Genomic DNA, 58,097 nt, shown 5'->3' with positions numbered 1-58,097 from the left:
GTCCAGAAATCCTACAGAGAAGGAGCTTTCCCACCCGGGTTTTGCAGCCCCAGTCCGAGCTCGGAATCTGCAAGGCTCTGTCCCACTCCGCGCCGTCCCCCCGCTGGTGTGCTAGTGCTCCAGGAGCTCAGCCACGGTAAAGAATCTTATGATAGAAAATCAGTCATAAAGTTACAGAGTAGAAAAAAATAATACAATAAAGAGGACACGTAAAGATGCAGAGGTGAAGGTAGACACAGAACGTTAAAGGGCAGAAGGGCATGGCGAGAAGGCGATTTCCAGGGACTCCTTAGGGAGAAGGAATCCAGTGATGGCACAGGTGACAGGGAGGCAGTGCTCCTGGATAAGCAGGTTTGGGAGGGGACAGGGAGTGGGTCCTGGGTGTCTTCATGACCAGGCTCAGCCAACTGGAAGCCCCTCCTCTGCCACTTCCCTCTTTCCCTCTTCTCCAGTCAAACCAGACTCCATGCCTGGATCCCACCGTCCCACACCGACCCTAGGACCTTTGCATCACAGTTTTGGTGTCTGAAATGCCTGTCTTCTGGCAACTGATTCAATCCCTCCTCCCCACAGCTGTGTCTGCTCAGAGGCTCAACTGACCACCCGATAGAGGAGCCCACCCACCCCTCTGCCATCATTCTTTACCTGATGAAATTTTCTCCTTAACCCTTAACAGCACCCTCTGCCCCTGCAACCCTGTGTACGCATTTATTTTCTGAATTCTAGTGTAAGGGTAGGGGGCTGGGCGATTATTATTATCCTCCTTGCCTCTCCCACGGTGTCTGGCACATAGTAGGTGCTCACCAAGCCCATGGGCCAGTAGGAGGAGAAACAGAAGAAGCTCCAGCACACGAGAGGGGGCAGGAGATCGGAATGGCCTGGTTGGAATATCCCGGGAGAGTTGGCCTGGAACTCTACACAGGGAAGCCAACAGTGTCTTCAGAAGATGCTGGAGGTTTCTGGGAGGAAGGGGTGGGGACTTCCAAGGTTCCTGGGCAAAGTAGAGAACTTGGCCATGTGACAAGCAGGAAAATAAAAGGGAAGGAAGGCACTCCTCTCTGTGCAGATTTCAGGCGGATCAAGTGGTGGGGGGGCTGCTGAGGCGACAGGGCAGGACCACGCAGGGAGCCGAGGGGTGGGGTTCACATGCTTCCGTGCAGCCTGGCCTTGGGCAAGCGACCAGACATTCCTAAGTCTCGGCTGGCCTGACTGGAAAACGGGGCACCGCCACCAGCCTCAAGGGGCTGCGCTGATAATGAAATGAAATAAAAAAGCACTTCTAGTGCCTCCTTCGTGGTAAGCCCTAAATAAATATTAGCTGCATGTTGAGCTCCTATTGGGTGTTATGTGCTTTGAATAAAACACAAAAGTGAAAAAGATGTGGTCCCTGCTCAGAGGCAGTCAGTCAAGTGGAGAGAGACAGGCCAGCGGACCTCAGCATGATGCCGATGGAGGGCGGAGACGGGCACGCGGGCACCGCGAGCAGGCGAGGCAGTGCCACCTGGGTATAGGGCATGGGACTTGGTGGCGGCGGAGCCGGGGGGGATGAGTGGAGGACAGGAGCAGGCAAGGCCACGCACAGGTTTCTAGGCAGAGGCAACGGAAGGTCCAAAGACAGAGGAGGTGAAACATTCACTCACCAAGAATTTGCTGGAAAATAGACACTTAGAAAAAAAAGGTTTAGAGAATCAGTCTCTACATCTTTTAATTATTTTTAGTGGAAGAGGTTTGGGCGAGTTTTGCAAACTATCTGTTAAAAATTAAAAGGACATTGTCTGAGACAATTTTTTTGGTTGAGCACCTGCTACGTGTCAAGGCGCATGAGTGAGGGAGCCCGGATCCCGGGCCCGGGATCACACACGCCCAGGAGGCAGACCCTGGGGGATCAATTATAAATGGATTGTTTAATTGCAAGCACGTGTGTTTGGGGGGCTGCAGGTGATTCTCTTTTGCCAAAGCGCTGGGGTGGGGGTGGGGGAACCTAGCAGAGATCAGGCTGGCAGTGGAGGTGGGCGAGGTCGGGGAGCGCCTTGCATCAAGCACAGTACTTACTGGGTGACCGCTGTGTGTGGGGCCTGCCAAGGGGACACCAGGGTTGGCGCTGGCAGGAACCGATGACCCAATGTGCAATGGCAGGAGCACAGCCTGGAAAAAACAGGGGGAAAGGCTTCCCGGAGGTGGTGACTTTGCCTCTTACTCCAGTGGAATAGAAGTCCCAAGGCCAACTGGCCTGCCTTTCAGCGGGGGGCGGCGGGGGGGCTTCTGCACCTGCAGGCTTGATGGGGCACTAGTCCTGCCCAGGGGTGGCTCCAGAGCAAGGGGTTCTGGGCCGGGCAGAGTTCCTTCTCTAGGCCTTGGATGTAAGGGAAGGAGGAGTTGGCATCACACTGAGCTGTTGACCCAAAGACCAGAGCGTGGGGAGGACCAACAGGCTGCCTCTGTGTGGGGCGGGTGGGGGGGTGGTGGGCAGAGCTAGAAGTCCTGCCTCCGCCCCTGCCTCAAGGCTGCGTGAGCTCCAGAGGGTTAACCGGCCTCTCTGCCTCTGCGTGCTCCTCTGTAAAATGGGCGCCGTGGTGGCTTTATGGGGCTGTTGTCATCATGAAGACTGAGCGCCAGTCTCCCCTTGGAAGCTTTAATTACAAATGACTCGTTGTGACAGCCTGCCGAGGTACCACCCATTGTGCAAGTGTGGCTGACCCTGTAGGAACCGTCAGGACGGCTAAAGGGTGGGGTGCTCCGTGGGAGGGGTGGGCAGCCCAGCTGAGCCTGCGGGATGCGGATGCGGCCCAGCACCCCTGGCCTGCCCTGGGGCACACGTAGCAGGTAGAGACCTTGCCTCCTGACCTGATGGTTCTGCAGGTGTCAGGTTCCTCTTTCCCTAACATAGGGCTCCCTTCTCCAACCCCTGGGTGCCCGCGTGCCCCTGTCGGTGTCTCTTGCACGTTGTGGGCTCTTCTCTGAGCCACTACCTTCTGGCAGGATAACGCATCCCCCTGCCCCAGGGCCCGCATGGCCGAGGGGCTGCCTCCCGGAGGGACATGGGACCCCTTCCAGGGGCCACGGGTGGCAGCAGGTGCAGCCTGGCCCTCACCTCCTTGTGCTGCAAATACGGTTTGTCGTCTGTCTTGGTAAGTCCTGAGTCCCGGAGAGGCTGGATCCTTCTCCCTGGAGCTCGTCACTGTGTCCTTCACATCTCACGCAGACGTTGGCACAGAACAGGCTCTCAGCAAGTGTTTGCTGATAAATGGGTGGGAGTGGGTGGAGGGAGAGAGAAGAGGAGCAGAAGTGATACAGCAGCACATCTTCTTCAATGACGGGGGTCCTCGTGACCAGGTTTGTTGAGCGCGGCCTCTGTGCCCGGTGTGCTGCGCATCTCGGATCCTCACAGCGAGCCCTCCAGGGGACGTCTGTCATGGTTCTCATTTTACAGGTGAGAAATCCCAAGCACAGAGAGGTTAAGCAACTTGCCTAAGGTTGCACAGCCAAGAAGCGATGGAGTCACGATTCCAGCTCTCATGCTTTCAGGCTGTAGAGTCTCATAGCTGTTGATTGCCTACTGTGTGCCCCCCTCTTTGTCCTTTAATACTACAGAAAACCTGGGGAAACTGAGGCTCAGGGTGGTGGACCTGCCAAGCCAAACCACCAGCAAATGGCAGATTCACGATGATTGGCACACAGCTCTGCCTGTATTTGGTTTCCGTCCCAGCGTGGGGAGAGGTCCTGTGGGTCAACCGTCCCTCCCCTTGCCTGAGTCAGTGGCAGGTGGGCATCTACTGGGCTCCTGCCTTCTTCCTGGCCTCACACCCAGGCCCGCGTCTGCTGCTAGGGGGTTATCACGGAATAGAGTATCAGAAAGAACATTGAGTCTGGAGCCAGAAGACCGGGTTAGCACCCCAGGGACATTGGGGAAGATGCTTCCCCTCTCGGAGGCTCAGTTTCTTCAGCTTGGAAATGGGAGGAATCACATGGCTCCCTGAGTTTATGCCAGATTCATTCAGACCATGTACCCAGGGCCACGTGGAACCTCGAGAGCGCCTGGGAGGAAGGGGTGAGATGGAGGCATCTCCCTGCTGGGAACCTCCAGTGAGCTCCACACTGTGAGGCCCGGCCCCGTGCCCTCCAATCTTGTCCGCTTTATCCCTCCCGGGACCCCGACCCCACGTGGACGCTGCGTCCCAGCCACACTCACCTTCTTCCCCTGGACAAGCCAGGCCCTTTGGTGCTGCCCATTCTCCCACGCGTCCTTTCCCCTTTCCCCTGGGATCCGTGTGGCGATAACGTGCAGGGGGCTTAGCCGGGACAATACCACACACGCCGGATTTCTCAGTCTTTCCTTTTTCCTTTTGCTTGCCTCCCTCATCCCTTCATCCCCGTGTAAATAACCAGTGTATTTCCACATGTTCACCAATTGTAAACAAAACATCCCTGCAGCTAACGTGCACACGTGAACACACACCTGCGTCTGTTCCCACGCATATGCAGGTGTAGGGCCTGGGCACTGTTTCACAAAGGGGTGCCGCATGAGGCCCCCCTCTGCATCTTGCTTTATCGCTCAAACAGCAACACCTGTGAGGCTCTGAGTCAGCTGCAGCAGCCCTAATTCATTCTTGTAATGGCAGCATTATATTTCAGAGTGAGCAATAACTATGGTTTCCTCATCCGGTCTTGTCCTGATGGGCATTCATTCTACATCCTGTCCTCTGGCTGCACCCGAGCCTGCAAGCAGTGCAGCAGTACACACCCTGGACATGTGTCCTTCAGCGGGAGCTCTTCAGTGGACTAGAGCCCCAGGAGTCGCATAGTTGACGGGTGTATGTATTTTTTATTTCAGCTCGCTTTCCAACAATGCTGTACCTTGTCACCTTTCCAACAACAATTTTATGAGTCTACTTACCCGCATCCACACCAGCAATAGGTGTTAGTAGTATTTTTAGTTTTTGCCAGTCTGATGGGGACAAAGTGAAATCTCACAGTTACTCCAATTTCAGATTCCGGTACAATTAGTGAGTTAGTGCCTCTTTCCATATGTTTATTGGACATCTGGATTGGCACCACATCCTGCCGAGTCTTATCCTTTGACTCAATCCTCCTCTTGAGTTTCTTATCAGTTTGTAAGAGCTCGTTGCATATTATAAATATTAACTTTTTATTTGACATCTGTGCTGGGAATAGTTTATTTGAAGGAAAATGGCATATAACCTTATATTAGTTTCAAGTGCGCAACGTGATTGGCCCCTTGTATACACTGCCAAATGTCAAATAGTTTTATAGTTTTATACTTGGATTCCTTATTTTCATATTGACTTCGTGAATGGAATCTGTTACCACAAAAGTAATTTTGGGGAGTATAATGTCTTTTTATGTATGACTTTTTTTTTTAGTTAGTTAGTTAATTAATTAATTAATTTATTTATTTAACAGAATGAGAGCACAAGTGGGGGGAGTAGGAGAGGGAGAAACAGGCTCCCTCCTGAGCAGGGAGCCCAATGCAGAGCTCCATCCCAGGACCCTGGGATCATGACCTGAGCTGAAGGCAGACGTTTTACTGACTGAGCTACCCAGGCACCTAATTTTCTCATTTTCTTATGCACTGAAACTGATCCTGTCCTCTTCTCCATTTTATCCCAAGATATTTATTGTTTTACTTTATTTTTTGGATGGTAACTCGTCGATCCATCCAACGTCAAGTGAGGTTTCCACTTTCTTGCAAAAGAGAGCTGGTAGTGCAAGGTTCATCAATTAAACAATTACTCCTTTTCCAACTGAATTGAAATATCATCTCTGCCCCATACTGAATTCCCGTGAATATGTTGCTCCGGTCCTGCTCTTTCTGTTCCACTGATCTGTGCATGGCTTCTCTACCGCACCAACTGAATTTGGTAACAGGGGCCTCCATATGTTCTCACTTCTAGTAAGTCATGTTCTTACTTGATATTTTCCCTTGTGTAGGATCTGGTTATTACCAGGTCTCCCTTCTTTGCAAACTTTGAGATTATTTTAGCCAGTGGCATGTTGGTCACCACTGGATCCCAGTGACTTACAAGGGGTCAAGTGTCCAACTGGGGAGCAGGAGATAATTGTTGAATGTTGCAGCTGCACTTCTCTTTCCACAATGGACATGATCCTTCCACCTTGAGGACTGTAAAAGGTGTTAAAGAGCAACATTCAAGGCAAAAGTGAGCTAACATGAAAATGGGTACAGGGTAGACAACTCTAACTAGAGAAAGCCTCAGAGATGTTGAGACTCTTGGAGACATTTGAAGCAAAAGGAGAGAATCATTGGTTTTTCCCACCCCTGTTTATTGAACAACTACTGTATGCCGGGCCTTATTCTAGGTCTGGGGATTTAGTGGTAGCCAAGGCCAAGACAAAAGTTTGGTTTCTGGGGTGTGACAGTGGTGTTGTGCTCCTTATTTTTCAGTGTGATGATGATATTGTGGTTATATAAAGAGTCCCTGTATTTTAGAGATACATACTGAAATATTTCCAGATAAAATTATATGAAGTCTGGAATCTGTTTCTAAATAAGCTAAGAGTGGGAGAAGTGAATGAAAGTACAGCTCAAACAAGGCTGAATTGATCATTATGGAAGCTTAGTGACGGTTTCATAGGGCTTAATGGCTTCATTGCATAATATTTATTATGCCACTCTCTCTACTTTTATCTATGTTTGAAATATTCCATAATAAAAAAGTTTTAAAAATGCATACAGAGCTTATTATGTTTCAGGCATTATTCTAATTGCCTTACATCCATTAATTCATCAAGTCCTCAAAAAAGCCCTGTCTTCGTCAGCTGGGGCTGCTATAACAAAATGCAGGAGGGCCAAAATTAAGGTGCCGGTGGACTCGGTTCCTGGTGAGAGTGCTCTTCCTGGCTTGCAGACAGCTACCTTCTTGCTGTGTCCTCACAATGCAGAGAGAGAGCAAGTGAGCAAGCTCTCTGATGTCTTCTTATAAGGGCGGTGAGTCCTTCATGAGAGCTCCTTCCACAGATCCCACCTCCAAATACTGTCACATTGGGGGTTAGGACTTCACACAAATTTAGTGGTGGTGGTGACAGTGGGGGACACATTTCAGTCCATAGTAAGCCCTACAATGTGGATATTATCATCCAAGTTGAGAAAAACAAGTCCCCGCAAGATTCAATAACTTGCCCAGGATCATTGCTGGTAGGAGCAGAACTGTCTGGCCCCAAGGCCCTGCTGTCAAGCATTGTGTTCTATTTTTTTCTTTTAAGAATTTTTTTAAAGATTTATTTATTCATTTATTATTATTATTATTAATCATTCATTCATTCATTCATTCATTCATTCATTCATTCATTCATGATAGATATATAGAGAGAAAGTGAGAGGCAGAGACACAGGCAGAGGGAGAAGCAGGCTCCATGACGGGAGCCCGATGAGGGACTCGATCATGGGACTCCAGGATCGTGCCCTGGGCCAAAGGCAGGCGGCAAACTGCTGAGCCACCCAGGGATCCCCTTCTTTTAAGATTTTATTTATTTATTTGACAGATAGAGAGCACAAGCAGGTGGACCCACAGAGGCAGAGGGAGAAACGGACTTCCCACTGAGCAGGGAGCCCAATTCAGGGCTTGATCCCAGGACCCTGGGATCATGACCTGAGCCAAAGGCAGATGCTCAACTGACTGAGCCACCCAGGCGCCCCCACTGTGTTCTACTTTTATGTCTCTTCATTCCAGTGAGACTATAAATGAAGAGCTCTATATAAAACATATGATATAATATCTGTAATAAAATAATTTCATATAGCAGAAAGGGCTATGAAAGATTAAAAAATAGAATTGTGGGAGAGCAAGAAAGAAGACCAGCAGTGGGAAGAGGAGGGTCTAAGGCTGTCGGGGGTGGGGGTCAGGATCCTCCTTCAGCAAGTGTGGCCAGAGAAGGATCCTCCAAGGAGCCAAGACCTGAACAAAGATGGGGAAGCCGTGTGGAGGTCTGGGAGAGACGTTCAAGCAGAGGACTGACAGGTGCAAAGACTCTGAGACAGAGACAAGGGGTTTGGTGGGGCTGGAACGCTGTCGGTAGGGATGAAGGCGATGTAAGCAGGGTGGCAGGAGCAGATCTTACTGCAGACCGTGGTGAGGCACTTACAGGTTCAGACAGAGGAACTAAGAGATCTCAGTAGGATCAAAACGATTTATTGGATTTATTAGCCCAATGATCATTTAAATACATTTTCCTACATTTTGCTGTGCTAAATTCATCTGTAACAGAAGAATAATTTAATTCCGAAGCCAAATTAACTGCTCTTTGCCTTCTTGCGAAGTCACCCGCTTTAATTTTTTTTTTTTTGCATAACTTGATTCAATTTTTCCACTCTTGCCACATTTTCTCCAGCTCCTACACACTTTTTGAGGTGGTTATAACGTTATTATCTTATTATTAGTCACTACCAGGGATAATTCACTTTCCAATTGATCTATGCTGCTTATAAAATGCCAGATCTACTGGAAGCCAAGGAAGCAAGTGGTTAGTGACTCCTGAAAGCCAGTGTAAACAGAAAACTGTGCATGAGACGCTGGGGGCCAGGCTTTGCCGATCTCTGATGAGGTGAATTTACCTGGTCGAACAGGGCAAATGTCAGAAGAGCATCTACGTGGCAGTTTGTCATGGGCGTAGGTGGCGATAGCTGCTTGCCTCAGATTCATGTTATGTGTGCTTAATATTTCTCCTGGTTCCTGCTAGTTTGTATTTGTTCTAAGTATCCAGCAATGTCAAGTTCAGTGGATTCTGTAGATACACTACGTCCAAGCACAATGTTTCCCTTGAAAAAAAATTGCTGGCAACACCAGGACATTTGTCCTGTAGCCTTCACACAAGCCACACATATGAGGGTCAAGTGGGAATGCGTATGTGGGGGCCAGCGGGCCCTTCTGCCGTTGTGATGCGAGCCTAAAGTGTCAGTCATGGACGGGCAAGGTTTGGGGTATAGACGTTTGCTGCTTTATTTTATGCCAGGTTCAACTCTGATGTTGCAAGTTGGAAAAAAAAGGGCTGAGGACCAGATAATAGATGGACAAAAAGAAGAGGCTATAAAATAAAACTTATTCTTTGGGTAAGGGGATACCATTGAAAAGACCTTTTATTCTGAAGGAGTGTTCCTGGTCTCTCCTTTTAACAGCCTTTTAGGCTGTTAGCTAGTGAGGTTTGGCTGAGTTTTTTTTTTTTTTTTTCCCTTTCTGATTCTTGATTAGTTTTTTGGCGGGGGGTGGGGTGTGGAGGCCACAGAATCAAGAAGAAAGGGGCAGAAGGAAATGACAAGCCCTCATTTAAGGCTCAGTGGGGGGAATTTTTCAGGGTGCTGGAGGAAAGCATGTAGAAGGAACTGTAAGGGAGATGAGAGAGACTGATGGGAATGGGAAGGCAGATTTTAGGAAATTCTGCTGCAGTGTGTGTGTCCGTCTGTGGTGTCGGAGACACATAATTAAGGAGCTTGAATTATCTTGAGTGTTTTGGTTGTTGGATTGATTCTTTGTTACACACCCTTGTAGACTGGATCACATGAGCTATGGCTACAGCAAAGCTCCAGGGAGCCAAGGCCTGGATGCTCCGGGAGGCTGCTCGGGGTGGATGGCAGATTGGCTACAGATTTGGTGAAAGTTCATGTCAAAGAAGACAACTTAGACGTTAGACATTTGTCTTTTGGTTTTAGGTGCTACATAAAAGAAGAAAAAAGAAGCCAAAAGAAATAAATAGCTCTGGATAGAGAATCAAGAGACCTATATATCTGTCTTTGCTAATTCATTAGATGGTCCTTTCTTTCATTCCATAGATCTCTGAGTGATCAGTTCTACATGCCAGGCTGGAGCTGGGGGGAGGGTGCATATAAAGATACATTGTTCATCTTTCTGGGAATTTTGTGTTGTGTGCTGAAGGGTGGTGGGAGCTTATAGAGAGGCAATGGAAGGAAGGGAATTTTAGGCAGAGGGAACAGCATGTGCAATAACATGAAGTTAAGTTTAAAATGGCAAGTCTTCCAGAAGCAGGGAGCAGTTAGTTAAATGAACCTCAAATCTAGAGTCCCTGTTGTTGGGAGAATATACGATTGATTTCCTAATTGTTGGCATTAGGGATGTTTCCGTTTTTCATGATTATAAAGAATGCTGAGGCGAACATCCTAATACATAAAATGGTTTCTGAATTTTGCTGTACATTAGATTCCTACGAGTAAGAATCACAGTGAGTTTCAGTGGGAGAGTAACCCTGTGGGTCTTGCCCTGTGACTTTGTCCAGGTCGTCGGCCCTTCTGGGTTTCCATTTCCCTGTCTCAGAACACGGATCCCAGGAATGAAAAGACCTTCCTAGCTCTCACACGCAGACACCTGGTGGCATCTTCAAACTGTGCTTTGTCCGGGACTTGCGAGAGATCTGGATTCCTGCCGCCTGAGAAAATTATTCATTATTTCATCTCAAGCATGTCACATCCCTCCTGTGTGCCTCGATTACTCTCTTGGCTCTGCAAAGATCCTATAAAAGGCTTTGGGGGCCCCAAAGTGGTGTTCATGAAGCTTCTTTAATGAAAGAATTCTATAGTCTAGAGCACAGAGCTTCCTTCCACATCAGTCCTTGTATGCAGCCTCCTCCTTCTCTTGCTCTCCTGTCCCCTGGCCCATTGACCCCCTCCCTCCTCCTCAGGGGGCTGGAGGAGGATGCACCCTGGGAATGACATCCTTCCTGAGGGTGGCCTCTAGCTTTATCCATGTTCAGCAACTATTCGTCACCACCAAGGCGCTGATATGCCCTGAGCTCCGTTTCCTGGAACCCGTTCTCCAGAGACAGCGCCCCTCCTCTGGGGGGGGGGGGGAGTTCTTGAAGCTCTAATAAGGGCCAAACTCACTTCTTCTTTTTTTTTTTTTTTTAAGATTTTATTTATTTATTTGAGAAAGAGAGCGTGTGTGTGTGTGTGTGTGTGTGTGTGTGTGTGTGAAAGAGAGAGAGAGAGAGAGAGAAAAAGAGAGAGTGCACACGAGCAGGGGGAGGGGCAGAGGGAGAAGCAGGCTCCCCATGGAGCAGGGAGCCTGATGCAGGACTTGATCCCAGGACTCTGGGATCATGACCCGAGCTGAAGGCAGATATTTAGCCACCTGGGCCACCCAGGTGCCCCCAAAACTCACTTCTTTTATGTGTCTTCAGTCTTGGGATTGGGCCACCACCATCAGACTGGTCTGGAGGTGTTCTCTTCTGTCCGCACTGAACATACACCAAGTAGTCATTTATTCTCTGGGTTTGTTTGGTTAATGAGCTTTGAGAACTTATTCTTCAAGATTCCCAGCTCAGTGGTTGAGCATTTACTTTGGCTCAGGGCATGATTCTGGGGTCTTGGGGTCGAACCTCACGTTGGGCTCTCCGCAGGGAGCCTGTTTCTCCCTCTGCCTATGTCTCTGCTTCTCTCTGTGTGTCTCTCATGAATAAATAAATAAAATCTTAAAGAAGAAAAAAAAAAGATTCCCAGCCCCTCCTGTGTTCTATGAACCAGATGATCTGGGCTTACATTTTTGCTCTGTCATTGAATAGCTTTGTGAACACGTGTGAGTACCTCTGCCTCAGATTTTTCAGATGTAACATGGGGACTTAAAGTAGAACTTCTAGCCTTAGTTATTGTCGTGCATCAAAGCACTCCCAAACTCAGTGACATCAGCAACAACCATGGTCACTTCACTCATGCACTTGTGGGGTAGGCGGGCTTGAGTTTTGCTCCTGTGAGGGGCTTTCTGAGGGCTGAGCTCCGAGCTGTGGATTAACCACAGGTCTCTATTTGTCTTTCATGCTCTTTGTATCAGTGGCCACCTGGGGTCATGTTCTCTCGGCAGAAGACAGGAGTGTAGGAAGGTGAGGCCAACTATGTCAGCACATCATCAAGTCCCTACTGAGTCATATCTGCTAGTATCCAATTGGCCAAAGCAGGTCAGTGGGGCAGGGACCTGTACTCCCTCCATGGAAGGCTGCTGGTGGTTAGTATTTGTTGAATAATAGTTTTATCAGATTAGGGGCACCTGGGTGGCTCAGCAGTTGAGCGTCTGCCTTCAGCTCAGGTTGTGATCCCGGGGTCCAGGGATCAAGTCCTGTATCAGGCTCCCTGCATGGAGCCTGCTTTTCCCTCTGCCTATGTCTCTGCCTCTCTGTGTCTCTCATGAATAAATAAATGAAGTCTAAAAAAATTAATTTATCAGATAATGATACGGTTTGTTGTGAAGGTTAAGATAATAACTTGGGGGTCCCTGGGTGGCTCAGCGGTTTAGTGCCTGCCTTTGTCCCAGGGTGTAATCCTGGAGTCCCAGGATCGAGTCCCGCATTGGGCTCCCTACATAGAGCCTGCTTCTCCCTCTGCCTGTGTCTCTTCTTCTCTATCTCTCATGAATAAATAAAATAAAATAAAAAGATAACTTTTAAGTGCTTAAAATAATACTTGGCACTTAAATGGTCTCAGTGACAAATACACTGTAGTGAATATTAATACTAGGAGCAGTATTAATATCGGCATTTGATCAGGATATGAAGATACTCTTCAAAATACACATTCACACTACAGTGTAAATGTCTGATAAGACAGCGTGACACAGACCTCAAATGTTTATCTCGGACAGCAGATGTTCAAGCCCAAGGGGTGAATGCCTAAACATGGGCTTTTTGAGAATCAGTAAGATCTAGCAGCTGAGAAAAAGGGTTCTGGAATTAATCAAATGTGGGTCATAATTCCAGCTCTGCCACTTTTTTATTGAGTGATCATGGGCTTGTTTCTTACCTTCTTTTTGTTGTTGTTTGGCTTTGTTTAAATGGTGGTTGAAAATTTTTTTTAAGTTTATTTATTTAAGTAATCCCTACACCCAACGTGGGGCTCGAACGAGCAACCCTGAGATCAAGAGTCGCGAGCTCTTCAGACTGAGCCAGCCGGATGGTCCTGGTTTCTTGTCTTCTCAGTGACTCACAGAGCCGTTGGGCAAACAGGAGATGGTACTGTAAGTAAAGCACGCGGTCAAGGGCCTGGCACACAGTGAGGTCCAGAAACGCCCACGATGAGAAAGGTCTGGAGTAGAGGAGGGGGGAGGTGAAAGAAAATCTCCCACCGAGCCCTGACCCCTCCCAGCAGGTGGGCGCTGCTTCCACCCAACAAACATTCATTAAGTACCTACTCTGTGCCAGGTGCTCCTCTGTCCGGTCCATGCATTCCCACAGTTCACTTCCTCGTGGTAAATTCCATGGAATATTAGTTCCACCTGAGGCCTGAGGCCTGCGGGCGTTGGGTCCCCTGTGACCACAGACTCCCTCCTGCTGAAGCCTCCGAGGCTTCCTCCACCTGACCTGAGCACACATCTTCCTCTCCATCCACTGCCACTGCCTGCTGGAGGCATGTCCCCACTTTACTGGCTGATATGGCTTCAGTCCTGGTCTCCAGCCACCCCTCAGTCCGCCCCCCAGCCAGGGGAAGCAGAGCTGGCTTTTCAAAAGTCATGTCCTTTGAGCCACATCCTGTCCCCTGACACACATAGTGCGGGGACCTCCTCTCTCCTTTGCCTTGCCCGTTCTGTTCCCCTCCCAGGACTCTATCCCTCTAGGGAGACTCCTGCTGTCCAGGTCTGGGATGGGAGCCCCTTTCTGGATCCTCTTGGCCTCTGCAGCCACCCTCTCTCCTGCCTAACGGTACTGCCTGGCACCCACATGCTTTGCACTGTCTTCTTCCCAGCATCTTCTGGGGGCCTTGGTGTGGGGACCACGTGGCTAAGCCACTATGCCCTGTGGCCAGATGGTGGGGATTTGTGACTGTGGGCATCTGTCTGAGCCTCAGCATCCTGCTCAGTGGAATAGGAATCATGACCATAGCAGCTCGCAGGATGCCACGCGCAGGGTGGCTGTTGCTCTCCATTCCCTGTGCCCCTCCCCGGTGGGGTGTTGACAGAATGTACTGGAAGGAGCTCAGACCTAGAGCCTGGGTTCGAATCTCACTTGTGAGACAAAGAGCAAGAGGACTGTACACCTTAAAACCTAAACTTCCCTCTCTGCCATATGGGATGATTCTGTTTCCCTTTTATTGGGCTGAACTGAGGATGACCAGAGGCTATGCACATACAAAGAACCAATAGAGAGAAGGTGTTTAATAGTTGTGTGTGTTTTTTTTTTAACCATTACAAGGCCTTGCATTCGATCAGCCCCACAGACCTGGGGCCTGTGGCTCACTGGGTTCCCTGAAAGCCAGAATGGGAAGGCCCCTTGGAGGACAGATGAGTCTACAGCCTCATTTACAGATGAGCACAGCGTGAGGGTCACCTGCCTGAGGATGCAGGAGTCCAGGTTGTACCTGGCTGGTCTGGTGCGATTTGGTGTGGCTGCATCCTTCAGGGTCTTAGGCCCTCTCCACATGGCTAGGCGTGGTGGTGGTAGGAGGTGGAGAGATGCCACATTCCCTAGGCCCTTCCTCTGGCCTGGGTGCTGTACTCCAGGCTCCCTGCACTAGCTGGCAGGTAAGAGGGCCGGTGTGAATCCTGGGATCACCACACCCCAGCTATGGGACCTTGGCAAGGTCCCCTGACTTACCACATCTCAGTTTGCTCCTCTGTCAATGGAGGGAAGATGAAGCAGTGTTGTTGCATGGATAGAAGGAGATAAAGCCCATAAGGCACTTAGCAGGGTGAAAAGCAATCACAGTCATCATTATTATCCTATTTATTACCAACCCTTAAAATTGGGGACCCAAGGGGGCCGGAAGACACACTCCCTGGTGTCTTTGGCCTCCAGAAGGGAAAAGTTCTATTACCATTTTGTCTCGTGCTCCCAGGCCCAGTGGCTTGTCCACGCTGGGGGGCATTCTTTTAAAGTCGTGAAATGCACAACCCAGCAGCTCCCTGGTGTTTGCAAAACCACTAGTGCCCGGCACGGGTGTAGCATTTCATAGCCCACAAAGCCCTTTATCCTGTGCAGCGCATCTCTGCCCCTCTCACACCTCTGGCAAAGCTTTACAGCTGATCCATCACCAAGTGTCTGCCGGGGATCAGGGGCTCACAGTTGAGCCTGAGATCCTGTCTCTGGGGTGGCCCGAGGGGAGAGGCTCCCCCAGGAGTGAGGAGAGAGGTCCAATTCCAGCTCTGCCCTGGGTGCCCCGGTTGCCCCAGGCCCAGCCTCCCGGCCCCTCCTTCTGCCTCCCGCAGAAGATGGAGCCTTCCTGAATGAGGCTCGGGAACGCTGCCACCGGTCAATGAGCTAATGTTGAAATCGGAAACTCAAGGGCTGGTAGCAGAGGCAAAAAAAGACAAGCTTTGATTCATGGGCCGGAGGATCAGTGAATGGGGAAGACAGCCTGCGGTAACAGAGGAAAAGCCTGAGTGGCACATCCTTCTAGCAGAGTCCCTCCCAGGGAGAAGGTCAGGCTGGCGGAGGCCTTGTCAGCAACCGAGACTGATGCGGGAGGCGCGGGAGCACTGCGCTCTGAGCAGCCCTGCGCGCCTCATCTCTGAACAGGGCAGGGTGGGGGTGGCTGGACTGCCTGTCCCAGGGCTCCCCCAAACGGGGTGTGTAAAGTTGGCTGGTAGGAGCTAGGCGCAAAATAGGGGCTTGCTTGCAAAATGAAAACACCCAGAGACTTCTTTTATTAGGGCGGAGCAGAGAGGGCGTCCTGCCTCTTTAGAAGACGGGGATGAGATCTCTGGGCTGCCTCCACTAGTCTTGACTGAACGAACAAGGTCATTTTTTACACCATCAGATCTGGTTCCTAGTGGGGGGTAAGCAGCTGGGGGGCACGGAAACATTTAGAAAGGGAATGACATGTCTAAGGGGGGCTTTCCCATCCAGGCTCTTCCATCTGCTCTTCATCCAGCGTCACCGAGCTGGGTGTTGTAATCACAGGCCAGGTGAGGACTCGGGGACAGAGAGGGGCAGCGATTTGTCCCAGGTCACACAGCTGGTAAACGGCAGTAGTGGGCCTCCAATCCCCAGCTCCTTCTCACACTTCGTCTTAATTTGGGAGGAGATGGAGATGCCGGATGGGCAGCGGAGACAATATTACAGCATAAGGAGCATATTATTGTACCTTGACTAGTTCCAGAAGCTTCCTCAGCCCCTTCATACTGGTGAACTTTTCTGCAAACGTGCCCTTTGGCATGAAGGCAGCGAAGCTGTAACAAGAAAGCCTCCAGCTCCTCAAATTTTGGTTTACACATCAGTTTCCCAAATTAATGGGGACTTCCTCTGTGTGCTGGGAGGGCGGCAAGAAAACTTCCCGGTCCTAAATGGGGCAACGATGGTAATTAATGAAGCCGGTTTACACGAAGGGCCTCTGCTGTCGAGGTAAACAGGAAAAGGTGATAATGTATTTTACTTTCTCTAGTAACTGCTTCCACTGTGCTCTCTTGAACTTTGTCTTTCTGGCTGGCTTCCTTCAGGACACTTCAGGCCCATTCCAGGCATTCCCCATCACTTTTGGTCATTAAAAAGAATAATTTCATTTTGATTGTTAACACTCAACCCGCTTCATTAAAAAAAAAAAAAGATTTTATTTTTTTATTCATGAGAGACCCAGAGACAGAGGGAAAGGCAGAGACACAGGCAGAGGGAGAAGCAGGCTCCCTATGGCGAGCCCAATGTGGGACTCAATCCCAGGGACCCTGGGATCACAACCTGAGCTGAAGGCAGACGCTCAACCACTGAGCCACCCAGGCGTCCCAAACTGGTTCATTTTCAACTGCCGATCTCACTCGAATTGTGGAGCTCCCCACTGGGGCTGTGTGTGTGTGTACATATTGTGTGCATGAGCCTGTGTGCATGCCCGTGTACGTGTTCACATGTGCACGCATGGTTGCATGAGCATACAAGTGTGCACACACGTGCACGTGCTTCGGTGTGTGCATCTTCTGGAGTCGAGTCCAGGAGAAAGCTGGCTCCTCCTGTGACTGCCCCCATCTGGTGGGCAGGTGGATTGGGCCCATCTGGTGGTTCAGACCCACCGCCCTCTCTGCAGACAGGCCTGTGTCAGAGGTGGTGAGTTTGCTACACCTCTGCCCCATGGTTTTGCCTGTATTTCTGTCCAACACACACCATGGGTGCTGGCACCCTCTGGATACGGTAGCGGCTGCCACCCTCTGGGAGGCTGGAGCCTGAGGGCAGCCTCTCTCCAGAGGAGGTGCTGGTTGAATGCGGCTCAGGCTCAAACTCTACCTCCTTCCTTTAGTGCTCACGGGCAGGTAGGGGGTGCGCTCACAGCTCTGACTCCGAGGGGCCCCGATCTTGCAGGTTGGCTCACAGCTTCAGCTCCCAGGGTCCCTCCCTGATCTTGGCAGTGGGCCAGGATGTTGACTTAAGCCTGAGTTTCTACTCTCATGTCTGCTGGTGCCATGGGAAACCCACGGGTCCTTGCCGCACCGAGCAGCAGACTTCCTCCTCTCTGTCCTGCTATCTCCCTGTCCCCTTCACACACCCCGGAAATCTCCCTGACTCAGGGAGGTGGGCAGGGGAGGTTGTACAGGGCATCCTAGGTCTCACAGGGGGGCGGCCGGATGCACATCCTGCACCCCTCCCCACACTCACCTCTAGCACGTCTCAGGGGGTAAACGCTGTCTCAGGGGGTAAACGCCGTCCCCCAGGTTGGTGTGTCCCACCCCTGGGGCTGGGGGAGGTCCTAGGATGCAAGGAGTCAGACCTCCTTTGAGCCGGTCCTGGAGAATTCGGTTGCTTTGTTCTCTGCAGTGAACCTCTGGAGTCCCCTTCAGAGGGAGGGCACGGCCTCCTGTTACATGAGGTCCTAGGCCACGCTGGGTGCTGCCGGGGACTTCATAAGCGTGTCTGGTGATGCTTCTCATGACCCTCAGAGCGTGTTTTGTCATCCCCGTTTTATGGGTGAGGAAACCGAGGCTCATACAGCACGTGGCAGGACCTGAACGGGAACGTGAATCCAGGTCTGCCTGTCTTCTGAGCCCAAGGCCCTGGGTGTGGGTTGTTGGCGGCCACCCAGTGATTGATCCCTCCTTCTCTGGTCTTTAGGACAATGACCTCTTCCCCGTTGGGTACAGTCTTGGGGGCACCATCGATTCAGGCAGCCTGCCCTTTCTTAGACACCTGACCCAAACTTGACTTATTGCACCATTGGTCTGGGACAGAGACGCACAGGGACAAACATCCCCCTTCCCGCGTAAAGCCACAGCGATGGAGAGCACACTCCCGTGTCGGGCTTCCCAGGCTGTGGAGCTGCTGCTGTCTGGCCCTCGGGAAGCCCCCAGTTTTCTGGCTCCCCCATGGCTTCGGCAAGCTAGTCAAGTCTTCCCTCTACCCCCCACTCTGCTCCCTGCTGGCCACAGCTGGTTTCTGTGGTTGTCATTAAAAAAGTCCCGTCTAGGGCAGCCCGGGTGGCTCAGTGGTTTAGCCTTCAGCCCAGGGCGTGATCCTGGAGACCCAGGATCGAGTCCCACATCGGGCTCCCTGCACGGAGCCTGCTTCTCCCTCTGCCTGTGTCTCTGCCTCTCTCTCTCTCTGTGTGTCTCTCATGAATAAATAAATAAAATCTTTAAAAAAAAAAAGGCCCGTCTGGTACCCTAAGTGCGGTGTCGGGGCTCCCACTCTTTGCCTGATGGGAACCCCTCTACCATCCAAGAAGCCCTCAGGACAGGGCCTGGCATCCAACAAGTGACTGTTGCCGTTAATATTCTCATTCTCCTCTTGGGCTTCAGTTCACATCAGGGGCCAGGTGGGGTGCGTGGCCACATCTGCCCTCCTGGGCCTCGGAGCTGTCGGTGATCCTCACACAGACCGAGCTGACCGGCCTTGGCTTGACTCCCTCCTTCACCCCACATCTAACCCATTAGGAAATCCTACACTCATAATTGATCACTTCTCTCTGCTTTTGTCCTGGTTTGAACCGCCATCCTCTGGTGCTTGGATCATCCCATTGGCTTCCTAATTGGTCTTCCTGCTGTGATCCCAGCTCTACCTCCATCCGTTCCCACTGCAACAACTGAAATGATCGTTTTAAGATGTAAGTCAGGCCGGGTCACCTCTCTGCCTGAGCCTTGGCTCAGCCACCAACACTGGTTCCCTTGCCATCACCCTGCACACCAGGCACACTCCTGCCTCAGGACCCTTGCATTGGCCACCCCCTCTTACCCTGGATGCACACATTGCTCACTCCCTCCCCTCCTTTGAGTCTCTGCTCTACAGGATCCTTCCTCCCTGACCACCTAAGATTGCATCACCCACACCCATACCCAAAACTCCTGAGCCCCTCACCCTGTCCTACTTTTTTTGTTGGTTCCATAAATGCATTGCCTGCTGTCTATTGTCTGACTCCTGCTACTGGCGTGTTGGCTCCCAGGGCTGAAGCTCTTTGCCTGTGCTGCTCACCCCCATGCCACAGGCTTCAGGGACCCCGCCTGCACATAGTGGACACTCTGTGAATGGCTTCCTTATAGCTTCGCTCTGCTCCTCAACCTTCTCCCTGAAATTGGGGATCAGGAGAGCATCAGTTCATCCACTGCACTAGGTATTGTTAAAATCCCCAGGAAACCAAGTGATCCTGCCAAGTGATCCTGTGCAGTTGCAGACCCAGTGCCTGCCCTCACTTCTAAGGCTCACTCCAATCTTGTTCTTACCTTTAGGCTCTATCCTCCTTAAAGTCCTCGTAGAGCCCTGTGCTATCATACCTCAGGGCCTTTGCATGTGCTGTGCCTCTTCCACCCGGTTGGACTTCCAGGTGTCATCCACAGCCCTGGTTAGGTATTGCCTCTTCCCTGAGGTCCTCCGTGATACTCCCACCCTCCAAAGTCCTGAGAGACTCCTTCCTTCCTGAATGACTTCTGTATCTCGTGTGGGTTTCTCTGTGTTTGGGTTCCCTGCCTCACGGGGACTCATCGTCAAGCCTGCTGCACCATCAGACCATGAGCTCCCTGAAGGCTGGGCTCTGCGTCCCAAGCTGGCCCAGAACCTGGCACACAGCAACTGCCTCGCCAGTGTTTGTTTGTTGGAGCAAATCTGACATGAGCCGGGAGAGAACAAAGACTGTTCGAAGACCCTTTCAAGGTCACTGGCTGGCAGGGAATGAACAATGTCTTATTATTTGATCATTTATTTATACTCTATTTTCAACTAGGATTTGAGGCAGCCTGAGATGAAAGGCACAGATACGACAAAAACAAAGCCCTGTGCCTCACACGCTTCCCTCTCTTCCTCAACTGGCTCCTTCTCCCTGGCCTATAAACAGTCCTCAGCCTCTCTCCTCTTAACCAAAGCACCCCAGCACTCTGCGGTTCTCCGCACCCCTGCAGCTGGGCCTGCGACACCTGTCCCCCTCATCCCACCCGCTCGGCTGTCAGGGGAGCAGCTCCCAGGGAGGGCAGCAGTCCCCCTGTCACTGAGCGCCGTGGACACTTGCAGACCTAGGCCACAAGACCTCTTGACAGGCCCCCACTTCTCCAACCCCTTGCTCCCCTTGGCTTACGTGCTGCCATACTCTGGAAGTTTCCTGCCTCTTGACCCCTGGTGGACGGCCTTCCTCTGCCCATCCTATAAACACCTGCGCCCCAGGCCCCCCTCCGCTCACCCTACACACTTTGCCTGAGCAGCTCTCTGTTCCAATGACTACGCCGAGTTAGGGATTAGTTAGGGTTGTTCTAGAAACAGATGCCCCGCACCTCGGTGGCTGAGCACAGGGCTTCTGTCTCACTTACATGAAGTCCCTTCAGCAGCAAGGGGAGGGAGGAGGCCCCCAGCTCCCCTGCCCCTGCCCCAGCTCTGTGCTGTGGGAGGAATGTGCCTCCAGATGAGGGCAAGTGGAAGAGGGGGTGTCGTGGACGAGAGTGTGGCGTGGAGCACAGAGCGAGGCGGGTGGCCCGGAGTCCCCTACTCAGCCCATCCATGTGGTAGCCCCGCCGCTGGGGACAGTCACCTATCTCTCTGAGCGTCCTTTCTATCTGACTGGAGAGGAAAGTGCCACTCACCTTTAGGCAGTTCTGAGGCCCTGTGAGAGCAGGGACTCATCATGTGCTGATTCTTGGGCCCAGGAGGGACCTGCCAGTTTTCTGAACCCGGGAGTGAGGCCTGTGTTCAGAAGAAGGATTCAGGAACCAGCCCTCAGTGGCTTGCTGTTGGGGACAGTGCAGGGACATCCTGGCCAGAGGGCCACTGTGTGCCCAGCTGCCCCTCTATAAATTCGTGGCAGTGTGGGAACTCACCCCGAGGACGGACTCAGCCTCCCGGGCCATGCTCGGAGCCTGTCCTGGATGTGCGGCCTGGCTGATTGTCAAATCCATCACCCTCGGTCAATGGCATGACAGGGGGCATATGTCACTGGCTCTTGAAGCCAGACAGGCTGGACTCTCTGTCCTCTTTAAGAAAAAGGGAGCTGACATTGATTGAGCACCTACTGGGTGCCAGGCATTCTTCTAAGTGTCTACATCCACGCTCATTGAATTTTCACCACGGCCCTAGGAGGGGCAGCTCAGCACCCCCCATTCATAGGCCTTGGGATGCTGGGCATTTGGAAATTTCAGTAAAAGCACAAGTGATGAGGAGGCTGCCCATAGATCGAGTGTTGCCAGGGTGAAGTGGCTGATGTTTGAGCTCTCACCCGACCCACATCTTTGACCCTATTAGGCCCATAAGCCAGAAAACAAGAGGCCTGGGCTGGGGACGGGAACACCTGGGCTTGCAACCTAGAGCCCAGCACTGACCAGATGAGCCACGTTGAAAAAACCACTTCTACCTATTAAAGCCTCAGTTTTCTCATCTGTCAAATGGGCACGATTATGCTTAGATGTTTCTTAGGGGCTTCTGTTTACTCTGACTCCTTCCTCTGCAGCCTCTTCTCTGCATAGCAGCTAGAGGGATTCATTTTTTTGTTTTTTTTTGGAAACAGAATCAGTTCATGTCACATCCTTGCTTAAAATCTTTAAATGGGTTCCTATGTGTTGCAGGTACCCTACATGATCTGCCTCTGCCTCTCTTGCCAGGGGTCTACCTCTTGCCCCTGCCTTTAGTGCTCTCTCACTCTTCAGCCCCTTGGCCACCTTTTAGTTCCTTCACTGCACTAGGCTCTCTCCTACCCCAGGACCTTTGCACGTGCTCATCCCACTCCCTGGCACATGCTCTTCTCCCCCTCTGTCCCCGGGCAACACCACTCCTGCTTCAGATTGCTGTAGACACTTCCTACTCTCAGGGATGTTCCTTTCTGCTTCTTCTATCTCATAAAAGACCTGAGATATGATATCTAAGCTTCGATTTCTTTGTACAATGGGAGTAACTGGGTTGGAAGGTTCGATGTGATCTGGTATGGAAGTGTCCAGCACAGTGAAGATATTTTAAAAATGCTGTTACAGGGGTGCCTGGGTGGCTCAGTCAGTTAAGCGTGGGACTTCTGATTTCAGCTCAGTCGTGATCTCAGGGTCGTGAGATCGAGCCCCTTGTCAGGCCCCGTGCTTCGCAGGGAGTCTGCTTAAGATTCTCTCTCTTGGGGCACCTGGGTGGCTCAGCAGTTGAGCATCTGCCTTTGGCTCGGGTCCTGATCCCCGGGTCCTGGGATCAAGTCCCTCAATCAGGCTCCCTGTAGGGAGCCTGCTTCTCCCTCTGCCTTGTCTCTGCCTCTCTCTCTCTGTGTCTCTCATGAATAAATAAATAAAATCTTAAAAAAAAAAAAGATTCTCTCTCTTGCTGTCTCTCTGCCCTTCCTTCTCTTTGCATGCTCATGTGCTTTCTCTCTCAAATAAATAAATAAATAAATAAATAAATAAATAAATAAATAAATCTTTTAAAAATTAAAAAAAAATTAAGATAAAACTTCTATTCCGTCCCCATTTTACAAATGTCCCCACTCTCCCTGTGGGTGGTATTTCTCCCATTTTGTAGGTGAAGATGCTGAGGACCAGAGAAGGTTAGCAGGTAGCCCAAGAACAGCGACAGAGCAGGGCATGAGATGGGGTTCACTGCACTTCATGTGACATCGGGCTGCACCGTCCACCTGCCAGCGGTTGGGAGCAGTTCCAGGATCCTCCGCGCAGGAACCAACCATGCCCAGAGAAGGCCCTCTGCGCTCACAGGCCCCCCGAGGAGAAGCAAGGAGGAGCCTCTCCTACCCTAGCCCTCTGGTCTGAGAAGAGCCACCAGCACATCTGCCTCTCCTGCCCTGTCCCAAGTCTCCTCCTCACAACTTCCCTCTGCAGAGCCAGCCCCAGGTGACCAGCTCTCCTCTCCTGGGGACCACAGGGCCCTGCTCCGCAACCGACCTACATTCCTCTCAAGTGCTATTCGACGCCGCCTTAGTCCCATCCCAGCCAGCGCACACCCCCACCCCTGCACAAACACCTCCATCCACCCAAGGACGTGGTAAAAATAAAATGATCACAACCTGGCCCGCTGGGAACCTTGGCTTTACAGCGTGTCCTGCTCCGAGGGGGAGGCATTCACAATCTGGTTCGCAATAGAGGAGGAGGGAGCAGACGCAGGCCCCCCCACCCAGAGGAGAGGTAGGGCATGTACTCACCAGCTCCCCGGGGTGCAGGAATGGGGCAGACAGGGCACGAAGACAGGGAGGAAGGGCAAGGGGAAGGGAAGTCACCAAAGTGGGTGAGAAGAAGCTACGGGGACCCCTGGGGTGAACAGAACCAATGGAGCCTCAGAAAGGGTGCTGAGTGGGTGGAAGCAGAGGAGAGAAGGTTCTGGAAGAAACCCTGTGGAAGGGGGTGATCGGGTGAAGAGGGCAGAAGACAGGCAAGCAGCCAAAGCTGAGCACTCAGGGCAGGGGACCCGGCTTCTGTGGGAAATAGAGACTGAGGGCATGAGACAGTCCAAGAGGAGAGTGGCCTAGAGGCTGCAGGTCCCAGGGCAGGCCCGGCTGGCAAGACAGGAAGCAAGTTCAGGCCAGTGGGAGCAGCTGGGGTCTGGGGGACCCAGTCGACCAGCCTCGGGGGCTGCATGGGCTGTAGCCCAAGAGCTGGCAGGTGCAGCCTGCAGAGCTGGCTCCCACGGAGTGTTCTAGGGCTCCACCTGCCTGCTGTACCCCTGACGCCCCAGGAGGCAGTCCAGGGAGGCCTGCTGCTCTCAGAAGGCCTCAGTGGCTTGAAAACATCTCTGAGGCACTTTGAGGTCTTGACAGAAGGCTTTCCAGTCACACATTGGATTCACCTTTAAGCTGTTTCCCTGAGAGTGACCAGGCTTTCATCTTAGCCTGGACCACATTTCCTCCTGTGGATAGATTTCAAGAAGAGTCTTCGAGCCCAGCAAGGCCTGGCTCTGTTTCAGTTTAATAGTCTGTTCTTCGGCTTCTTTTACTGACAGAGACAGGATTTGCACCCAGGACCCTGTTCTCCAAGCCTGGGCTCTTGCTGAGAGACACCGTTGCCTCTGGTTACAGTGGAGCAAGTGGGGATTTGAGGAAGCCCTGAAGGAAGGTGGGGAGCTGAAGCAGGAGGGGGAAGGGAGGGCTTCCAGGCAGGTCCGCTGTAGGGACAAGACCACGGAAATGCACGTGGCGGGGGGCACAGAGAGGCATCAAGAGTGCTGGACATTTTGATCGCTCTCTCTCCTGTGCCTTAGCCATCATAGATCGGCTCCTACCTCCTCATCCCCCAACGGCACCCTTTCTGTCCCCTTCTATATCTTCCACACTCCGTTCCACCTGTCAGCTGGCCGCTCACAGAGGTCCAAGCCTTCCCCAAGAATGCCCCTCCTCGTCTTGCCCCCCTGGACGGTGCCTTACATACCCCCTAGGTGCCGCCGCCTCCAGGAAGCCTTCCGTCCTAGTTAGGATATGCTAATTGTTATAAAAACATCCAGCACCACCGCAGCTTGGCAGGCAAGAGTTTATTTCTCACTTGGAGCACAGTTGAGTGAAAATCGGCTGGGATGAGATGGGTGGGCTCTGCTCCAGAGTTAATGGGGGCTCAGGTTCCTCCCGCAGTGGCTCCACCACCCTCTGGGACACAGATTGGGAAACTGTGACCTGGTTTTTTGTAAACAAAGTTTCACTGGGACATACCCACGCCCATTTAGTTGCATAACCTCTAAGGCTGCTTTAGTGCTGCCCGAGAAGCCACAGCAGAGAACCATGGCATGGCCGTAAAGCCTAGAATGTTTGCCCTCTGGCCTCTCCAAAAATGTTTGCTGATCCTTGCTCTAGGGTCTGGAGGCCTATGAAGAGAGAGTGGAAAGGTTTCCATGGGGCCGGGCCACGAAATGCTGTGTGTCGCTTGCTCTCACATTCCCCCGGTGACAGCTGGTCATGCAACACCCCCCACCCCACCCCGCCGTGCTGCAGGGAGCTGGCCAATGTATCGCCCCCGGTGCTTGGTGCTCGGGAGGGAGGTGAAGCAGGGTGTCGTGAGCACACAGCCTTGTCCCTCCACACCTTTCCTCCCTGGCTTTGCGCCTCCCCTCCTCCTGCTCCCCGCATGCGTGCCCCACGGGACGGGAAGCCCCGTGTCTGTGAAGGCTGAGACTGTGTCTGTCTTGTTTGTCACTGTCGGCCCCCAGGCTCAGCACCGGGTACATCTTCTGGAAATAGTTATCGAAGAAAGGGATGAATTGGTCTGTCGTGCGTGCTCCCGAGCACTTCGTGAATACCTCTGATCTGGCACTGACCTCACTGTGTTGGAATTGCTCTGTGCCTGCCCCCACCCCTGCCGGCCCCCCTGCACTGCCCATCGTCAGACTCCCATCTCTGTTCCACCAGCTTCTTTTCAGGCATCTCCTGTGGGGTTACACTGTGCCAGGCCCTCGACAAGTCTTTGTGAACAAAACAGACCCAGCCGGTCCTCAGGGAGCTTACAGTCCAGCGGGAGAGACCTGCAAGGAGCAGAGAATCCCACAGCTGTGCAAATAAATGGAAAGTGACCACAGTGGTTGCAGGCTCTGCAAGGAAGGGCCCGGGTAGGTGCGCTGAGCGCATCCAAGGAAAGGCGATCTAATCCGCGGTGATTCAGGGGGGGCTCCCCGAGGAGGTGATGTTTGGGCTGCAGTCTGAAGCACACGCGGACGTTAGGCAGGAGCGAGGAGGCTGGGCAGCAGAGTATACCAGGGAGGGGGAAGTAAAGGCCTGGAGGTCAGAGGGAGCATAACCTCACTCATAACAACAACAACATCATTAATGTCATTACAATTCGGATGCACCGCCTGCTTACTATGTGACAGACCCTGGATTAAGTTCTTTACGTGTATTATGTCCGTTAATCTGCACGATGCTATGAGAGAGGTACTCACTAGAGCACAAGCTGCTAACGTCCAGCGCCTAGTCCTGCAGTCCCCCCCCAGAGGTCCCCTGAGGACGATTCTCATACTTATCCCCAGCCTCCCGGGTGGCTGTGCCACCTGTAAGGGGCGGGCTGGAAGTGCCGGGGAGCCCACACTGCTTCCCAGGAGTGTCCCTGGCAGTGACACATGAGAATCGGGGTGGGGGGTGGGGGTAAACATCCCGGCTTCCTCGCCCCTGGGTGGGGAATTCGGTGCCAGGCCTGCCATGGCCTCTCCAAACCCCCCACCCCCGACCTGGAGGCCCTGTTGCCCACAGGAGTAGCCCCCCCAGGGCACCCTTCCCTGGCTTTCTCTCCCTCCTTCCTGCACTGCACCCCTGTATCACCCCCAAAATAACCATTTGCTCATGAACTATTGCTCCTGAACACAAAACAGGCTCTGTTTTGGGAGTAAACCAAACGAAGACTCTATAAAGTGTCCCATTTCATAGACGAGGAATTGAGGCACAAGGGAGTTAAGGAAACACAAAACTGACGCTAAAGCACCGTGTGTGTGTGTGTGTGTGTGTGTGTGTGTGTGTGCATCGTGCATGTGTATAAAGAATTCATGTGCGTGCAAGTGCATGCATGTGTGTGTGCATGCGTGCATGTGCATGTCATGGAACGGGAGGCCGGTGAGGTGCGTGTATGCAGGCCAGGACAAGGATTTGGGTCATTAACTTAGAGTCACGGGAGGCTGCTGGAGGGCTTTATGCAGACGGGTGATGGGTTCTGATGGCTGCCAGGACAGTGTCGGGGTGCTGACCCAGGCAAACCTGGATTAGAAGAGCTACAGCACATGCAGGGGGCGCTTGGCAGGCCCCGGGGGAGGGGTGCCCTGGGGACCCCCCAGGGCAGGGACACGGAGCTCACTCATTGGTCTCTGGAGCTCTGCAAGGCACCGCGAGAGCCAGGGCGGATCTGGGCGTCAGAGGGGCTTGGCTCCCCGTACGCAGCCCGGGGTTCATCTCTCAAGGGGCTGCACACACCTGGTGTCCCAGCTGCTCCCCTCCTCAAGCCCCTTTCCTGCCCTTTTAGGTCATGGAAACCCCTTGCACCCCTGCCTGCCCACCTGCACCCTGGGGCCTCCATCAGGGAGGCTCTATGCCTGGGGCCCGGCAGCCCCTGCAGCTCAGCTGGGGCTGGCAGCTGCAGTGGGAAGGCCAGCCGGGCCTCCTGACCCAGCCTCCTGACTGGAGGCCAGCACGTGGCAGGCCGGGTGCCGGCCGTTTCTGCCCCAGAGCCCCATGCGGCCCCGCCACCGCCTGAGCAGATGGTCTTGGCAGTGAGGGCCGGCTGAACGGGGTCAGGAGGGTCCACCGGTCCACCCTCTCCTCGTCTGTCTCTGCTGGGCTCCTCTGCCCTTGCCGCCGTCCTGGAGAGACGCCTGAGCCCGGCTGGCTGGTGGCACTGCGCAGCCTGGTGAGGTGTGACGCAGCGTGACCCGGGCGTCCGCTAGTGCCGGGTCCATGGGACGTGGATCTGGGGGTCTCGGGGGTAGCTGTTGCAGGCTGGGAGCGTGCGAGGGTGGCAGGAGAGCCACAGGGGGTGCAGGCCACTCTGCAGATGCCTCAGGGAGCCCCCCACTGCACAGTGAGCCCCTCACTTGTAGGACCTCCACCGGCGTTCCCAAAGGATGAGGCCAAGGGAGCTCGCATTTGTTGAGAGGCTGGTCCTCAGCTAAGCGTTACCTCGGACTAGCGCCTGCCCCTCCTCACCACTTCACACCTGCCTCCACCCTTCCTTGGGGGGGCTTTCTCCAGTGCCCCCTCCTGTGGGTTCCAGCCCCCAAGGTCCGGTGTTTATTATGTGGTCTTCCCTTGCACATCCTCCAGGACAGCTGCTTCCCTGCAGGCCTGTCCTCGAATGTTCCTGGCTCTGGTGTCCTTCCTGGGCACGTGCTTGCCCCCTGGGCAGCTGCTTAGTGCCCCAAAGAGCACGGATTCCATGTGGATCCTACCCCGGGACTGAGCTTGGGTAATTGGCTTTAGTTAAGTCTCTGCGTCCTCCTCCCTAAACATGGGGAAAACCATGCTCACGGGGAAAGGCTGGGAGGTTTAGAAGAGTTGCGGGCGGCCAGGTGCATAGCACAGAGAAGTGCCGCCTCGAGGGTCCTCTGCCTTTGCCTCTTGCGGGCCCTGTGGCTGGGGCAAGTCCTTGACCTCCCTGGGCCTCAGCTTCCTCGGCCCTAAAATGGGTGCACTATGCCCTGCCACATGGCATGTGAGCTACAGGGGCTGTGCCCTGGGACATCTTGTGTCTGTATCTTCCCATCCAGGCCGTGAGAGGTCTGGGCACCAGAAAGTTATGTCCCCATCCTGCCCAGCTACCGTCTGGGGTCTTAGGGCCTCTCTTGCTCCATGCGGCTCTCCCTCCCTTTGTCTCTCACTTCCAAGGATCAGTAGAAGCCTCCCTCAGGCCTGCACTCTGATTTTGCAGCCCACTGATGGGTCTAGTGGTCGGTTAGTCCTGCGAGGGGACCTCGGGGCCACCCAAGCTATGAGAGGGAGAGCTGGAGCCCCTTCTTAGCTTAAGGCTCATATCTGAGCATCTCGTCCCCAGTGTGTGGTGTCTGCTACCCTCTCAGGGCGGGAGGAGTGCCAGTACCTGGCCAAGAAGTGCATGTGGAAACCCCAGGAGAGTGAGGACAGAGGAGGAGGCTCTACTGAGATCCACTACAGAATTGGGGCTGCTGCTCCTCTCTGCCTCAGGACCTTTGAACGTGCTGTTACTACTGGCTGATAGAAAAATTTCCTGTTTTGCTGCCCAATTCTTACTTGTTCACATCTCAACATAGGGGCTTTTGCTGGACGACCCCCTCCCCAAATTAAGGTAGGTCTTTGAAACCTTGTTCAGAGGGCTCTGGTCTTCCCCTTCAAGGAGCTTTTACAACTGGTTTTGTGTGTGTTTGTGAACTTGCTTATTGTCTCTCCCTCGTGAGATTGTATGCTCCGTGAGCAAAGAGAGGGGCCTCACCAATCCTGTTCTTCCTGGAAGACCCTGCACATAGTAGGTGCAGCACGTAGTTGGTGCCCAGGTGAATTGAGACACTGTCCCTGTGCCTGTGGCTGGTCAATAAGCCACCTTGCCTGCTTGCTGTGCGTGGAGAAACAAAGGATCTAGAACCACAGGACATTTCGGGATGGTTAGTCCAAGCTTGTCATTGCAGAAGCCCCTGAGGCTTGGGCCTCCTGCTGAGGGATGGGGTGGACTTGAACCCAGGTCTCCTGGGCCCTAGTCAGGTCTCTCTAGTCTTCTCTGGGCCGTGGCGGGCTACTTCCCAGGGGTCACTCGTTGGGGCTCAGGCCTCCCCACCCAGGGCTCCTTCAGATGAAAGGTGGGGGGCAGTACCAACCTTCCTTGAGATGTTTTCTGAGATTCACAGGTCCCCAAAGGTAGCTGTGGCCATTCCTGGAAAGCCGTATTTGGGAACCAAGGTCACAGGCCCAGTGTGTCTTCAGCCATTAAGGAGGGATGTTGGCTTGGTCTCCTGGGTTGTTTTAAAGGTTGAATGAGAGGAAAGAGCTTGAGGGAAGCTTGGGGGAGATCCTGGCATAAAGCAGGACTCTCAGGGGCCAAGTCCTCCGGCTGGGGCCTCCACTTGGCCCCAGAGCCCCCACAGCCCCCGGGAAAGAGAGCCACCATTGAATCCATGAAGACACAAAGGGTTGGGGACAGAATAGGTTCCCAGATGCCAAGAAGACAGCCTGAAGTCACGGAAAGAGGCCTGAGTCGGAGGGACCCGGGTTTGAGTTCTGACTCCTGCTTGCCAGGTGAGTCCCATCACCTGGTGGAGTCAGTTTCCTTTTGTGTGCAATTGGGTGCAAAATGTCCACTTCAAAGAGTTGCCGTACAAAATAAAATTGAGATAGTGTATGAGTCACCGCCCCATGCATTGTTCATGAAATGGTTTCTTGATCTTTGCTTGCAAACTTCCTTTTATACCAGCAAGAATCCACCATGACCTGGATCCTGGGTGCTCCTAATTTATGTACCATCTTATGAATGATATAGCACTTCAGAAAGTTCTGGACTCGTTCTAAACCCATGAACTCACCCTACTCAAGTAGTCAGTGCTTTCAGTTGGGATGGCTCTGTCATTTGAGGATTGATAACTTTGATCCTTGGACTAGTTCTCCTCTGACAGCTTGTACTCCACAGAGGGACACTGAGGGGGTGAGTCAAAGGCAAGCAAAGCATCATGACGTCCCCCTACAGAGTGATGCCCCAACTTTACCCAGCCTGCAAGAGCCACAGCCAGCCCGACCTCCATTTTTGTGTGTAGGGCCAGGCCTCAAATGTATCTCAATTTTATTTATTCTTCTCAAACCAGCAATAAATTTTAGTTTTTAAGCCATAACCAAAAGGCGGTGGCAGCAGCAGCAGCAGCAGCAAGGTAGTTACCTACTATGTGTCCCATGTGGGCCTCCCCACTGCCCCTCACGTCCAAACTCCCCGAGCAGGTGCAAGAACAGAACGTCCCCTTGGCCTTTGGTGGGAAAAAGTCTTGCTCAAGTCCAACCTGTAACTTTCAGAACAGGGCCCCCTGGACTGTGAGCTCAGTGCCCAAAGCTCTTGGGATTTTAGAAAAACAGATAAGCTTTGTGCACAGCTGGGCTGCAGTTTTTTTCCCCCTTCAGCCGTGGCAGCCTGCTCCTGATTTCTCTGGAAAGGCAGCTCCTAATTAGAATGGATCGAAGAGTCTTTGCTTCAGCTTTGTTCTCGGTCTCGATTGAATCGTTGCTTTAGGACTTAATCTGGTGCAGTTGCCGGTGGGCCGGGATCCTTGGCTCTCTGAGCTCCTCTCAGGCTTGGGCAGGCTAGCCCTGGGATTGGCGGTGGGGGAGGGAGATGTGGGTGTGGGGTACCCTGCTGGCACCCCAGACCTCTGCATCTCCCCTCTCTCTGCACCCTCTCCCTCCAGTTCCTCTTCTATTTTTCTCCCCACCTGCTTTCTCTCCCTTTAATTTCCTTTCATTAACAACCCAAGGCTGTCCAGGACGCCAGTCCCTGCTGGTGGGAGTGCAAATTGGTACCATTGCTCTAGAGGGCAATTTGTCAAATGCTATTAAAAGCCTCCAAAAAGTGCATAGGCTTTGACCTGGAAAGTCCCCTTCTAGGAATTTGTCCTAGAATATAATAATTGGACAGGGCTTCACAAATATGTTGCCCTCAGTGCTTTTCATGAGTGACAACCTGGAAACCTGGAACCCATAACAGGGGGTCATTAAAAATGACCATGTGATACACCAACTAGAAAGGAGCCCTTTGGAGCTAATTGGGGAAATTTTAATCTTGACTGGGTGTTAGCTGCTCCTGAGGAATGGCTGTTAATTTTATCAGGTGTGAAAGTAGCCTCACGATTGGTTTAGAGACACATGACAGGAGGGCTGATATTTGTCTTAAACTGTTACAACAGTAATGAGAAGGAGAAAAGGAAGAAGCAATGCTGGCGAAATCTTGCGAGCACTTTTTTTTTTTTTTAAGATTTATGTATTTATTTTAAGAGAGAGAGAGAGAAAGAGTGAGCAAGTGGGGGGAAGGGTAGAGGGAGAGAGAAAGAGAGAATCTCAAGCAGGCTCTCCGCTGAGCATGGAGCCCGACGTGGGGCTTGATCTCATGACCCTGAGATCACGACCTGAACAGAAATCAAGAACACTTAACCAGCTGAGCCACCTGGGCACTCCAAAATCTTGCAAGTTCTGAATCTGGCTGCCGGGTTATTTGAGTATCCATCACGCTCTCCTGATTTTGCGCATGTTTTAAAAAGTTCATGATTTAAAAAGAAATAAGGGCAGCGGTTTAGCGCCGCCTTCAGCCTGGGACGTGATCCTGGAGACCCGGGATCAAGTCCCACGTCGGGCTCCTTGCATGGAGCCTGCTTCTCCCTCTGCCTGTGTCTCTGCCTCTCTCTCTCTCGGTGTCTCTCATGAATAAATAAATAAAATCTTAAAAAAAATAAAAATAAAATGATCGTATAGAAGTATATTTTTGACCTAAAATGATGTCCAGAAGATATTGCTAAGTGAGAAGAGAAAAATCCCAAAAAGCATATATAGCATTATGAGATTTTTTTGGTTTTAAAAAATATACATGGAATTTTATATGCAAAAGAAAAATGGAAGGGCACACACCAGAATGTTAGTGGTGGCTGTTCTGGGTGGTCGGATCTGAATCATTTCCATTTTCTTTTTTATACTTTACGGTTGTTTCTGACTTTTGTTTTTGCAATAAGCATACGTTACCTTTACGCTTATAAAAAAGCCACCATTAACCAAAGAAGGCCTAGAGATCACCTACTACGGATGCACCGAGCGTTACTCTATGCGATGTCTGGCAAAAGGAGGTTTTTTTTTTTTGTTTTGTTTTGTTTTTTTTTCCAAAAAGGGTTGGACGTATCTTAATTCACATGCAGGAATTGGTAAGGTTGACGCTGTTATGTCCGTTTGATGAGTGGGGAAGCTGGCCATCAGAGAGGGTGAGCGCTTCGCCTGCAGACACACAGCCCTGGCTCTAGTTCCAGAGAACCTGCAGAGTATCAGGTGTGGGCTCTGCCCTCCAGAAACCGACACTGTCTGGTCCCTCTGGTCCCCTGCCCCCATGTTCTGCTCCTGAGTCCCCCCCGCCCTGCCTCAAGAACCAGTTACATAATGGTTTTTGCCGAGAACGCATGTTCCCCGCTCCCGTCACAGGTGACACTTGAATGCTGCACCTTTGATATTTTCTCCTAATGAGCCTTCCCAGGCTTCTTGCCTTTTTAGGATGGAAACAAGCACTCTCCTGTTATCCCCCTCATATTTATCAGCTCAGTTTACTGGCAGAGCGGAAGGGTGAACGGGCACTGTATACATAAATATCATAAAATCCACAGAGGGCTGGCGAGCTGGAGTTCTTAATCCAGGCTCCATCACTAACAATTTGCAACCCAGAGAAGTCACTCTCTGTTTTCTCTGTCTCTAAAGTAAATAAAGGATAACCCATTAGAAAAAAAAATCAATTGGTGCTCTGAAGAAAGGAGGGGGAATAGCCAACTCTAAGTTGGGCTGAAAATACAAGGTTTCTCAAGTTTTTGCTAATGTTGGAAATGGACAAAGCCTGGCCTCCACCTCGCCCCATCAGCTCTCAGCCAGAGTGCTGTGACATCTCTTACCTGGTCTCCAAACTCCATGCTCTTGTTTGTCTTTCCCCCCAGCTCTCACCAGCTGGGCACCCCTCACTCCTTGCCTTTGCTCTGCATGCACAGTTTCCAAGAGGGGTCCAAGCTTCATACCTCAGGGCCTTTGCACATGCTGTTCCCTTTGGAATGCCCTTCCCCAGCTAGCATCAGGTGTTTCCCTGCAAGGTCCCTGGAAACCCTTCCTGCCCACCAGACCTGAGCTTCTCGGGGGACAACCTCAGTTACCTCCAGCAGGTAGCTGGCCCTGTACAGACATGGACACGGGAATGGGGCAGGCAGGGGCAAAACTGAAGGCTTCTCTCCACATCTCCAGGATGGGCAAAACCTGTCCAGATTTGGGTTAGAAGAATACTCTTTCCATCCTAAGCTCCATTGAATCTGTGCTTATTGCCACCCCAATTTGGGACAGGACATTTCTCTAATATTCTTTTTTAAAGTATGCCATTTTAGTACCAAAATGCATGTATTTTGTTTTCCTTGGGGACAAATCCCCATTCCTAGGACAGGGACCAGCACGTAGTAGGTGTTCAGCAAATGCTGACTGAAGCCGTCTGCAGACCTACTGTGCATTTCATAAATGTTTGCTCCCTGAGAATGGGGTCTCTAGGCAAGTGAAGCCATTAGTAATCACTTACTAGATTCCCCAAATAGTGTGGGGCACTGAGTCCATAAAAGCTATGCTGTTTTCCACTGGCTTCCTATTGCCTTTGCAATAAACCCCAAATGCCTTCCACTATGGCCTCTGTGCTTTACTTCTGCTCTTCCCAACACACAGCAGACTACACCTCACTGGCTGTCAGTTCTTGGACATTCTGAGCTTGTTCAAAACTCAGGGCCTTTGCATTTGCTGTCCTTGCTGCCCAATGGCTCATCCCTCAGGGGGTCACATGGCTGTGGGGCCCTAGCTCAAATGTCACTTTTCCTTAGAGTCCATCCTGCCCACCTAACCCGGTTACCTCAGCACTGATCACAGCTCCATTTTATTGTCTGCATAGCACTTAGCATGGTCTGAAATGATCTCGATTGCTTATTTACTTGATATGTTTATTGGAGAATCTGGACCACCTTACTTTTCCTAATTGCTTTATCCTGTCACACTCCCTTGAGCCCCTCTTCCCGCTGGGTCTTCATGGCAGGGAGATCCCACACAATTCAGGGGCTCTCGCTTATTGGAACTCAGACTGGGCCAGTTTAAAACCCCATCCTGGCTCAGAGCTCCTCTGTGGGGGGGTGGGATGGGCAGGGATGTCTCCTCTCTGGGCTGCCCTGGAGCAGAGGGCTCAGGGGTGGGCTGCTTTGTTTTCCTCGTATGCCTCTTGGTCTGCTTCCATCTGCTGAGGTCTCCGTGGAGATGGGTGCCTGGTCATTTTGGGGCTGAGATTCCTCCGTGGCTGGCACCTCCCCAGGAAGGGGTGTTCACCTCCAGCTAAATAGGCCCCAACCTTTTCCAGCTGGGAAGCAGCTCCTTTTGCTCAGGATCTGCCTGGGGACCCAATGACTCTGCTCTTGGTGGGTCCTTCCATGAGCCCTCTGAGGGTCATGCACACCTGAGTTGGGGGCACCTGTTCCTCCTGCTTCTCCCCCCAGAACCTCCAGGGCAGGCACACCTCCAGGGCATGGGTGCCTGCGGCTGGCACCGAGCTCCTGTGGCTCAGCGAGCATCCAGCAGGGCAGCGAGGTCTCCGGTGGGCAGCGCCCTCTGCTTTGCAGGGTTCTGGGGCGGAGGCAGGAGCAGGGGTGGTACCCACGCACCAACACCACATCCTCACTCCCTCCTCCCAACCACTCCACTGTCTATACAAAGGGAAGGGAGCACAGGGCGCTTCCTGGCAGCAGGGCCAGTGCTGTCACCTGCCACTACGCCCCAGGGAAGGTGTCTGGCCTCTGCCTTTGGTGATCTCTTAACATCTTTGTCTATGGCTGTGGGTCCCAGGAACCAGTCCTGGGGCCACCAGAAATGCTCCCTCTATGGCTCCTTGGTTGTTTTTTGTAGGTTTTCCTTGCGGGCCACATGACACGAGACCAGCAGCTTGGCCTTGCTGGTGCCTAGAGAAACGCCAGACACACTGTAGGTCCTCGGTAGCCACCATCCAAGAGAGTGACTCAGCAGGGAGACTAGACTACTGTGAGCTCACGTGGGAAGTGATCAGGAGGGGAAGGGGCCACGAAGCCCGACGGGGTGCCACCGTGTGTCCCCCGATGCCTTTCACCCATTAGCGTACTTCTCCTGGTGAGTGATGACCTCCAGGGGCAGCCTAGCCACCACCCTTGGCAGATGGGTGACCTCCACCTGCTCTAGGCCAGGCCAAGCTGGGCGGGGGGGGGGTGGGGGGTGGCGAGGGGACAGTAGGTGTGAGTAGGGCTCTGGGTCCAAGATCCTGGCTCTGCCACCCCTTGGCTCACCTACTGAATTCTGACTCTGGTTCCTTGTTTGTAGAAGTGGGCTGGGAAGGCTACATCATAAGGATGAAGTTAGCTGATGCAGGTCATGTGCTCAGCTCAGGTAGAGACACAGCAGGCCGTGAACAGCAGCCAGTCATGTTCATGATCATCACTATCACTGGGGCACAGCCAGGCCGGTCTACCCCCGAAGCCGGCACTCTGCATGGAACCCGCCCCCCACCGTCTCCTATGAGGCAGGAGGGGTGGCATCCGACAGCGAGTGAGGGGAAGCCACCTGGGGCACTGGGGCTGGAGGAAGCCGAGGCCCCCAGGAACGGTGACAGGCGGCCTCCAGTGCCAGACCATGGCCCACGGCCCTGATGTAGAAGGCAATGAGGAACCTCTGTGGCTCTTTCATCAGGGGAGTGAAACGATGAAAGCGATGTTTTAAGAAGATTAATCTGGCAGCAGGAACGGATGGAAAAGACCAAGCTTAGTGCAAAGAATGATGACTGCCGCCGGGCTCCGAGAGGCCGGTCATTAAAGCCAAGTGGCCTGGTTGTCGGCTCCCTGAGCACTTGGGGTTCCCGGCAGTTGGGAGGGGCTGGGTGCCTTGCTCAGGAGGAGGTCCTGAGGGGGCCAGCAGAGGACACTGTTTGGACAGCGACAGCAGCCACTGCAAGGGAGCCCTGACATCTGGGCAGCAGCAGCAGAGCCGCATCCACCGGGAGGAGGCAGCCCGGGCCCCTTGGAGGCCAGGTCCGAGCCGAGCAGCCCGCCGCGGGCTGTGCTCTCCGTGCAGGCCCCCCAGGACGCAGATCACCGGCTCTGCCCAGCTGCCAGCCCCCGCGGCTGCAGGGCCACCCCAGGTCTGAGCGCCGCTCCCAGGGCTGCGCTGGGACTGGTGGCCAAAGAGCAGGACGGAACCAGCGCTGCCCCGGCCAAGAACGAAGGAGCTGCTGCTGCTCCTACATCTTCTCATTTTATTTAGAGCTGTAGGATATGTTGGAGGTTGCAGGGGAATTCCAGCTTCTCTCATCCCGGAGGAGCCGGAGCCACGGCCAGATCCCCAGCCTCCCTGGGGTCCTCACACCAGCGCCTGGAAAACCTCCACCTTCTCCCGGTACATGTGGTGGAACTGCTTGGCCAGGCAGTGGAAGGGGGCTTCGTAGTTCTCCATCTCCTTCTGTAGAGACAAGGTGAAGAAGTTGGGGGTGTTACTGCGTTGTTGGGACAGGGAGCCGGCGCATGTTCCCTCTCACCTTGCGTCAGGGGCCACACAGGCCTGGCCTCCTTTGGCCTCCACGCAGGTGGGGCTGGCTACCCCTTGCCCTCTTTACAAGAAGGAAACAGAGACATGGACAGGTTAAAGTAACTTGCCCAAAGCCTCACACCAGCCTCGGAGCTGGGTCTGCACCGAGATGTTTCTACAGAGCCTGTACTTTCGGCCATGCTCGCCCCACATGGGACAGGATGTAGAGTGAGACTCTTCTCAGTTTTGATGGAGGCTCCAGAGGCCAGATCAGCAAAGTGGTCAGCAAAGGTCAGCAGAGTGGTGGCACGGAGCCCTGGGGTGCCTCTCCCTCACCTCGAGCTCAGTGGGTGGCTCCAAGAGAAAGCCCGAGGCCCAGAGGCTCAGGCCAGTGCTGGAGCCAGGCCTGGGGGAAAAATTGAGGTCAGACCGGGGCTGGCTGTGTTGACGGCCGAGCCAGGAGAGGGACTGGCTGGTGGGCAGAGCAGGAGAGCCAGCCTGGAGCTGCCCTAAAGGGACTCCCCAGGGCCAGGTTCCAGGAGGGGGCTGGGCCCCATCTAGAACAGAGGGCCAGGAACCGAGGCTGCATGAGGGATGAGGAGATGTCACCCGTGACCTAGAAGCTGCAGGTGGGAGGGTTCTGCCCATGGGCCAGGGAAGGGCATCACTGAAGTGTTCCTGGGGTGCCAGCCTGGGACACCAGCCAAGTCCAGAGGGGTCATGGCAGGTCTCAGCAAAGCCACCTGAGCTCCCTCTCCCACAGGCTGCAGACTGGGGCGTGGGGGTGGGGAGGCGGGTGCAGGACGGCCGACTACCGGCCGGGCCCTGCTCTTCCCACGGTAGGTGTGGGAGGAGGGACGGCTGGAAGTCGTGAGGAGTTTTTGGTCACCCGGGACTGTGCATTTTCATAACTGAGAGGAGTGTTTTGTGACTAAAGGTGCCCAAAGGACTTCCTGTTCTCTGAGAGATTAGACAGGTCCTGGAACTGGCCCAAATATACTCTACAGGGCGGGAAGATGGTAGCCTCTCAGCTTTGCTATTATTCTGTGTGCACCTGTGTATTTTTTGTTTTTTTACAAAATAAGTTGGCAGAACAAAGAACCCACCACTTTGAGAAGGGAGGCTCAAGCTATGAATGCACAAGAATCTGTCTTTGAACAAACCTTGGCAGCTGGCAAAAGCACAGCCTTGACAAGAGGCAATGATACATCTCAACGAAAGGGAAAGATTTCCAAACTGAAAGAATGTTCTGAAGTCATCCAGTTCACTGCCCTCGCTTCCTGGGTGAGCAGTACATAGCCCAGGAGTGCAGCTGGTGTGTATAGAGCCCAGCCTCGGGTTTGAGTTTCCCAACTGGAGATGAGCAGCCTTTCCACTCGGCCAGCCAGGGAGACAGAGACGCACAATGGAAACCAGTTCTCATGGAGAACGTTACCTGCACTTTCTAGCAAGGGAGAGCCCGAGGGGAACAGGACAAGTTAGCCAAGAGCAGAAACAGAGGTGCAGCTGCTAAGGAACGAGGGGGCAGCCTGTAGCCGAGATGAGCACCCGCACTAAAGCCATCAGCCCTGCAGCCAGACATAAATCACTCAGTCACATCTGCAAGGCACCTTTAGTGGTACAGAACATAATGTCCTAGGTAGTGCCAAAAATGGGACACCAGAGTGAGGGGGCACGTAGGTGGCTCACTCGGTTGGGCATCTGACTCTTGATTTCGGCTCAGGTCATGATCTCAGGGTTGTGGGATTGAGCCCTACATTCAGCACGGAGCCTGCTTAAGATTCTCTCTCTCCTTCTCCTTGTGCTCCTGCCCCTCTTCCTTCTCTTAAAAAAAAAAATTACACTAGTTGAAAGCACAGTTAAGTAATGAGTGGAAAGAGAACGAGGCCTGCATAGGACACACACAAGGATTTCTAAATGAATCTTAAAACTCCTGAAAGCAAGATCTGGGGAGGATGCAACATAAAAAGTAAGGAATTTAGGTGGAGATGAGCCTCTGTACATACCAGGGAGCATCCTGAAGTAGCAGATGTAAACTGAACCATTTTCTGAATGCATTAAGAGGGTTTGCTGATGACAGGAATCGTTTTGTTAAATAATCATAATCTCACTGACATACTACAGAGTATGTTTGCTTTGTGTCAAAGATCCTTAGAACAGGTTCTCAGACTAGTGCTCCATCTGGCCTAGAATTCTGCCCTTGAGAGTCCCTAAGTAGGTTCTGTGGGAGGCCAGAAGGTTCTCAAGCTTAGACTGGCATTCTAGACCTGGTTCAACCACTCAAAAGCTGAACAACCAACTAGAACCACCCAGCCTTTCCGAGTCTGCTCGTCATCCATAAGACAAGGATAGCACTGGCTGTCTTATACAGCTGCTAGAAGCTTCAGCAGCAGATAATGTGTGCAAATACCTAGCACACAGTAGGCACTCAACAAATGTCAGTTCCCTTCCCTTACCCTGATGCAAGAGGAGTCCTCCACACAGATCCTTCTTGAACTTGCTTGTGTTTAATACTATCCTACAGTAATGAATGGGGGCTTTTTTAGCTTGCTTAAAAAATGTTTTTTAATTTTTTGGTCTGAAAATGTCAAATATTGAATGGTGTTAGAAAATTCAAGAAGGAAGCGCCTGAGTGGCTTAGTTGGTTAAGTGTTTGACCCATGCTTTTGGCTTGGCCCCTTTTCTCCCCCTACCCTTTGGGCTCTAGCTCAGTGTGGAATCTGCTTGGGATTCTTCCCCTCTTTCTCCCTTTGCCCTCTTCCAATTTGTGTGCATATGCACACTCTAATAAATAAAATCTTAAAAAAAAAAAAAAAAAGGTCAAGAGGAACCACAAAGTCCCCAAATAGCCAAAGCAATCCTGAGAAGCAACAGAGTTGGAGGCGTCACTCGTCCCGGTTTCAAACTATATTATAAAACCGAAGTCATCAAAACACAATGATCCTGGAATAAAAACAGACACAAAAACCAATGGAATGGAATTGAGATCCCAGAAATAACCTGTGTACATGGGCAACTAGTATTTGACAAGGGAGCCAAGAATACTCAATGGAGAAAAGCTAATGTCTTTAATAAATGATGCTGGGAAAACTGGACATTCACCTGCAAGAGAATGAAACTGGACCCCTATTTCACATCATTCACAAAAATTAACTCAGAATGGATTCAAGATTTGACCTTAAGACCTGAAACCATAAAACTCCTAGAAGAAAAAATTGGGAAAAAGCTCTTAGACATGGAACTTGGCAATGATTTTATGGATATAACAGCAAAGAACAAGCAACAGAAGCAAAAATCAATAAATGGGACTATATCAAACTAAAAAGCTTCAGCATAGTGAAAGAAACAATCAACAAAGTGAAAAGGCAATCTATGGAATGGGAGAAAATATTTGCAAATCACACATCTGAGAAGGGGTTAATATCCAAAATATGTAAGGAACTTGGGTAACTCAACAGCAAAAACAGTGATTTTTAAAAATGGGCAGAGGAGCTAATAGACATTTTTCCACCAGGTGGCCACCGGGCACACAAAAAGGTGCTGACACCACTCATCAGTGGGGAAATGCAAATCAGAACCACAAGGAAACATCACCTCACACCTGTCAGGATGCCTGTTACCCAAAAGACGAGAGATTAACAAGTGTCGGTAAGGATGTGGAGAAAAAGGAACCTCTGTGCACTGTTGATGGGAATGTGAGCTGGTGCAGCCACTGTGAAGAACGGCATGCAGGTGCCTCACCATGTTAAAAATAGAACTATGATACAATCTAGCAATTCCACTACTGGGTAAATATCCAAAGGAAATGAAAGCACTACTTTGCAGACATACCCCCATGTCCACCGCAGCATCATCCACAATAGCCTAGACACAGAAACAACCTAAGTATCCATCAGTGGATGAATGAAAGAAATTGTGGAATGCACATGGACACAATCGAGTATTATTCAGCCATTAAAAGGAGGAAATCTTGCTACTTGTGACAACGTGGAGGACCCCTGAGGGCCTTATCAGTGAGATAAGGCAGACAGAGAAAGACAAATACTGCATCTTCTGACTTATACATGGAATCGAAAAAACCGAGGAAGTCACAGAAACACAATGGTTTCCGTGGTGGTTGCCAGGAGTGGTGGGGGACACAGGTGAAGGGGGATCAAAGGGGACCAAGTTCCAGTTTTAAGATGAGTAAGTTCTGGAGACGGAATGAAAAGCAAAGAGAAGAGTCAAATGACCACGTGGGTCCCTCCCGGTCTGCAGGACAGTGGCCGCTGCGTAAGGTGAGCGGAGCCGGGCACTAGGTGTCAAGGCTTGGCTGCGTCTCAAGCAGCATTGGGTTATATTTCCTTTCTAATTACCGCTTTCTTAACTGAGCTGCCAGTGGTGCTTCTGTTAGCATCAACTCGGGGGACTAGTTAACTTACACAGTTAATACCGAGTGCTTAACTGCAGCCTCCTCGGGCATAATTTATACCCACCCGTTTCAATAGCGTAGCAACAAACACCTACACAGAGTTTAATCGCGCAGCCCAGTGGCCTGTGATGACTCATGTGTTGGGGGTGGGCGTTAATTTTTGAGCTCCATCAAGAGTTCTGGGGACTATGGGATACTGGGGTGAGCAGGCAATTTCACAAATGTGAATGGAGGTAGGAGGAGTAATAAAGTGTGGCTTGACGTGGGTAGCACTGCATATGCTTGGTGCAAAGGTGTGCTTGTGTGTACAAGATGAGAAGCCCTCTCGCCCGGAAAAGCTGGCTAATTTGAACTTCATTAATTTAGTATTTGAACCTGGGTGGCAGTGGGTGCCTGTCTGCCTTCAGTTCAGGGCGTGATCCCGGGGTCATGGATTGAGTCCTGCTTTTCCCTCTCTGCCTGTGTCTCTGCCTCTCTTTGTATCTCTCATGAATAAATAAATAAAATCTTAAAAAAACATTTTAGCACTTGTGATCACTGGGCCTCAGAGGCAAGAGGGACTTTTATCTTTGTGTGATTTATGAAAACAAAACTTAAGATTGCTAGGGGAATGGTTACACTTACAAAGCAAACGTTTATAGGGTGCTTGCTACGCACCAGACTTTGCGCGCTGTTTTTGTGTTCACCATCTGACTTAACTCTCAACATTTGTCACTCAATAAGGAAAATACTTTCTTATTCCCATTTTAGAGGTGAGGGGGCCGAGGCACGAACAGGTCCATGAACATGCTAAGGGCCCCCCACCTAGTCTTGCGACCCCCATCAGCAGCCAGAGCACCTGCCCTACCCGCTATAGCTGCCCAAGGAAGCCCACCGCTTTGGGGGATTTTAAAAAGTTCACATCCACACAGCAATTGCATGACAGCATTTGCCAAGTTTTGTAAATGTGGCAACAGAAGCACCTACAGCCCGAACAGAAAACAAACTCTAGGCTGTTAACTAGCCCACTGGCTCTTTTGGAGAGCCAAAGAATCAAGGCCTGGAGGCCACAAGGCCAGGAGGGAGGTCCAAGTGATGCCCATGGGTGTTTTTCCGCTGTGTGGGGCTTGGCATGTCTCCCCACCATCCCTCCGGAGGGGCACTGCAGCAACACCTTGGCCCCTGCTAGCTCTGAGATGGAGGTTTCTGGGTTGCTCCTGCAGGAGCAAGTTGTCACTTTGCTCCCTTCTGGGAAGTCTCACACAAACGTGTCTGATTGGTGCAGACAGGGGTCACATGCCTGCACGGTGGCTGCAGGGAGGCTGGGACCTAGTCTTGAATTGAGGAAGGGGGTTCCCTGATGCTGGATGGCCAGAATCATGATACAGTGCTCTGAAAAGGCCGGCAGCAAATCCTGCTGGCTGTCCCCTTTTACAGGGGCTCCTGTTAACTCTGTAAAGATACCTTATGGCCTGGCATGACCCTGGGCTGCAGCAAGGTGACACAGGGAGGCAAAGATCGTAGTCCTGGGTCAACTCTTTACCAGTCATATGACCCTGGGCAAGTCACGTCACCTCAACATGGAAATGGGGCTTACAAACCAGCACCCAGGCTCCTGGCATTGACTGTGAGGATCCAGGAGGTAATGCTCCAATGGCACTGTAACCCACACTATCTCACACACCTGCCATGGGTTACTGCAATCAGACCCAATGCACTTGTATTTCTCATTAATTGAGATACAACTATTTCCAGGGCGGGCCACTGATCTGCTTTACTGTAGTGCACGAGGGACTCTGCTATTTTGAGAAACGTTTTAGACTAAGAATGTAAGCATCAGTTTCCAAATTAGAGTCTGCATATGGTGGAAGAACAACTCGATGCCTCTGAGGTCCCGTGAAAAGCCACTTCCAGCAGAGGCCCACTCCAGGCTTTGGCTACAGAATAATTGGAGCTTACTTACCACGGATGTTTCAAAACATTCCAGGCCTTGGCCCAGGGCCCACGACCGGGCCTGAGCTGAATCCACTGCTCGCCTGCTGGCCAGGTCTGTCTTGTTCCCCACTAACACACCTACTCAAAAGAAACAACCAAAGCATCTCATTTAACCGTGGCAGCCTGGGAGGGCAGCTGGAGAGAGAAAAAAAGCCAGCACATGAATTTTGAGGGGTATGAAACACTGTCGCGGGGAGGCTGCTTCATTGGAGGTGCTAAGCACAGCTGGGGAGAGAGAGAGGCTCCAGGGTTGCCCCCCGCCAAAGCTGCCCCCCCCAACCCTCAGGGCCACGGGAGAGCCGGGCTTTGCTTTTCACACGCTGCTTTTGCTCAGCCCTTTTTCCAGACTTCACGCAGATCTGTCTGCCCTGTCTCCTTCGGGCTGCAAGGTGAGGGCCAAATTTATGTGAGCATTGCCGATAATTCCTAGCACATGGAGCAAACGTTAAAAATGGTCATTAATACTAATCTAAGGACTGGGCTCAGAGTCAGGGACTCAGAGGTAATTTAGAACCGTTCCCAGCTGCATCAGCTGCAGCTAATTTCTGAGCCCGTCTCTGGAGATTGCTTTCCCTGGTCTCTAATGAGGGGAATTTGTTGATCTCACATAGGGATGAAAAATAAACTGATTTAAAGCATTCAGAAGTGACAATAGGACTTGAATGTTTGCTTGTGCCCCACATATAGGAGAAAATGAGGAATTCATCCCCAGGGCTAGCTTTCAGAAATAAAAACTCATTCATATCACAGCACCTTCCCCACATTATTCTTGAGTCTCCTCTCCACAACCTTGTAAGGGTTGCATCATCATACCCATTTTACAGACTCACAGAGGTGTGTGTGGTAATTCACCGAGGTTTCCGTGGCTGCTAAGAGGCAGAGCCACTATACAATCCAGGCCACTGTACTCAAAGCCAGGGGCACCACACCTTCTGTTGCACACATAGCTGCCTCTGCAAAGACCCTGCGCTCATGAACTTGAGGGACGGAGGTGTTGCTGGAAGTCTCACAGGTGACTGTAGCTCCTACCTGGGAGCGAGGTGCCTGGCATCTGTGACCGAGCCTTCTCCAGCCACTTGCCGCAGTTGGCGAAGGACTGCTCGTTGGTCACATCATAGACGAGACACAAGACGTTGGGACTCTCCCACTGTGCAAGAGGGACAAGATGAGCACGTCAGTATCAGTGGAAGCGATTTCTAGGCTGGTCTTCCGAGGGAAATAATGAAGGTGGGGGTGGGGGTATGAAAAACTATAATGGGGATGGGAGTCAGAAACTGGAGCCCACCCATAGGAGAAACCAATTCACCCATGGGAACCGACGGGAAGGCTGGGCTGGTGGTGAGGCCAGGCTGTTGGCTGGGTGCACGGTTGAGAACCTCCCAACATTGCAGGGCTGGTCTCAATGTCCCTACTGAGTTCAGAGATGTAACTGACTTGCCAGATCAGACATGCTTTAATGACTGGGGCAGGACTGAGGCTTTTTTCCTACCCAGAAATGCTTTTGCCTGCCACTGGTTTCATTCATTCATTCTTTGTCATATTCCTATCAAGGGCTAGCTCTTATGCCAGTTATTGTTTTTCTGCTTTGAGGCCTAAAACAGCATCCTTTCTTCCATTAGCCAGCTCCTGGAAGCTTCTTTCCTGGCATCTTCTTAATAAGGGCTGGCTTTTCAAAATGCAAAGGGCACTTTCTGCTTCTCCTGCAGTGTATCAGCCTAATCCAAACCAGACCGACAACTGGACAGGGCTCACTGTCTCAATTAAGAACCAGGGCTATGCTCTTGGGGTTGTTGCCTTCAGGGGCACTCAGAGTCCTGGGACGTCGTTCTACTGCCTGGCACAAGGGCACAGGATATCCCTGCTCAGGCTGTGATGCTCGTCCTGGTGCATGAGGCTCTCGCCATGCCTCAGTCTCTGGGGACCCCCATCCTGCACAATTACAGCCTGGTTTATTTCTGGTGTGTCAGTACCTCTCAGGGTGTGGGGAAGAATCCTTTTCCTTGAGTTGTCCTTGGAAGGCCGGTCCAGGCTTGGCTCTGGAGGGCTGGCTCACTGCACCCCAAGCCTATGCTGCCACTTTGACCAAACTGATGAACCCCCCCCACCACACCTTCATTCTGCAGACTAACTCAAGAACTCTTGCTAGAACCACGGCTGACCCCTCCTTTCCACATGTGGGGGACACCTCCTTCCTCTAGGCCTTGGTGAGGGGACCCAGGATAGGCCTGGGATCAAGGTGAAGCCAGAGCAGGAGCCCTGAGTCAGGGCTGGCTGGAGGCAGGGTGTGAGCCGATTGGTATCATGTGGCTCTGGCTGGCACAGACACATCTTCCCTTCTGCCCAGTAGGGCAGCACCCAGCAAGAGGCTGTGCACACAGCAGGCACGTTGTAAGCATCAGAGATTGATGATGCATGAAGTCAAGCCCATGAGAAATGATTATCATTAGATCTATTTCTCTTAGACAACAAAAAAGGGGTAGAAAACAGTTTCTATTAAAACGTAGCCATTCTTGGAAAGGCAGGGGAGGGCTCTGGAGAGCTCAAATCTTCTAATTAGCTCACTGGCCCAGATTAGCAGAACTGTTACCTTGGAAGGTATAGGGAGCTGGATCCTGCGAGGATGGCAGGGTGGGCAAGACAAGTCCTGGGAGGCAGCAGGGGCAGGTCCCAGAGCAAACACCCAGGGCTGGGCCCAGAGGGTGGGAGGAGGTGAGCCTTGCTGCGGGGCCTCCAGGGTGCCCCCTAGAGGGGAGGGAAATGTTTGCTCCTGTCCTAGGAGGTTGGGGAGTGCTGAAAGTGCACCATCAGGAGGGAGCTGTAGAAAGAAGGGGAGCCCAGAGTGCTTCGGGGACTGAGTCACACAGCTCGGGCACATTTGGAACCTGGCCATTCCAGAGCTGGAGGGGAGGGGGGGGTCACATGCATGAGCCAGTCCTACTGGCCAAGAGGCTGCAAGTCCCAAGGCTGGGAAGATTGCTGCTTAAAGAATTCCGCCATGGTAGCTCCTCTTGGCAGCCAGATTGCAGTGACATCTCTGGGAGAGCGTGGGGGGCTGGGGGTGGTGGTGGTGGTGGAACTTTTTGATGGAAGATGGTAGTGGTACTCAGGAAAAAGATCGCATGCTACTTGCCAATTTATCCAGCATCTCAGAAAACAGCTCCTTGCCGGCAGAGTCAAAAATGAAGAGTTCCTAGAACCAGAAAGGCATGTCCCGTGAGAGTCTACGCGGAGGGAAATCTCTGGCCACAGGTCACCGAGATGACACTCAGCTCAGCAGACCTGTCTTAGTGGCGAGAGACACCCATTTTCCATAGAGCCTCTACGTCTTCCCTGAGGCTCGAGGAAGAGGAGGGGGAAAGGAATGATCCCAAGAGCCTGGGACAGGCGGGCGCAACAGTTTCCCACACCAACTAGCACTTTCTGCGAGGCAGCTCACCTCTCCTAACCCTGAGTGCAAAAATACCAGGAACAAGCTGACTTCCCACCTGGCAGAACAGAATGCTAAACAGGCTGACAAGTGCTCTGGTTTCCAAAAGGTCATTCTGCACTTTGTTAACCAAATTGATTTTCAAATCTTAAAACAATTCTTTTTAAAGCAGGTCACTGAGTAGGCCTGGAGAAAGCCTTTAAAGTAGGACAGCCTGCCTTCATTCCCCCCGGTTTGGACCCAGGGCACAGGGTGACTCTTCCTGCCCCTGGACTGAGCCTCGACCAGCCCACGGGAGAGCCCCTCCCCGACGCTGCTGTTTAGGGAAGTCTCCCCCTTCGGCTCCCCTGGGGCACGGGATGCCCCCTGGCTGGCTTCTGACCCCAGCACAGGCTGTCTGTAGGTCAGTGCTGTCATCTGTGTCGTATGCCGGTTATCTGCGCTCACTGTTTCCCTTCTCCTTGCATCGGGAGTACTTAAAGTTGTGTTTTCTCACGGACCTCTTTAAGAAGGAGGAGATTCTTTAACCTTCTCTCCAGGAGACTACTACAAACATAATGCCTTGCGATTTCCAGAGTTGTGGATTCCCAGAGAAGGACCCAGGTCAGGAACCCAATACTATGTCAGTTCTGTGGGGGCAGGGCCCATACCCCCAGTTCTTCCTTCCTATTCTTTGGCCCGTGTCAGTGACTCTTCCCAAGTGCTCAGACGAGCCTAGGCCAAGTCCTTGTACTGCATCCTTCTTAGCAGGGAGGATGCTGACCATGGAGACTCTGGGCCCAGCTGGAAGAGCACTGAGCTCTCTTGGGTCAAGGGCACCACTTACCACACTGTCCCCCGTGTCAGGGACTGGCACCGTCTTCACCACCAAATCTACCCCTGTCGTCTGCCGAGGAAAACCAAGAATATGAGCATCAGAGTGCCCCAAGAGGCGTGTTATAGGATACGAACACTCACTCGATGCCCAGGAGGCACAAGTGATGTATTCTGGACTCATTGTTGGTGCAGAAGTCAGACAGGACCAACCAGCCTTGGCCAACTCCAAGCCCAGAGGAGTTGGTCATGGTGACCAAGCCAACCACCAGGTGGTCTGTTCCACAGATAGCCTCATGCCCTGTGGCTTGTGGAAAAATGAACTCTACGTGGCCATTCAAACAGCTTCTCATCAGACCTCTTAGGGAATTCTGGAAAGTCACTCCCTCAGGGTTAGGGGATGATTACCTCTCTCTTAAAGCCTCAGCCAGCCCATGACTCCCACATCTCACCAGGGTATAGTTCTTTTGGAAATGGGCCCCGTCGCTGCGGAAGATCTGTGCCAGGGCGGTCTTGCCCACTGCTGAATCCCCTGTGAGACCAGACGAGAAGAAAATCATCATTGCTGTCCTGATCTGACTGGAGAATCTCCCACTTCAGAACGCTAGTTAGAAACCAGAAACTTCAATGACTTTTTTAGAGAAAAGGGACTTGATTCTCTTGGGAATTGTGAGGTGGCTGGCAAGGCCACACGTCCATGAGACCAGTATTCAAAGCCCAGTCGCATTTCTTCAAGGGTAATCCTTTCATCCGAAAGAACTGACCCAAAAGCTAACAGAGCTTAAGGGGGGGGGCTTCAAAGCACGAAAAACAGAACTGACATATCTGCCAACTGAACACACCCCATGGGGAAAACTCTCACTTTCAAACTTGGATTTACTTTGAAGTTGAAGGTAAAGGGGTGTGACCTGTTCAGTCTTATAGGCTCACGGGCCTAACAGAACCAATTCGAGTTTAGAGCTTCCATACCTAGGACCTGCATGCTTCTTTTAGGACAGGGCTGTGGAAGTTGGGAGAGTTTCTGTATTTGCAGGAAGAAGTCAGATGCTAAATTCATCAAGCTGAAATCTATTTCCAAGTCTACGTTCCGCCCTAGCTCCCTATGCCTGAGACCACTGCGGATTTATTTTCCTAGGGGCCTCTCCACATCTCTCTGCGACGGCCACCTTTTCCTCCATACTCGCCTTCTCCCTATTGCAGTTTATCTCCCTGGCCTTCCATCATGAGTCAACAGCCCCATAAATTGGTATCTCCAAACTGAAGGTTTATGGCATAGTTTCAGTCTGAGATCTGGACCTTTTGTGAGACTGTCGGGTTGGGAGCAATTTAATCCGGAGGTCCTCCCCTGCCCCCAGGGGTGCTGCAGCCTCTCCAGGCCCACCCCTAACTGCCCCCCTGCCCCCTCCCTGGCCCAACCTTCCCTACGGATGGCTCTGCTCAGCCTTCTGTGACTCCACACTGTTCTCATTTGCAAGATCTTCTGGGCCACGATACTCCTTCAGAACACCTGTGCTCTGCTCTCTCGCCCCCTGGCTCCTCAGCAAAACCACCACTGCACTCGTGTGCCTCTCTGACTTGTATCCTTTGGTGCGATCGCCTCACCTTCACTGTTTTATAGTCGGCTTCCTCGCATCTCTTCACTTGACTTCTCCATGGCCTGCTGCTCTGTTCACTTTTCAGTTTTGACTATTCCCACCTGTAATTTTCTCTTGCGAGACAATTACTGGACTACGTGTGGCATTTCATTTCCTGCAAACTCCTCCAGGACTGAGTGAGCTATTCAGTCTTGCTTTTCTATTTACCACCGTGACTTAGAAGGGAATCATTCACGCAATCCCCTGTTCCCTCCTTCCCAGCCCCCACCCCCACCCCCTCACACCAGGACTGTCATTAATCTCATTTGGCAGATGAAGAGTTGGAGGCTCAGAGAAAGCCGGGTAACTGGCCCAGGATTCCAACATCTCACTCTCCCTGCCGGACCCCGCTCCTCTCCTAGAGCTTAGGGACACTCCTGACCCATTTCTAACACGGCCGCCACAGGCCCCCAGCAGTGCAGCCTTGCCTGACATGGGGGGCGTCCTCAGGCTGGACGGCGGCTGGGGACCCATCCATCTCTGAGCAAACAGAGCGTATCCTTTTCCTTCTTGTGCTAACTGCATCCACCCTCCTGACTCCAATTTTGCTTCTGAACCCAGTTGGAAATTGGCTCTTCCCACTCGTGAAATTCCCCACAGATTTGTTCTAGTTAATTTCATAAATCTTTCTTCCGACCGTCAGTCAGAGTCACCCACACTTATGGAAAGCCTCTGGTGTCGGCTGAGGAGGGATCCAGCACAGGGAAGGGAAATGACTGAGAAACGCATTTTGCAGAGCAACACGATGACAGGTGCAAAAGTGAATAGCACAGGCTGAGAACCAAAGCATCGGAGGACGCATGGAGGAAAGAAACGAACCAGCAGTCTCATCGGTGACTTCCCTGGGGGCGATGTTGAGTCGGGGGTGGGAGCAGGAAGGGGCACGCTTGACAGAGACGGTGACACCTGCAAAGGCACGGTGCAGGGTCACCTGTGACCTCCTAACTGCCAAGTCCGATGGCTTTTTTCTCAGTTGTCATGCTCCTTGGTGTCTCTGAAGGATGAGTCAGCCCCAAAGCAGCTCCCTCCTTCCCGAGTGCTCTGGCCCTGGCTGTCCTCACACGGGTCTGGTTCTCCCACCTTCTGCCTCCAAAGTGGCCACTCCTGTGGGTCTGTCGTTGGCCCTCTGTCCCAATCACTCTCTTTCCCCTGAAGCCCACTTCTTGGGCTGGGATCTTTCTCCCATGCTTTGTCTGCATCTGCGACAACCTGTGGATGTTTCCACCAGAATGCTGGGCCTTCACCCCATCTGGTTGTGGACAGCCAGGCTCGTGTCGCACGTCCAGGTCCCACCGGCTCTTGCTCATCCATCACACTGGTTCTGTTCACGTCACCATTTGCCCATGCCTCCTGGCTCGACCCGGTCACCTCTGGCGGCGTCTCCTCGCTCCTCCCATGCCCTGTGTTCTTCTCCTCGCTCCTGATGTCCTCTGCTGTGTCTTGAGCCTGCACTGCCTTTGTTGTCGCTGCGGACACCGCACTAGTTACTCATACCTCAACCTGGGCTCTGTGCCCTGTCTTGTGATGCAAGAGCCCGGACTCTGCAAACATGTGTCTCCTTTGCCGGGGGCTTCCTGTCCGGCTCTGCCAGTGCGAGTTCTAGAGAAAGACTGGCAGCTGGGGGAAGGGGATGGGCCTGCCCCTTTCCCACCTGCCTGCTGTCTCTCTTAGCAGAACCCTGGCAATGGCCTTCACCCCAGCAGTAGGTAGTTATTTCTCTCCAATGTGTCTGCCTTTTTTTGTACTCGTAGACCAGCCTTATTATTCCCCATCAGAGATGCCAGCATCAGGGAGCAGTGCCCCCCTCTCAGAGATCTGCATCTCGGCTCTCCAGGGTCCTCCTGAGTTGCTGATTCCCTTTCGTCCTTCCAGGTCTCTAGCACCTGTTTGATCAATGCCCCACATGAAATCTCACTGGTTCAATACCTAACGTAGGTTCTCTTTTTTTGCCTGGACCCTCACTTCTATAGCACCAGTAACAAGAGTAGTCTCAAAACCCAGACTCTCAGGATGGCCCGGAATGGATTTGGTCATATCCTATGGGAATTCCCGGCCCAGTTCTCTGCCAGGGGGAACTGGGTCCTAGTGATCCATGGCATGTGGTGGCATCACAGGATGACTGAATTCTTGAGGTCCCATCCCAGCAGAGCCGTGCCCCTTCCTTGGGGATCTGGATCCCAGTTCTGTGGGGTTCTTCCTCAAGCCTCTGACAACCCAACCTCTATTTCCCACTTCTGTGTCATATTAATCTTTTCTTCTTGCTTTTCCAGTTCTCCAATCCCTGTTGAACGAATTCCATATAATAAGATGCCTAATGTATTTTCTGGTTACTTGATTGGGTCTCGCCTAAAGTGTTCCCCATCTGCCCTTCTCTGCTTTTCATTTTTCTCTTTGCTCTACCCACCCTGTCGGCACCAATAGATGGATCTTTCCAAGATAGTGTTTGATCCTGTCACGCTCTCCGGCAAGACTGACCGAGGATGCCTTCTATGGTGTACCCCCTCTACCATCAACCCCGAATCCACTTCCAATTTGCTCTCCGGCTACCCCTTACACCAAATCTGGGCCCTACACTCCTACCTACTTTCTTGCTCTCTGAGAATCCCTCAAAGGTAACTTTATTCCAGGTCTCCCGGCCCAAGTCCAAATCCTCTGCCAGGCCAGGCTCAGTGTCCTTCTGCCACAGCCTCTGAAGGCCATCCCCTCCCTCTTGTCTTCTCCTGTGAGGCTCTCTGCCAGTAGCATCAGAGCAACCTTTTGGCTTCCATCAAGGGATAGTAAATCCTAGTACTTAGTAAGGCACACACCCCAGCTCCACCACTTACTAGCTGTGTCATCATGGGCCAGCGACCTCTCTCTGAGCCTCAGCTGCCACTTCTGCAAAATGGGAATAATAGCACCTATCCCATAGAACTGTTAGGAGGATTTAATAAGCTAACATGTACTGTGCCTCTTGTATATGAAGTAATATTTAAATTGCTTAAGTAAGTAAAACAGATAAATGCCAAGGGTTGTAATCCCTCCTCATCTGAGCCAGAACAATTAGCAGCTCTGCCTTGAAGTGTTTCTCTGGTATCTGGCAGACCAAGGGTATTCTATTCCTGTTTGTTGGATTATAAATTATTCTGCACATCCCAGCACTACCACGAGTGTAGGGGCTGGCCTGGTTCATCCCTGTATTCCCTCTGTACCTTGCACAGTGACTCACACATAGCAGGTGCTCAACACGTATCTGTGGAATGAACAAGCACTTGAGTATCTGGTCCCTCAATGACTAGTTAGAGGAGAGAAAAAAGGACAGATAAACTCAATTTAAAGGACAGAAGGGAAAGGAAAAATAAAACCAGTGAGGAGGTGTAGGCGGTAGGGATGGTATAGAGAATGAGAATTTGGTGGGTGGTGGTGAGGGGACCTGATTCATTATGCTGAGGTCTTTTTGGTTTCTGGAAACTTCCAAGAGGAAATGCCCTCAGGCCCTCAAGTTGAGGACTAGGCTGGAGTTCAAGAATCACTTACTCAGGCAGTGGCTGAAATTAGGTGACACAGTGCCTGAGGAAGTGGGTGTAAAGAGGGGCAAAGAGTCTAGAATCGGGGCTTGGGGACAGTACAGCTGTGAGCTAAAAACAAAGCCCTGGAAATCAGATCACGTGGGTCTGGATGCCAGCCCTGCTGCATCCAGCTGTGTGATCCAGGGCGAGTGTCCTAACCTCTCTGGGCCTCAGGTGCCCCTCTGTAAATGAGAATGACAGTAACTCCCGCAGGGTTCTTGTTAGGATTCACTGAGATGCCTGTGTTGAGGGTTCTTGCACAGTGCTGGCACATAGAAGGTGCTCAGTAAGTTAGTCCCATGATGGAAGTTGAATTTAAAAAGAAGAGAAAGAACAGCTAGATAAAGAAGCCCATAGAAAAATAGACAACTTCAGAAAATAAAAATGTAGTTTCCCGCAAGGAAACTAAGGCTCAGAGAAATGCTGTGTCCAAGATGACACAGCCAAAGAGGAAAAGCCAGAATTACTTTTGCTACACAATACTGCCTCCCCTGGCGCTCTGGAAACTAGGGACCTCTCTTGACAACCCTTGATTTTTTTGCTCTGGTGTGATGAGTTACTATGGTCAGTCATCGTTCTGCTATGACCATTTTATTTTCAAATTAGAAAAACCATTAAAAATATTATCCATTTCATCCTGGAAGAGATGAATCAAAAAAGGAATCTCTTCTTCCTTTATAGTTTTTCTTTTTAAAAAAATTTATTTATTCATGAGAGACACAGAGAAAGGGGCAGAGACACAGGCAGAGGGAGAAGCAGGCTCCCTGCAGGGAGCTTGATACAGGACTTGGATCTTGGGACCCCAGCATCACGTCCTCAGCCAAAGGGAGATGCTCAACCACTGGGCCACTCAGGCATCCCTTCTCTATAGTTTCCTACCATTTCTTTCCTAAGCTGGTCAGGGAACCTTGGAGAGATTGCGGGTTCAACGGTAACACAAGTGAAGAGTTTTGGAGTTGGGCAGGTCTGGGGGCTGAAATCCTACCTCTGACTTTCCTTTCCTTCACGTCATCCGCAAGGGGGTGACCTTGGGCAAGAGACTTGACCTCTCAGTGCCTCAGTAAGAGCAGAACGACACAGCACCTGCCGCGGTGTGCGACGGTGAGGGGAATGGATGAAGGACACGTGCCTGGCATGCACTAAACACTCAGTAAAGTACATGTGTGTTCAGGGGCCCCAGGTCAAAACCCAGGCAAATGTTTTCCTAAATGTGCAGTCATTACACGAAGGGAAAACCACAAATGTGAATGCCACATTGACATTCACTCCACAAATTGCTTGAGACATAAGAGTCAACAAAATGAAGATTCCTGCCTTTGGGGGATTCAACATTCATGTCCTCCTGAGTGTGAGGCGGCACCCTGGCTCTTAAAGACAACACACATGGGCCTGTTGCAAACTTGGAGCAACTGTACATTGCTGTTTCCCATCTCTGTTATCAAAGAGGGTGGTGTCAGGGGAAAAAAAAATCCCACCAGTAAGACTTCTGAAGTCACCCAGACGCCTGACTTTGGGATTCAGCACATGGTCTACATGCAGCACTTACAGCCTGATTTTTATTTTATTTTATTTTTTATTTTTTTAAGGAGTCTACTCCTCCTGACCACAGCTCAAAAACTGGAGGTGATCTCAGAGTAGGGCAGGGAGTGGGGAAATCAGCTGGAACCACAAAGTGTGTTCTGGAAGATAATTCTCCCACCCTAATGGAATTTACTCTATCAGTAATTACATTAACTCGCTTTTGGAAGAGAAAAAAAGGGAAAGGAGGTAGGCAATTTACGTGAACAAAAGCTCTCCGTAACTTAGGAAGTCTCTGGGCTCCGGAGACTGTAAATTTCAAACTCACCTGCCAGGATGCACTTGGCCGCCAGCTTCACCATGGTAACCAACCACCTCCGCGGACCAGAGAGGGGAAGAGCGGCTGCGAGAGGCTGGGGGCTTGCCTGGGACGGGGAGGGGGGGGAGGCGCTCCCCAGGCCTGTGGCCGCGGTGGGGACGGGGCCGTGGGGTCCCTCTGGGCTGGACTGGGGGCGGCTCTCGGGCGCTAGGGTTGCGGGGTGGGGGGCGCGGAGGAGCGCCAGACGGGGCCCGGCTCACGGCCTCAGAAGGCGGCCTGCAAGGTGCGAGCGAGGCGACACGGCTCCCGTCCCGGCCCAGCCCCGGCAGTACGGGCGGGGGAGCGACACCCCGCAAGCCCGCGGCCCTAGCGCAACCCGAGCGCCCCGCGCACTCCCGCTCACCCCCCGCCCGCCCGCCTGCCCCTCCTCCTCCCCCTCCTCGCCGAACCGCGATTGGCTGCCACCAAAAGATCCCACCCCTAGGGCTCTCGGAGGCCAATGGGAGGAGGGGGCGGGGCTAACAGCCCTCCCTTGACAGACAGTTTCAGTGGTACTTGCGCCTCAAGCTCATCCCGCTTGACGAATGGTCACAGGGGATGTCAATCATTACCACCTCCCGCCCCCCGCGCCGCCGGAAAGTTGGCGAACTTGAAGCTCCAATCTCCTTGGCCAGAAGCGGTGATATGAGAAGCTTTCTGATTGGTCAGAGGTTGGATCAGACCATCTGCGAGAGGAAGGGGGATTCGCCGCTCCCCCCGCTCTTCCGGAAGTGAGTTCGCCCACGAGGGGGCCGGTCCGGCGCGCGGGAGTTTGCAGCGGCGCCTGCGCAGTAACGAGGCCGCGGCTGCCCAAGCGGAGCCGCGAGCAGGTTGGACTTTGCGGAGCAACTCGTGGTCCCGGTTCGCGGGCTCCTGGGGGCAAGGCTGTGTCGTGCATCGGGAAGTCTGGTCCTTGCCCCACGTCCCGCAGGAAAGTCCGGTTTTTACAGCCCGACGATATTATGCGCTGTAAAATCTAGAATGTGAAAATGTTTATAGAGATGTCTGTGAACCAGAGGGGGAGCAAGTAGACTTTGCCCGCGGCGAGGCTTGCTCTGCTTTCCGCTGGACCCACTTCCTCGCCTGTAGGATGGAGAGCCTACGGCCGACCACCTGCCCAATGAAAGCGGGCCCCAAGACCTTGGCCGGCGCACAGGGAGGCCCCCATCTCCCTTTTCGGGGGAGGCCCCTCTTGCTGGGCTGTCAGGAAACCAGGCTGAAATCACTGCCCTCTTCCCCGCTTGGCGCATCGCCTCACCCCGAGCTCAAGGCTCATCCCAGAAGAGGGGCCAGCAGAACCCATCCCTGGGGTTGTACCAGTAGGTGCCTGAGGCACCATAGGTGCTCACCAGTGATGGTCGAACGGATGAAAAAGAAGAAAGTTACCTGCACACATTTGGCTGGTCACCGTCACGGTGATGACCTCGTGGCCAGATGCACCCCCGTCGTCACTCCTGCTGGCCCGCCTGGGGTGGCTGGCCCTGAGACACAAGAGCAGCCCCCAGGGAAGGTGCCTGCGCCAGGGTTCCCATCAGTAACCCCGCGGTCACCAGGCACTTCTCTCAGCTGCTCCGTGACTTAGTGGCTGCCAACCACGTGTGGGGCAATGAACACACACATGCACCCAGCTGCTATGAAGGTTTCAGCCCCGAATCTGGAGTAAAACAATGCAAGTGGTCTGGAATGTTCTCACCTTAGGAATCATTCCTAGTATTATCAGTGAGGCCTGTCTCTCCTTGGTTCCCTCCACCTGCTTTTGTTTTTTGAAGACATCGTGCACAGCTGTCTCAGGCACCTCAGGCCTCGGTGAGTCAGAATGCCTCTGCCTGGTCTTCCTGCTTCCCCCTCCAGGCTGTCCTGTTCATCGTGACCCCGTTAATCCTTTAGAGGACCCCTTGAGTGAGTCACCCTCCTGAGGCAGCTGCATGGAGCTGAGATACTGAGATACATCTGGGAGTATAGCCTTCTGGAGCCTCCATTTCCTCCAAGGGGATCATAGCGCGTCCCTCATAGGCTGTTGTCCTCTGCACCACATCCACTCTCCCTCTCCTTGTTGCTGCCCTGTGATTTGGGTCAACACCATTGCAAGAGCATTTTGGATTTTTTCCAGCGAGGTGCTAAACCGTGTATACTGAATTCTACCCCTCGTATGCCACAGTCCCAAGGGCCTTCTAGATGTTCTTGATGACTAATGACAGCTGCCTGACTGTCACTGGGTTTAAAGAGGTCAGAGAGTTTTCAGGCCCTTGAGAAATTCTAGTCTCACCCCTCCTCGAGCAGCTGTAATGGCTAGAGCTGGCACATGTTGAGCACCTACTGAATGCTGGCCTCATTCTGAGTACTTTAAAGGCTTAATTAAATATTCATGATCATATTTGATATTCACGATAACCCTTGTGAGGCTTGTATCATCCCTATTTGATAGATTTGGATGGACCCAAATCAGGAAAAGTCTACTGCCCAGAGTCACAAAGCTAGTGAATGGTGGAACTGGGGATTGAACACAAATGGACTGTCAGACCCTGTGGTGCCAGCAGGAGCCTGTCCTGCCCCCATTGCCTCTCACACTTCCTCCCATCTTAGAGAATAAGTATTTATTGAGTTCCTTGCAGTAATGGCCCATGTCGATTGAGCATCATAGGCCAGGCATGTGCTAAACACTTCACATCCTCTCTCTTGTTCACTGCAGTGACTCTGGGAAGTGGAAACGGTCATTACTTCAGTTCACCAGGCAAGAATCTGAGGTCCATGGGCAGCCCGTGGTCCCACAATACGTCAGCTGGCGTCAGAACCGACCTCAGGTCTCCTGCTCTTGGGACTGATGTCTTTTTCCATTTCCTGGTGTGGGCTTCCCAGTTTCATTAATAAGCTTTCCTTTCCTTGAGTGCCTGCCCCAGGCTGGATCCTGTGCTGGTGGCCAGAGCTACAAAGTGAAGGTGACAGAGTCCCAGGCAGCTCTGTCAGTCAGACTGTGGCTCTGTGGGAGTGCTGGCAGGTGTTGCAGGCCTGTTTTCTAGAGGAGGCAGGAATCTGGATTTTGTGTGAAATCCCCTGACTCTCAAATTTTGTCCATGCACTTAAATTTAAAACACTGTAGCCTCCCTAGAACCCCTTTGCCCAGCGTGGAGGCAGGTGGTCAAGCAGTAGTGATCTGCACCTGCTTGTGGTAAGTGTTGAGCGGGGAAAGGATTTGTTGCATGAGGCAAAAATACTCTTTGCTGTGTCACTGGATCACTAGCTAATATCAGCCCCCACACCGGGACTTATTGGAAATGCTCATTTCCAGGCCCCACATATGCCAACTGACCACTTGGGGATAGGAACCACAGTCTGCTTCCATAAACCTTTCTGGTGATTCTGATGCATGCTGTTGTTTGAGAACATCTA

The 58,097-nt window shown here is 52.1% G+C and overlaps 1 protein-coding gene across 3 annotated transcripts; it reads right to left on the bottom strand.

Moving 5' to 3' along the window:
- Positions 1 to 36,738: 36,738 nt before the first annotated feature.
- Positions 36,739 to 55,116, bottom strand: IFT27 (intraflagellar transport 27). 3 transcript variants are annotated; one of them, XM_041757433.1, is made up of 7 exons: positions 54,681 to 55,114; positions 48,105 to 48,184; positions 47,666 to 47,725; positions 46,543 to 46,602; positions 44,442 to 44,559; positions 43,381 to 43,490; positions 36,739 to 36,961 (listed from the first exon to the last, which is right to left on the bottom strand). In XM_041757433.1, exons 1-7 carry the CDS (start codon positions 54,712 to 54,714, stop codon positions 36,863 to 36,865), a joined length of 561 nt encoding a protein of 186 aa, XP_041613367.1. In that variant the 5' UTR covers positions 54,715 to 55,114; the 3' UTR covers positions 36,739 to 36,862. The 3 variants fall into 3 exon arrangements, with proteins under 3 accessions (XP_041613367.1, XP_041613369.1, XP_041613368.1); XM_041757435.1 differs by lacking the exon at positions 46,543 to 46,602 and having other exon boundaries at positions 54,681 to 55,116; XM_041757434.1 differs by lacking the exon at positions 47,666 to 47,725 and having other exon boundaries at positions 54,681 to 55,115.
- Positions 55,117 to 58,097: the final 2,981 nt, after the last annotated feature.

The sequence above is a fragment of the Vulpes lagopus genome, chromosome 5 (assembly GCF_018345385.1).
Source record: "Vulpes lagopus strain Blue_001 chromosome 5, ASM1834538v1, whole genome shotgun sequence".
Lineage (NCBI taxonomy): Eukaryota > Metazoa > Chordata > Mammalia > Carnivora > Canidae > Vulpes > Vulpes lagopus.
The sequence above is the reverse complement of the archived record's forward strand: the minus strand, read 5'-3'. Positions and strand labels throughout refer to the sequence as shown.

Bases quoted from the DNA above. Each gene is read 5' to 3' on its own strand.
- IFT27 (XM_041757433.1), bottom strand. From the start codon at position 54,714: ATGGTGAAGCTGGCGGCCAAGTGCATCCTGGCAG. The intron at 44,560-46,542 runs GCAAGTAGCATG...CCTCTTGCACAG, and splicing joins CTGAGATGCTGGATAAATTG to TGGGAGAGTCCCAACGTCTT. The intron at 36,962-43,380 runs GTAAGTAAGCTC...TTGTCTCTACAG, and splicing joins AATGTTTTGAAACATCCGTG to AAGGAGATGGAGAACTACGA.